The 72,089-nt window shown below is 39.4% G+C and overlaps 2 protein-coding genes across 4 annotated transcripts in view; both read right to left on the reverse strand.

Moving 5' to 3' along the window:
* Positions 1-298: 298 nt before the first annotated feature.
* On the reverse strand, positions 299-36,252 carry BLOC1S5 (biogenesis of lysosomal organelles complex 1 subunit 5). Of its 2 annotated transcripts, XM_049883265.1 has the most exons (6): positions 36,100-36,252; positions 31,547-31,629; positions 12,966-13,095; positions 8,666-8,724; positions 5,777-5,856; positions 2,563-2,683 (listed from the first exon to the last, which is right to left on the reverse strand). In XM_049883265.1, the coding sequence occupies exons 1-6, from the start codon at positions 36,212-36,214 to the stop codon at positions 2,662-2,664; spliced, it is 489 nt and encodes a 162-aa protein (XP_049739222.1). In that variant the 5' UTR covers positions 36,215-36,252; the 3' UTR covers positions 2,563-2,661. The 2 variants fall into 2 exon arrangements, with proteins under 2 accessions (XP_049739213.1, XP_049739222.1); XM_049883256.1 differs by lacking the exon at positions 5,777-5,856 and having other exon boundaries at positions 299-2,683.
* Positions 36,253-58,117: 21,865 nt separating this feature from the next.
* Positions 58,118-72,089, reverse strand: part of EEF1E1 (eukaryotic translation elongation factor 1 epsilon 1) — a 21,369-nt gene continuing 7,397 nt past the window's right edge. The window contains exons 3-5 of one of the 2 annotated variants that reach the window (XM_049883288.1): positions 67,602-67,697; positions 59,865-59,916; positions 58,920-59,007 (exon numbers count right to left, since the gene is read on the reverse strand). In XM_049883288.1, the coding sequence (XP_049739245.1) occupies positions 59,003-59,007; positions 59,865-59,916; positions 67,602-67,697 (153 nt within the window). In that variant the 3' untranslated portion in view covers positions 58,920-59,002. Of the gene's footprint in view, positions 59,008-59,864; positions 59,917-67,601; positions 67,698-72,089 lie in introns of both variants that reach the window. The other variant, XM_049883278.1, reaches the window with a different exon arrangement.

A 72,089-nucleotide genomic window follows, 5' to 3' on the forward strand; every position in this document is an offset into this window, starting at 1 on the left:
CAACATATTATAGTTTCACATAAGCCTCATTCCTTTGACCACATCCAATTAACACAGAAATCAGTAAGAACAGAATTTTAAAATCTACACATTTAGAAACAAACAAAAAAAAACCACACACACACAAGTAAAAAATCATAATGAAAACATTTCAATAGAACATTAAAATTATAAAACATTTGATTATTTCATTTGAATACTGAGTGACATACAACTCATATTACTACGCTTAATACCATAAACATAGCAGAAATGTTACAAGTTATTTAATTACTAAATTTAATTTCTAAATTTAATTTCTATGTATAAATAAAATACCTATCAAAAGTGATTTGTAAGCTAGGGAACAAAAGTAAAACTGTTCACCATAAAAAAATCAAAAGGAAGATGAACTGACCAACTCTTTTAGAAGCTGCATTGAATAACCAAGTTACAAAAAAGGAATTTAGTATCTTAATCTCTAAAGTTCAAAAAGTCCATCAATTCATTTAGGTTTAGGAAGTCCCTTACTTATATAACATATGCAAACTTACAAGGTAAAGTATTTATGACTTATATGAGATGAACAAAAACAATCAGAAATCTTTGCAGGCCAAGTTGAGTAGTGCCAATTAATAGTATATTCCTGTTCAACCACAGTCTTGCTTTCCTGGCTACCACATATGTTCAATGGTACATTAGCAATTAATGCATTCCAAAAACTGCCTATGATACAAAGGGAATTTTCATCTAAGTTTCCCCTCCCTTTTCATGTGTGGGATATTTTTGGAAGCTTTTTTTTTTTTTTTTCCACCGACTGAAAGAGAATTAAGAAAATTCCAACACGTCTTGGTGTCAGCAAGTGCTCTTTTTCAGTCCAGGTACCAGAGGATGATTGATGAACCTGTCAAGCCTACAGTAGCGGATAGAGAAAGTTGGCAGAAGTTCAGTGTTACTGAAAGAAATCTCAAATACTTATTTCATCTCCTCTATTAACTTTAATCACATTTTCGACGTGCAGCCAAGAATGAAGCTTTGACAGTAAGCCACACATTTACACAGGCAAGCATTGTTAATTTTCTGCAGTCGGAACATTGAGATAACACAGGAAAGTTGGATACATTCTTCCTTGCCTCTTTCTTTACTGCAGGACAATAAAAAATATCAGAAAGATTTATCCATACTTCAAATTCATTTGCCAGATGTCTCTTGAAATTTTGCTTAGTTTATGGCAAATTAAAAAAGCCAACTTAGTTCTTCCGCTAGATAGCTAAATGCAGATTTTTAAAGATCACGGTGATGACAGAATTGGTATGTTTCACCATAATACACCTGCTTATGAGAACAGACATTAACACTAAAAAAGGATTTACATTTAACATGGATCATTTGCCATGTGAGCAAACACTTCTGGTTCATTCAGAGCCAAAATCTTTATATGGTTCCAGAGGGACCCTTGGCAGAGTTTGCTGATTACTCATTGAACAGTTGAAACATATATAGACATTATTAACTTATAAAGCTTACCCGCATCAAAACAGACACAAAAATGAGGTAAATACCATGGGCAAGATTATGGTACTTGGGAAGGCTAAAAGTGAAAATATATTTCTGATAAGCTTTTCCTTCTAAGCATATTTAAAAGGTGAAAATATTAAGTGCTGGAAGGCCACAACACTTAGCAAACGTGTCTTCTTGTCATTCAATGAGACAAATGGCATTATGCTGCTGGGCAGTTCAAAGACCAACATGGCCACCTTGCTGTGGCTGAGACACTGTTTTGACTCTCATTTCCTTAAATATAATCTCTGCTCCAAGGACAGTTGTTTTTGTCTACACTGTTCATGAAATAACACTTTATATGTTTTCCTATAGCCTGGGAAGCTATGGCAGGCATCTATTATATTGCCTTTTAAACCACAACAATAAACTAATATTCATCCTGTATAACCCTAACCCACTGCTGTACAGTCAATTCCAGCTCATAGTGACCCTACAGGACAGAGTAGAGCTGCCGCATAGGGTTTCCAAGGTTGTAAATCTTTACGGATGAAGAATGCCACATCTTTCTTCCACACCTGTCTTTGGAGGAGCAGCTGGTGGGTTTGAACCTCTGACCTTTCAGTTAGCAGCTGAGTGCTTTAACCACTGTGCCACCAGAGCTCCTTAATCCTGTATAAGAATTAAATTATTTTTCTAAGAAGTCTATACTTAAAATTCTCTGACCTAATCAACGGAAAAAAAGAACAATTCTGATTAACAAAAAGTAAATTTATCCCACTTTTCCTCCTCTTACTGCCTATTCGAATAATCATATGTAGGCACCTGAAACTGAAAAGATACAGCACTCTGCTTCTATAAAATGTTTAATTGGGACTCCAGCATACGTTTCTTTCTTCTGATATAAGAGTGCCATTGAATATATTGCTAAGCTTGAACAGAGGCTGACTGGTTTGGTAGGAATATTTTGGGGGGGAAGAGTCAATGTTTTCTCATTAGTTTGTTATTGTTGAGGTTCAAGTTCTTAGAAGGTGGAAAATTTGGCTAGGTCCTTCTCCATCTCAGCATATTGTTCTTTAAGCCTCTCCATGGCTTTTCTGTGCTCTTCGTCCACTTCAGCCTGCTTGTTATGCTGTTCTCTCATGAAATCCTCCCACTGGGTTACATGCTGGTTTTCACTAGCTAGTAAATGGTCATTATGAATCTGAGAAAAGAAAATGTGACAGTCATGTGAATTTTCTAGACAACTAATTTTTATATGCAGAAGAGACAAACACTATTTCTTGGTATTTGGTTGTTATAATAATCAACTTATAAGTGACAATAATACAACTGCATTATAGTTTTAATGTACAACAAAAACATGACATATTAGAAACACCTCCTTAAAAAAAAATTTTTTTTTTTAAGGTTTGTCTTATTATGACTGAACATAGGTATTCACGTTTCTGATTTGGAACCTATTGGCCCTACTTTCCACCCAATTCTAACCAGTGTAGTTAATTGGTTTCTAAGGCTACATCATATTAAAAGTCACAAATCAGAAAAAGAACAAGACGATAAAAAGACAGGAAGAAGTGACAGGCATCAGCCTTACAGCAAAGGTGACAGAAACAAGAAGAGCGCAGGGATGCTGCTCATTATTCCACCAGGGTATGTAAGGCAGAGCTCCCAACAACAAATTATTACCCAGCTCAAAATGTCAACAGTGCCCAGGTGGCGTAGCCCTGGTTTAAGGGAAAACTCTGAATAAGTCCACTAAGGTCCAAAAAGGACTTCTGGACTAGCTGTCAGTAATACTGGTGTCATTAATTTTGCATATGTCTTACACAGACATATATGAAAAACTACTGTGGTAAGAAGTCTCAATACAACAACTGCCAATAATAATTTTAAACAGAATATTACATACTGATATATTGCTCTGCATTTTCAAACGCTATCAAGAACAATGTTACAATGTAGAGAATTACTTAAAATGGCCCTTCCAGCCATAGTCTTTGTGACTCCTACACAATGATTGGATGGGACTATGCAAATAAGGTGCTTATGGCCCACCAAGGGAATTGGACAGCTTGCTGCTAAATAAGGTGCATGGAACCATTGCAGGGGTTGGACCAGGCAAATAAGGTGTATGGAACCCTAAAGAAGGGATTGGTCGGTTTTGCCATCCTGCTAGGCTTAAAATGAACCATCCTAGAGGCAGGAAGGGGGAATTATCACCAAGAAAGAAGAGCCAGGAGCGGCACACCCGGGGTCCCTGCACTGAGAACTTCCTAGACCCAGAAGACAGACAGCTGTAACACTGGAGAGAGCATGAGGTGGCAAGAAGCAGTAGCAAAGAAACAGCAGGAGCAGACCCAGGAGACCGATACGTGATGGTACAGTGGCCTTCCTGGCCCACTGAGCAAGGCAGCTACAGTGGGTGCGCTGACCCACAGAGCAAGAGAGCTGAGTGCCTTTGGGTAGGAGGCTTACTGGCAGAGTGCGGTGCCTCAAAGCTAGGCTCGCAGACCCATGGAGTAAGAGTAGAGTAGCTTTGGGCCACAGCTTATTGGCAGAGCTAAAGAGCTTTATAACACTTGTCCAAGCAGGGCAAAGGCCAGGCTGAGAGGCCAAGAGGCTGAGGGCCAGAGAGAGGCCTTCTGTGGGCATGGCTGAGAAGTTGTCCTGACTGAAGAACTGTACCCTGAGTCATTCCTGATCCTGGGTTTTAACCTGTTACTTCCCTAATAAACCCATAATCACGAGTACTGTCTGAATCTGAGTTCTGTGTGGCCACTACAATGAATTATTGAACCTGGCAGCGAAGCAGAGAGTGCTGTGGGAGGGATGGCTGGTGTCAGAATTGGTAAAAACGATGCAGAGAAGAGGTATGTCTGACCTCCACCTCACAGGAATCAGCCTTGGGTTGTTCTTCATTCTCCTCCCCTTTGTGAAGTTAGAGGAGGTCACCATCCGCATGCCATTTTCACAAACATATAAGCCATGCAATCTCACTGCTCTCGTTGGGGGAAAAAAAAACTACAGGGGTATTTAAGCAAAACTAATACATATATATACATATTTGTGGACAAAGTAAATCAGAACACTTACGTTTATTTTATTATCTCTAGTTTAGTTGAATAGGGCCTCAAAAGACAATGCTTTGTATGAACTTAAGTTACTGACAGATATTATTAATCACCTCATCTCCCCTGAGAACAACAGTGTTTTTAAGAGCCAGTGAATTTTACAAGCTAATCGTATTTTCATTTGGGCACTACTCTTATTGCTAGTACCCAATAATGCTTCTTTGTACTAGGGCAGTTTCCAAGACACGTGTCAAGTAACTGGGAATGCGCATTTATTGTTCCTCTGAATGTACTTGTGGATATCAATTGTGGGAAATGGGATTTGGAGGAATGACGTTTATCATAATTTACTTCCCACCGAATCCCACAAATTGTCTTGACATAAAAAAATTAATGACTAATGACAATAGTACATTTTATTCCCTTACTACTCCCATCTTTCTTTGTTCTGAAAGCCATTGAAACACACAAAATGTAGTCAACAGTATAACCAGGGGCAACAAGGAACATTAGGTTATAAATTGGAGGTAGAGGTCAATTTTGCTTTATACATATTTACTAGATGAAAAATTAAATTTTACCTCTATGTCTTGTATACGTATGTAGTCTGAGACTCCCCTGCCATGTCAAAGTTTTGGAATAAAACAGATACAATAGTAAAAAACAGAAAAGCGTAGATGTTCTGTTAATTATATAAGCACTAAAAAAAGAAACAAAGACTTAAGAATAAAGGTTTATTGTCCCAGTAAGAATATAAAGCATTTCTACTTTTCTCTGAGCTCTGTCTGAAAAACTCATCTTTGTGTGACTTTCAGATTGCTAATTTTATTAAATTACCTGGAGAAAAGCATATAATTAGGGTGGCTGCTTATGAATGTAGATTTCAGACTCCACGCAACTCTCAGTGAAATACAGAGTATTCCAGTGTATTAAAAAACACTAACTTTTATTATGTATTTCATAAAATTTAGCTTAATAACATTTTCAGATATAATATCTACAAGATACATATTTAAGACTAAAATATCCTGAGGGCTTTGTTACGAATGCATAGGGTCCTCAAAAGCTTCACCAACTCTAATAGACTAAAATGGGGCTCTCATCCACTTACGCCTGAATCTTAAACAAATTAGCGAGCTGACAGAAAAAAAAAAACTCTCTTCCATTTGTACAGTGATTTACAATTTGCAAAACATTTTCAATAATTATAGAATACAACCTACCTGTCAAGCCAGCAAGCAGAACAGGCATTTATTTTGTAGATGAGGTGCCTGGAACTCAGGGACTTGTCCAAGGGCTGCAGCTAATAAACAGAACCACTAGAAATAGAACCAGGTCTTTTCCCCTCAACCTGGTAATTTTCCTACTCCATGGCTCCGTACACACCAAATGTGAAAACAGTTCAAAGTGATGAGAGATACTTTTACAATTATAATTTAATTTTACATTAATTCTGCTTTAAACGACAAAAGCTGCCATTTGCCCAGAATTGTAAGTGCTCTGACTATGTCGTACAGAGACCGATGTCCTCTGAGCATGCACTCACTTGAACCTGCTTCAATCACACAGCAACATGTCAGAGAAGCAACGTGCAGCATAGAATATCTCTTCCAAATTTTTATTTTGAAAGCCAAGAGAATTGCGCGTGCTACAATGTCTAGCCAGTGTTCTACCACATAAAGTCATTCCTTTACTCAAAAAAGGACATGCTCCTCAAGGGAGAATGAGGAAAACCAAAGACACAGGGAAAGATGAGTACATAGGTCCAGCACAATTAGACGGTGCCCAGCTACCACCACTGACTGCTCTCACAGGGATCACAATAGACGATCCCGGACAGAGCTAGAGAAAAATGTAGAGCGAAATTCTAACTCACAAAAACAGAAAAGACTTACTGGCCTGACACAAACTAGAGAAACTCCGAGAGTATGGCCTCCAGATAACGTTTTACCTCAGTAATGAAGTCACTCCTGAGGTTGACCCTTCAGCCAAAGATTAGACAGGCCCATAAAACAAAACAAGGCTAAAGGGGCACACCAGCCCAGGGACAAGGACTAAAAGGCAAGGGGATAGGAAAGCTAGTGATTGGGAACCCAAGGTTGAAAGGGAGAGTGCTGGCATGTCGTGGGGTTGGTAACCAATGTCACAAAACAACATGCATACTAATGGTTTAATGAGAAGCTAGTTTGTTCTGGAAACCTTTGTGGAAAGTACAGTAATAAAAAAAGAAAAAGAAATGCTCCTAGTTCCCCCAACAACAAATTATTTAATATAGCATTGAAGATCCTCCACAATCACCTTCAGAAATAACCATCTGATACTCTACATACCAGCTCTAGGAGATTACTGACTTCTCACTCACACCTTTTGATTTTGCTTACACTGCATTCCTCAACCCACAATATCTCTCTTCCCATTTTTTATCAATTCCTAGTCACCCATGAGATCCCTGGGTGGCATAAACAATTAAGCACTGGACTATTAACCAAAAGGTTGGCAGTTCAAACCCACCCAGAGGCACTTGGGAAGACGGGCCTGGCCATCTGTTTCTAAAAGGTCTTGAAAACCCTATTGAGCACTTACACCCCATATACGTGGGATCACCATGAGTCAGAGTTGACTCAATGGCAACTAACAAGTCACCCATCAAAGGCTGGCTTGAATTCCACCATCTTCCTAATAAATTATTCCTTTTGCCAAGATCCCACAAAATTCTCTGTAACTTTATCACACCTCTTACTTTATCCAATGTTATATTATTAGTGTTAGTGGTTTGGGATTCTTCTTCTAGATTTTTACTTCCTCAAGTGTACAAATCACATTAAACTTAACAAATTAAAATCTTTCATCCCTACTGGCACCTAGCAAGGTAGAGGACCAAAAAAGTGTCTACTGTCCAGCCAGCATGGCCACTGAAGGCCCAGTGCCCAGCCTTTATGGCACTCCCTGGGCACCGGGCCAGCACCACACCCTAACACCCATTTCCTGACTATGGCTTCGCCTTGTCTTATTATAGATGTTCTCAGTAATGGCCCTGCTTCCTGACCTGGTCTGCTGGGACTCAACTGCCCTTGGGCAGCCTTCCCACCTGTCTAAATGTGGAGTCCTTTCACTTTTATCAAAGTGGTGAATTGTCAAACTTTGTATCAACATCCAGAGTTAAGCAGAGGAGGCAGAAACTTAAACCCAGGCAAGGCTCATTTCATTATATTTTTATACAGTGCCAGGTCTGAACTATCATTGTGGATTAACCAAAACATATTCCAGAGAAATGGAGATAGTAACATTTGTTGATACACACATGTAAAAAGGCATTATTTTCTGAGTGACTTAGTATTTTCAACATTTCTTCGTAAGTATAAGATGTATCTTTATCAATTTAGGGCAAAACATTTTATGAAAACACCAAATTATCACAGGAACTTAAATTCTTGGACTGTTTTTCCACATCTGAATTCAGTTAAGATATAATTCAAATAAGCAAAGTACTGCCCAGCAAGTGATTCACATAATCCTATGACGAGTCACTAAGTAACCCATCCACAAGCATGAAATGCTACCTTTTCTAAAAGAAATATACATAAAATACTCAACGCTTCAGGCTCAAGGGAAAGGTTTCTATTTCCAACCTGGTAGGTATTATTTGTTCCATACAGAAGCCCGGTTTTCCCTTTCCTCCATGAGAGAAATACTACTTGCAAAGAAAAGGTGGGGATGTTGAAAAGAAATAAAAGGGGTCTGCACTTGCATCAGAAACACTGGTGGCGCAGTGGTTAAGTGCTACGGCTGCTAACCAAAGGGACGGCAGTTCAAATCTGCCAGGTGCTCCTTGGAAACTCTACAGGGCAGTTCTACTCTGTCCTGTAGGGTCACTAGGAGTCGGAATCGACTCAACAGCACTGGGTTTAGTTTTTTTGGGTTTTGCATTTGCATTATAAAAATGCTGATGGTGCAATCACACGACACTCCCCAATGAATTTCAGTCAATTAGCTATTTTAAAATCTTTTAAAATTACTGCATAAAAGAAAACAAATTCAGAGAAAGCATCTTTTAATAATATGATGATAATGAAAGTCTGAGAGTTATATGCTCCGTTATCCAAATGTTTTACCTTTTTTTGTTCCTGCTCCTTCTGTTGGAGTCTACAGACTGAGTGATTAGCTGCTTGCACTGAAATAAAACAGATGATGGGATTTCAATCAGCAGTCCCTGCTCAAGAAGAAACTCACCTGGGGGGTGGACTGTTTTAGACCTCTAAAAAATATACCAAAAAAAAAAACAACAAAAAACCAGACATCATTTTGGCAGAGGGGATGGTTGGAATGGAAGAAAAAAAGTTTTTCCAATATATTCAGGATGTCATAATTGGAATCATTGCTCTGGAGCTGCAAGCCAAAAGGGCACCCACATACACGCCCATGACAAGTTAACAAAGACCTCAGAACTCTCTAAAAAGATGTAAAGTGCCCGACAAATGCCTCATTACATTCTGGTTATTCCTCTGCATTGTCTCTCTGACTCATTAACTTCTCCCCCTCTGCTACGCTTTCAAGCAGTACCTGATACCTGGATTGCTTTCACAACTTTCTATGATTCTTGCCTCTGCTCGTCTTCGACTCATCCAGCCTGCTACTACCAGATTCAACTTTCTCTGGACCACTGAGTCTTCTACGCTTCTTAAAGTCCAAACTGCTGGTAATAATGATTATAGCTATCATACATTCTTTACTATGTGCCAAGAACCGTGCTAAGTACTTCACATGTGTCATCCCTCTTAATCCCACTTTCTGTCAGGAAAGGATCATTAGTCCATTACACAGACGGCAAAACTGAGGCAGAGAGATTAAATGGCAAGAGAGGGGGTCACACAACTAAGAACAGGAAACAGGATTTAAAACTGGATCACTCTGACTCTAAAGCCTTGGCTCTTAACCTCAACACTGTACTAGCTCCTTTAAGATTTCATCAAAACTAAATCAAACCCAAACCCATTCTCATCAGTTGATTCCAACTCACTGTGACCCTACAGGACAGAGGAGAACTGCCCCATAGGGTTTCAAGTATGCAGTTGATGGACTTGAACTGCTGACCTTTTGGTTAGCAGCCAAGCTCTTAACCACTGGGCCAACAGGGCTCCTCAACAACTGAACTGGTTTTAACTCTTCAGTTATTGAAACCTTTTTACCTGCTGGATCCATGTGGTTCCTGACCGCAAACGTTTCCACTTACTGCATCCAAATAAAGATGTTTACTGTATAGCTGATGCAAGGTGTCTTAGCTTGTCTGTTCATTCGTTAATTGTCATATATTTACATTTGCTGTGCACCAGGCACTGTTCTTGTTGCCTTCCTAATCTCTTAGCACTTTAGCTCCGCATTTGTAAAATGGGTATAACAACTAATAACAAGACTTCAGAACTGGCATGAGAATTAAATAACATAGTAAATATCAGAAGTCTCTGGGTGGTGCAAAAGCTAAGTGCTTGGCTACTAACTGAAAAGTTGGCCGTTCAAATCCACCCAGAGGCACCTTGGAAGAAAGGCCTGGCAATCTGCTTCTGAAAGTTTTCTGAAAAATCAGTCACTGAAAACCCTATGGAGCAGTTCTACACTGAAACACATGGGATCATCGGGAATTGAAACTGACTCAACCGCAACTTTTTTTAATAGTAGATACTATGTTCAAAAATAAATGATTTAAAAATGTAATAATAAAAGGCACCTACAGCAGCTCTTCACACCCAGGAAGCGGTCAAGATATGCTATTATTACTAGTACTTTTACTCATTGTGCTATTTCTACTGTAAAGGCTTTCCTTATTCCTTTCCTCTAAGGAAAATGTTTTACTTGTTTTAAAAGCCCAGTTCAAGGTTTGTTGCCCTCACAAGGCCCTCCCAGATTAGTCCTTCTCTATAAGGATTTTCCCCCGTATTTGAAATTCCTTCATCAGGAGAATAGAGTGCATCACACCACTTTATCTTGCATTTGCTGACACTAGAGGGTTATCGAGTTGTTTGACAATCATGCCTCAGTCCCTGCCCCACCCCCACCCCGCCCCAACTAGGTCATAAGTTCCAGAACAGGGGAGGGGCTGTGATTTCCCTTTCAGAAAAATGCTGGCCACCTCCCTGTGAACATACAGTCAGAAGAAGAAAATTCTGTTTTACAAAAGTCAAGTTTTAATCAATCACCATTAATCTAGTTCTATCAGAGATAATACGTAAGTACTGAAAAGTAGGTTCTGAGTCACTGTTTGTTCTAACAGAAAAGATGAAAATGAAACAGAACACGAGTTGATTAGATCTGCCTTCTCTCTGAGGCACAGTAATATGACATCACCTTTCCCAAGCAGTGGCTCTATCATTTCCTGGCTTTTTTTCCTGGCTCTGAACATAACTTAAAACTCCATTTTGTGGTTTAGGTGCTTTACAATTTTCCCATCATTCTGGGCTTAATCTGAAAGAAGAGTTACAGGTCTATGACGCTTAGTTGGTCATTTGTTAACGTCCTTTTAAAATTTTATGAGAACGTATACTGGCACTCGTTTCTTCCTCATCTGGGCTGATTTTGTTTAGACAGAATATACAATTTTAGAAACTTCGGTCCCTTTGAAGTAATTCACTTTTTAATGCTTTAGCCACACAATGAAAAAGGTTTTACTTTCCAAATTTTAGGAAATCCACTTTTGTAAAATCTAAGGAAATCCCTTGACTATACCAAGCAACGTCTGTCTTCACTCTTAGCACCTCCGAGAAGAGAAAGTCCATTTCTCCGAAGCCCCTATCACTTCCATTTCGTCTACTGCTCGTACCTAACTCAATACAGAGCGGTTTCTCCAGCCCTCTCAGGACTTCGGGAAACTATGCTGACGTCAAAAACAGTCAATAAGTTATCAAATGCTTTTCTCTTAACCAAAAGATTATTCCAAGAGACTAGCAGCACATACAAAGTTATTGCACCACATATTCAGTTAACAATATCCTGATTTTTCCTCACTTAAGACAGAAAGAAACCCATTCTGTTATAATGTGAATGTGTAAACTTCACATTTTAAACCACAGTGCAAGATTGTTTATTTTCACTACCAGCTGATCAGGGAGCTGGACAAAATCACACAAGCGCATTTACATATGGGGTATATTCTAGGTAGTACATACAAGACTAGCCAGGAAGTGATTTCTGTCTCGTCCCTGTTAGGAGAACTGCTATGTTGTCACTTCACATACATGTTCGTATCTGTACTGAACTGTGCTGAAGGTATAATGCACCTGAGCGTCTCAGAACTCCAAAGATGGTGCACTTCAAACCAGTGGTCTAAGACCATGCCCAAAGCTAGGGAACTGTGGAGAAGAAAGTGGCAATGTGGAGAACTCTTAGAACTAAGGCCTACTACAGAAGCCTTGGCTCAGAGCTGTTTATGCTTTTGTCTGTGTAGTCAACCACTTTGCAAAGTGTCCTCTGACTGGATGAGTAGAGGCTTCATAACCAACACTCACTTTTGATTCCTTAAAACCACAAAAAATAGAGTTGTAAGAGGGTGCAGGAAATCCTGGTGGCCTAATGGTCAAATGCTACGGCTGTTAACCAAGAGGTCTGCAGTTCAGATCCACCAGCCACTCCTTGGAAACTCTACGGGGCAGTTCTACTCTGTCCTATAGGGTCACTATGAGTCGGAATCGACTTGACAGCAGTGGGTTTTTAAGAGGGTGCATAAAGACAACCCATAAAGTAACTTGGCACCAAGATACAGCATGCACTTTTTTCTCATCCTGGAGGCACCGGTAGTTCTATATTTGACTTAAAAAAAAACGCATTTGACTTAATAATTACTTAATATACTTGTAAACCTTACTGAGCTTGATGTTGGGCAATCTTGCCTCAGTACTAAGAACTCAGTCCTTGAGGTTAAAAAGTAAGGTCAGAAAACCTCTAGGTTAGCCCTCATTCAAATTTACTAACACGATTGTATTAAAATAATACTCTTTCCTTCCCTTTCTAAGAGAAATAACTTTCTAAATTTAAAACTAAGGGATAAATGCACCTTAAAAGTGTTTTTTAAGTAACAAAGAAAAAAATTAGCAAGTATATGAAAATATAACTTTTTATGGATACATTAAAACAAAACAAAAAAAATGTAAAAATTGTTTTCTATTTTCTCAGATCCCGAAGGACTGTTACATGTACCCCAGGGTACACACATCTCACTTTGGAAACTGATGCTCTTACCATGAATGGCAGCACACATCAATCACTAGGTCACCACCACCTCTGTGACAGAGCTTCCCTCTTATACATGACATGGTTAAGAATTCTCTTTCCACCTCCCACCAAAATACTCAAGGAAATACATTTTGATACAGCATTCATTTCATTTGAAATTAAGGCAGCATAAATAAAAAATCACCAGCTTACATCTTTGGAGAACTTGGTTTAAGCTGTCCTGCATCGTCTCTTTACATCTGGGAAGAGCATGTTCATTTGTTTCATGGATCATGTTCTTCAAATTTTCAAGAACTCTCATTTCCCGAAGACCACGTTTTTCCTATTTAAAAAAAAAAAAAAAAAAAATTAAACGACTAGTGTTTTAAATCTTAGTAATTGCTTTCTGAAATTTCCACCAAGGTTTTGCTTACTATGTTATTAGTTATTACTGAAATTTATATAGTCTTCTAATTATTTGGCTGTAAATGAGGTCACAGCCTAGAGGCTTTTTTTTTTAATTACGAAATGCTCTAAAACTTGCAATATGAATAATATTTTCACAGAAATGTTTAAAAAAGGAACAAAAAATAGAAATGAAAGAGAGGATATTAGTATCAACAATACAGAAATAAAAATGATTATAACAGAATACTATGAACAACCGCATGCCAACAAATTGGATAATCTAGATGAAATGGATAAATTCCTAGAAACATACAAACTACCAAAACTGGCTCAAGAAGAAAAGAGAAAATTTGAATAGCTCCATAACAAATAAGGAGTCTGAATTAATAACTTAAAACCTCCCTACAAATAAAAGTTCAAGGCCAGATAGCTTCATTGGCGAATCCTACCAAAAATTTAAAGAAGAACTAATGCCAATCCTTCTCAAACTCTTCCAGAAAAATGAAGAGGAGGGTACATTTTCCAACCAAAGCCAGACAAAGATAACCCATAAAACCTGTTGCTGTCAAGTCGATTCCGACTCATTGCGACCCTATAGGACAGAGTAGAACTGCCCCACAGAGTTTCCAATGAGCACCTGGTGGACTTGAACTGCGAACCTTCTGGTTAGCAGCCATAGCACTTAACCACTGATACTACATGAAAAGAAAACTACAGACCAATAATCCTTATGAATATAGATGAAAAAATCCTCAAAAAAAATTAGGAAAGTGAATTCAGCAGCATGTTAAAAGGATTATACACCATAATCAAATGGGACTTCTCCCAGAAATGCAAAGGTGCTTCAACATACAAAAATCAATTAATATAAAACACCACATTCATAAAACAAAGCAAAAAGCTCCACATAATCTTCTTAATTGATGCAGAAAAAGTATTTGACAAAATCTAACACCCTTTCATGATAAAAACATTCAATAAACTAGAAATAGATGGAAACTTCCTCAACATGATAAAGGGCATTTAAGAAAAACCCACAGCTAATACTGTACGCAATGAAGAAAGTTTCCGATCTAAGCTCAGGAACAAGATAAGCATGTCCCTTTTCACCACGGCTTTTCACCACGGTACTAGAACTTCTAGTCAGAGCAAGTAGGCAAGAAAAAGAAATAAATGGCATCCAAACTGGAAAGGTAGACATAAAATTACCTCTCCTCAAAGATGGGAGTTCCTGGTTGGCACAAACAGTTAGGCACTTAACGGCTAGCCAAAAAGTAGGCAGTTCAAACCCACCCAAAGGTGCCACAGACGAAAGCCCTGGTGATCTGCTTCTGAAAGCCACAGCCTTGGAAAATTCTAAGAAGCACAGTTCTGCTCGGCACACATAGGGTCTCCGTGAACTGGAATCAACTCTACGGCAATTAACAACAACCGTCACAGACGACACGACTTTATATCTAGAAACTCCTAAATCCGACTTGTTGCAGTTGAGTTGATTCCGACTCATAGTGACCCTATAGGACAGAGTAGAACTGCCCCATAGGGTTTCCAAGGAGTGGCTGGTGGATTCGAACTGTTGACCTTTTGGTTAGCAGCCATAGCTCTTAACCACTGCTCCAGCAGGGCTCCAGAAACTCCTAAAGAACCTACAAAAAACTGTTAAGAGCTAATAAACAAATCCAGCAAAGTCGCAGGACACAAAATAAACACACAAATATCAGTTGTATTTTTATACAATTGCAATAAGTAACCTGGAAAGGAAATTAAAAAAAAAAAACTCCATTTACAATAGCATCGAAAACAACAAAATATTTAGGAATAAATTTAACCATGAAGGCACAAGACTTGCACACTGAAAACTACAAAACACTGCTAAATAAAAATTAAAGAATACCTAAATACTTGGTAAGAAATCCCGTGTTCATGGACTGGAAGACAGCATAGTTAACAGGACAATGCTACCTAAAACAATATACAGATTCAGTGCATCTCTATCAAAACCTCAATGGTGTTTTTTTAAGAAACAGAAAAACTCATTCTAAAATTCATATGGAATTTCGAGGTACACAAATAGCCAAAACAATTTTTAAATATGAAAAAATTTAGAGGACTTATTTGTTCCAATTTCAAAACTTACTACAAAGCTACAGTAATCAAAGCAGTGTGTGGTACTGGCATAAGGGCAGACATACAGACCAATGAGAATTGAGAGTCCAGAAATAAACCCATATATCTATGATCAATTGATTTTTGACAGGAGTCCCAAGACCATTCGATGGGGAAAGAACAGTCTGTTCAATAAATGGTGCTGAGAGAACTGGATATCCACACATAAAAGAATAAAGTTGGACTCTTACCTTATACCATATACATAAATTAACTTAAAATGGATCAAAGACTTAAATAGAAGAGTTAAAATTCTTAGCAGAAAACACAGGAGTAAATCTTCATGACACTGGATTTGGCAATGGTTTCTTAGATATGACACTAAAAGCATGGGCAACAACAATGAAATAGATAAACTGGATTTCAATAACATTAAAAACCTTTTGTGCATTGAAGGACATCATCAAGAGAATGAAAAGATAACTGACAGAATGGAGAAAATATTTGCAAATTATATATCTGATATAATGTCCAGGGTTTAATATACAGAATATATGAGAACTCCTAAAACTGAACAACAAAAGACAAACAACGGAATTAAAAACGAACAAAGGACTTAACAGACACTTCTCCAAAGAAGATACAGAAATGGCCAATAGGTACATGAAATGATGCTCAACACAATTAGCCATCAGAGAAATACAAATCAAAAACAAAATGAGATACCATTTCACATCCACTAGGATAGCTATTATCAAAAATATGGAAAACATCAAGTATTGGCAAGGACGTGGAGAAATGGGAACTCGCATCCATTGCTGGTGGAAATGTTAAGTGGTACAGTCACAGTGGAAAACTGTCGACAGTTCCTCAAAAAATTATAGAATTACCATATAACCCAGCAATCCTACTTCTAGATATATACTCAAAAGAAATGAAAGCCTGGTTTCAAAAAGATATGTATGTGTACACTACTGTTCACAGCAACATTATTCACAAAAGATAAACGGTGGAAACAACCCAAGCGCTCATTAAGAAATGAAAGGATAAACAAAATGTGGTGTACACATAAAATGGAATATTACCCAGCCAAAAGAGAAATGAAACTCTGATACATGCTACGACATGGATGAGTCTGGAAAACATTACGCTGAGTGAAACAAGTTAGACACAAACGGGCCAATATTGTATGATCCTACTTACCTGAAATACCCAGAATAAGCAAATTTATATAGACAGAAAGTAGATTAGGGGTTACCAGAGACTGAAGGCATTGATGAAAAACAAGGTTCCAGGAACTGACCAAGTATCAATCGAGATGTTTCGACAACCATCCATTTGTTGAGTGAGCAGTGCTGGAGGTGCTCACTTGTCTATGCAAAGAAATTTGGAAGACAGCTACCAGGTAAACTGCCTGGAAGAGATCTATATTTGTGCTCATTCCAAAGAAAGGTGATCTAACTGAATGCAGAAATTACGGAACAATATCATTAGTATTGCACACAAGTAAAATTTCACTGAAGATCACTCAAAAGTGGTTGCAGCAGTACATCAGCAGGGAACTGCCAGAAATTCAAGCCGGATTCTGAAGAGGCTGTGGAACAAGGGATATCACTGCTGATGTCAGTCGGATCCTGGCTGAAAGCAGAGAATACCAGAAAGACGTTTACCTGTGTTTCATTGACTATGTAAAAGCATTCGACTGTGTGGATCTTAACAAATTATGGATAACGTTGTGAAGAATGGGAATTTTAGAACGCTTAATCTGCTCATGAGGAACCTGTATATAGACCACGAGGCAATCATTCGAACAGAACAAGGGGACACTTCGTGGTTTAAAGTCAGGAAAGGTGTGCGTCAGGGTTGTATCCTTTCACTATACTTATTTAATCTGTATGCTGAGCAAATAATCTGAAAAACTGGACTATACGAAGAAGAACAGGGTATCATGATTGGCATGATTGAAGGAAGACTCATCAGCAACTTGTGATATGCAGATGGCACAACTTTGCTTGCTGAAAGTGAAGTGGACTTGAAGTACTCATTGATGAAGATCAAAGACTACAGCCCTCAGTATGGATTATACCTCAACATAAAGAAAACAAAAATCCTTACAACTGAACCAATAAGCAACATCATGATAAATGGAGAAAATTTGTACATTTGTGTTGTTGCTGTTAGGTGCTGTTGAGTCAATTCTGAGTCATGGCTTAAAATGGGTAAAATGGAAATATATAAAAGGGTGCAAATATACATATACACACATATGTATGTGTATATATATATAAATATTTTTAAATACAATAAATGCTGATTAAAAAAGAGGGAGGTTTGACACATACAAAACAGAAGGCAATGTGAAGTAGAAAAACTCATTAGCAAGAGAAATACTAAAGGAACAAAAAAAGAGGCCTAGGTTAGCACACATTTTATTCTGTGCAGCAAAGTAAAAACAATAAGATACCTTTAATCAGAGTTTAAATCTTATTTTGACATTCTTACCATCATATCACTTCTATTATGTTCCATATTTTCTGTGTTTGAGTTTTTCTTGAAATAAAAATGAGTGGTAAAAATAAAAATATGCTTTTCTACCCCCGTGTAGAAAAGGGTTAAGACAGCAGACCTGAGACTGCTATCCTTAAAAAGGCTTGCTTGCAAGGTTGGCCCTTGGCCTGGGAATTTGATGGGTAAACAGTTCCCTACACTAATACAGAACTTTCTCTAAATGAGAAGAGGGTCTCACTGGGCCTAAACTGTTTGAACAGACAATGCGGTTAATGTTGAACACCTGTTTTCCTTCTAAGAGCCTAGAATTTCAGTACATGCTAACCAGAGGGTGCCTACATGGCTAGTCCCCAATAAAAACTCTGGACTCTAAGCTTGGACAAGCTTCCCTGTCAAACAATGCTTCACCCATGTTGTCACAGCTCATCATTTGAGGAATTAAGCTTATCCTGTGTGACTCCAGGAGCCCTGGTGTCATAGCGGTTAAAGCACTCTGCTGCTAACCAAAAGCTCGGCAGTTCGAACCAACCAGTCGCTCCACAGGAGAAAGATGTGGCAGCCTGCTTTCATAAAAATTTAGTCTTGGAAACTCTATGGGGCAGTTCTACTCAGTCCTATTGGGTCCCTGAGTTGGAATCGACTCGACAGCAGTGGGTTTGGTTTTGGTTTTGCGTGACTCCACTGGGAGAAGGCTATTGGAAGCTTGTGTCTGGTCTCCTCTGGACTTCTTCCCATGCACCCTTTAAACCTCTGCTGCTTTTGCTTTGTACCCTTTTGCTGTACTATATCTTAGTTGTGAGTATGACGAAGTCCTCTGAGTCCTTTCAGTAAATCACAGAACCTGGAGGTAGTCTTCGTGGTTTTCCTCCAAAAACTGGAACTTAACCTCCCTCCAAGCCAGTGTGAAGGGGGGCTAGACTTAGTGGCTCATTTCCAGAGAAGAGAGTAGGGAAAGGGAAAAAGTGCTAACTTTTTTCAAGTGGAGAAACCTAGCAAACACTACCTCAACCAGGCAATGATATGATGTGGTACTCACTTCTGTGGTATTCTCTCCTCAAACCCATATCCCCAGTCTAATCAAGAGAAAAACATCAGACAAACCCAGATTGCGGGACATTCTACAGGACACCTGGCCAGTACCCAACACTGTCAAGGTCATGAAAACCAAGGAAAGACTGAGAAATGGTTACAGACCAAAGAAGACCAGGGAGACACGACAATTAAGTGCAATGTGGTACTCTGGATTAAATCCTGGAATAGAAAGAGGACAGTAATGGAAAAACTGGTGAAATCAAAATAAAGTCTGGAGTTTTGTTAATAGTAATGTACCAGTGTCTGTTTTTTAGTTTTTACAAATGTGGCCTGGTGATGTTAGCAATGGGAGAAACTGGGTGAGGGGCGTACGGGAACTCTCTGTTCTATCTTTGCAACTATGCCGTAAATCTAAAATTATTCCAAAATAAAAGGTTTATTTAAAAAAAAAGGGTGGTAAAGTTGATGGTAAGAAAATAATAAGTAAGTTATATCATTGGGGTTTTTATTTTGTTTTGAGTCATTCTCATGGAGCAACTGTGGCCAGTTTTTTACTTTTTCTGAAATAAAAAAATTTAAAAACTTATGTAAAAGTTGAGAGAGAATAACACAATGAACCCTTATGTACCCATCACTTGTGGCTGATGTTTGTTTCCTCGATAAGCACTCCGTACATCCCCCACCCCTGCCCCAGTTTTATTCTGAAGCAAATTCCAGACAGTGTATCATTTCCACTGCAAATATTTTAATATATATCTTTAAAAAACAAAGATTCCTTAAAAAAAAAAAAAAGACCTGACCATTACACACACACAAAAATCAACAATTCTTTAGTATTGCTAAATACCAATGTTTACATTCCTCCCAATGTCCTATAAATGTTCTTTTTTATCCCTCAGTTTGTTTGAATAAAAATCTAAATAAGACTCATACATTGCAATCGGTTTATGTGTTTAAGTCTTCTTTAGTCTATAGATTTCCCCTTCACGACTTTTTCCCCTAGCAATTTGTTTTAAAAAGTGAGTCATCTGTTCTGTCCAGTTTCCCACAATGTTTTTTTTGCTGGATAAATCCCCAAGGTATCATTTAATATCTTCCTTCGTCTCCTTTCTTTCCTGTAAATTGGTAGTTAGAACTACAGGCTTTATCAGACTCAGGGTTTGATTTTCTTTTGGGTTTTTTTTTTTTTTTTTTTGCAAGAATATTTCGGAGGAGGGTTGTACACCTCCAATGGGATGCTGGCAGTATTCTTCGTTTCTTCGTAGGAATATCTCCCTAAAGAGAAACTCCCCTTATCTGCTATCTGCTTACCCTGAGGACTGTTCATATACGGAAATGCAGAATAAAATGCTAGATTCCTTCCCTTTATTTACCAGTTTTAAAAATAATTAGTTCCCTAAAAAAGCAACAAAATCCACTGCTGTCGTGTCCAACTCATAGCAACCCTATAGGACAGAGCAGAACTGCCCCACAGGGTTTCCAAGGCTATAAATGTTTACAGAAGCTGGTGGGTTCAAACCACTGACCTTCTGGTGAGCAGCTAAGTATTCTCTAGAGATGATCAGTAAGAGGTTTTTGTTTGTTTTTACACATCCCTATGATTCATAGATTTAAACATATTTAAGGCATTTCAATTCATTACAGTTATTTCTCCTACTGATGATGCTCAAATTGTCCTACATTGTGTCCAGTGGGAGCCTATTCGAGTTGGCTCTGGAATGCTTCTGACACAAACCCCTAGTATTCTTTAGTAGCTTCTTTGCTTTCTGATTTGACCTGACGTTCCAGACTCATCTTGTACATTCCTGCTCCAGACTTGGAGTCGGCAGGGCTCTAAATTCCACTGGTATTTAGAAATTGTATTTACAGACCGAGCACTGGGGGTGCACATTGCTACTGAGTTGGTCACTGTTTCCAGGCCTTTCAGTGGGCAAAGCTAGAAAATAAGTTTTCAAAAAAGAAAAGATACATCTTGAGCTCCTGCTGACTGGCAAATTTATATTCAGGGCTACAGAATTTTTACTAATCCTCCTGTCTTGTCTGTTTCTTTCCAGTTCTCAAAACACCAACATAATAAAATATAATCCCTGGCTCACATTTTCTTAAGGAATTTATACATACCCCTCCATTGTCTTCTGGCATAAGACAGATAAATCCGCTAACAATCTAATTTCTTACCCTTATAAGTGACTTAACCATTTTGTCTGTATGCCTAAAAGATTATTTTTTTGAGGAAGTCCAATAGATTAGAAAATGTCTCAGTGTTGGCTGTTCTGGGTTAATTTTCCCTGACATGCAGTGTGTCCTTTCAATACATAATTTCAATACTGCTTTTATCTAAGCAGAGTTTCTTGAATTCTAGTTTGTACATCTGTTCTATTTCATTGCTTTGATTTTATTCTCCAGGAGCTCATATGATACACACATTGGATATCTGATAATTATTACTTTCTTCTGAATCTTTTACATCTCTCTAGCCAGTTCTTTTCCATAAGCACCGAATGAATGAAGTTTGCTAAAAGCTAAACAAGGAAGTTGTACAGCATTATAGACTTTATAAACACTTCATAAATACATGGGTCTCTCCTCTGTGCCGCATGAGAAAGGCCATGATATCACCTCTGTGGCTACAAAGATAATCGCTCAGGGGACAATACCTTTATTCACTGATGCCTGTAAAAAACCCACTGCCATCAAATCTACTCTGAGTCACAGCAACCCTAGAGGACAGAACAGAACTGCCTCATAGGGTTTCCAAGAAGTACCTGGTGGATTCGAGCTGCCAACCTTTTGGTTAGCAGCCTTAGCACTTAACCACTACATCACCAGGGTTATTCACTAATACTACTAGATAAATACTCAAGAGAAGTGCCCACCTGAAGAGAGAGAGTTCTGAATCTCTGTTTGTGATTTTCACCGGGATCAAGGGATAAAAAATATATACAAACCCAGGATAAAGATCGTCAACTGTTCTTAAATAGTAGTGAACACACAAAGAGACCGTAAAATGTTATAGCAGTACTCCAATAATTTAAGTAATGCTGCCACCATGTGGTATCTTTCACTTCTTTTAGAAATAAAATTTTATAAAGAAAAAGATAATCATGTTGCCATAATGCATGTTATCTTTAAAATATGTAAACTATGAACAACTTTAGTTTTAAATGCTAGCCAGTTTTTCTTAAACTAAACTACATTTAAGTGGTATAGATAAGATGAAAATTCTAGGAAGTATTGGTATCTATGCTTTACCACTCTCCCCTGCCAACTCTGGGCCAAATATTAAATATAGGAGATTATTATTTGGGCCAAGATAGGAACGGCCAGTAAATAGTGCAGAAATATATCAGAATCTGAAGTCTGTAAAATACCTTCAGCTTCCTCCTTCTAACATGAGGGGCATCATTAGAGTACAAGACACAGGAAAGGCTGCTGAGCCTGACGTGCAGAAGTTTCTGTACCACACTAAGCCCTCACGAAGCCCAACCCGAAAGGTCACTGTGTGAAAAGACTGGATCAAAGGCTTTTCAAGAAAAGAAGTTACATGACACTTAATTGAAGATAACAGCTGACACAGTATTTTTGAGACCTTTAGATGGAGTTTTTCAATAACGATGTAAAAATGCCTTGCTTCATAAAGGGTGGATCTGTGTTTGTCTTATTAACTGATACAGCTTTATTTCGTTCCTGACATTATGCCTCACACAAAACAGGTGTTCAAGACATTTTGTTCCACTTCATTAATATAAGCTTGTATCTGCCATACCGAGTGTGAACATCTTATTCTTCGGTAAACATTTCCTTGGCAACCTTGTGTGATAACTAGAACAAATATAAATATCATAATTTTACATTAAAAACACTTTTCAGTTTTAAAAATAATAAGTTAGTTCCCTAAAAAAAGCAACAAAATCCACTGTTGTAGATTGCAACTCACAGCAACCCTATAGGGCAGAGCAGAACTGCCCCATAGGGTTTCCAAGGCTGTAAATGTTTACAGAAGCTAGTGGTACATTTATAAATATTCTCTTTTCTTAATAAAAACTATCAATTATTTTAAATTAACCTGATGTGGCAAAAAAAAAAAAAAGATGACTTATGAGAAAGGGTACTGGATATAAGAAAACTCCAAGTTTTAGTCCAAGCTCTGTTACGTGTTCTTTTGAAAAATATTAAGAACCTACATGTACCAGGCATTAGTTTAGGCATTGTGAATATGACAGAATGGAAAGATAAGCCCCTACTCTCATGGTACCTATATTCTAATGAAGGAAGACAGGCAATAAACAAGTAAATAACAAGAAAAACATAAGGTAGTCACAAACACTTATGGTAGGCAGAATTCTGAGATGGTTTCCACAGTTGCCACTGTCTTAGTTATCTAGTGCTGCTATAACAGAAATATCACAAGTGGATGGCTTTAACAAACAGAAATTTATTTTGTCAGTTTAGAAGGCTAGAAGTCTGAATTCAGGGTGCCAGTTGTGGGGAAGGCTTTATCTCTGTGTGTGGGCTCTGGTGGAAGGTCTTTGTCTCTCTTGAGCTTCTGCTCCTGGGTGATCTTCCTGTGGCTTGGGGTCTCTCTTCCCCCATCTCTGCTCACTGGCTTGCTTGTATAGTCTCTTTTATGTCTCAGAAGAGACTGACTCAAGGCACACCCTGCACTAATCTTGTCTCATTAACATAACAAAGACAACCCATTTCCAAATGGGATTATCACCACAGGCATAGAGGTTAGGATTTACAACATTTTTTATCTGGGGGGACACAATTCAACCCATAACACCCACTCTCTGGTTTGCACACACCTTCTCCCAGGTGTTTATTCAAACATTAACCGAGGTGCTGCTGTGAAATGGTTCTGTGAAATAATTAAGTCTCAAATCAGCTTACTTTAAGAAAGGGAAACTACCCTCAGTGGGCCTGACTCAGGCAGGTGAGTCCATAAAAGAGATCGGCTCTTCCCAGCCAGAGAGCTGAGCATGTGAGGGACTGGCTTTGAAGACAGAAGGGGCCGTATGGCAAAAAAGGGGGTGGCTTCTAGGAGCTGACAGCAGCCTCTGGTTGACAGCTGGCAAGAAAATGGGAACTTCAGTCCTACAAGTGCAAGGACCCAGAGCTGCAGATGAGAACTGAGCCTGGCCAACACCTCGGTTTTAGCCTTCTGAGGCAGGGGGCCCAGCCATGCCATGCCCACACTTCTGACCTACAGACCGGTGAGCTAATAAATGGGTGCTGTATTAAGCTACTAAATTTGCAATAATTTGTTATGGATCCTTAAAGAAAAAAAAAAAAAAACATTGCCATCAAGTCAATTCCGACTCACAGTGACCCTACAGGACAGAGTAGAACTGGCCCATACCCAGTTTCCAAGGAGCACCTGGTAGATTCCAACTGCTGACTTTTTGGTTAACGGCCATAGCACTTAACCACTACACCACCAGGCTTTCCTATGGATCATTAGAAAATAAATATAGTGCTATATATACGGAATCGATGGCACTGGGTATATAGGGAAGCAAACAGAACTATTCTATTCTACTCTGTAATTCATGGGGTTACCATGAGTTGGAATCAACTCTACGGAAATGATTTAGTCTTTTTTTTTTTTTTGGAGAAGTAAATGAGGGTGACATGACAGAGTGATTGCTTTAGATTAAGGGGTCAGGGGTGACATTCAGCCAACAATCTAAACAACAATGGGCAAGCCATGCAAGAACTGAAGAGGACGAGTGGTCTAGGAAGACGGAGTCGCCGATGCAAAGGTACAAAGGCAGGAATCACCTTGGCGTGGCTGGAGCACGGTAAGTGAAGAGCTGATAAAGTCCTGAAAGTAGGAGTCAGAGCTCACCAGGAGTTCTTATACGTAAGGAATTGGACTATATCTTAAGTGTGAAGAGAAGCCGTGGGGGGGGGGGGGGCAGTGTTTAAACAAGCGTGTGGAATGATCTGATTTACAGCTGTTCAGGCTACTGCATGGGGAAGATTATCAGACTGAAACCAGGGAGACCAGAGAGTAACCTGTTGCAACAGTCCAGGTGAGGGACGATGGACGATGGTGGTCTGGGTTAGGATTGGGGGGTAGCAGCAAGAGGAATATGTAAAGATTCAAGATGTTCTGAACTTGCTAAAAGTCTGGTTGTTGAGTGGAGGGAAAAAGAAAACTCGAATATAACTCCCACATTTCTGACTTAAGCAACGGGGTACAGAGCGGTACCATCTGCTGCAGAGGCAAGGAACGGGTTACAGCAGCTCAGGCGGGGCGGATTGAAGGTTCTCTTTCAGTCATGTCGGTTTACATTGTCTGTGAGACACTCCCGTGTCCTTGTCTGGTGGTCCAGGAAGAGGTCAGGGATAGAAATCTGTGTTTGGAAGTGGTCGGCAAAGCCCTGATTTGTCAGGCAACATCAAATAAGTTATTTATTCTTTCTATGTTTTAGTTTGCCCCTTTGTAAAATCAGTATAGGGAGGACAGTCAGTTGTACAGCCTTGCAACTCTCACCTGGGCTGCTGAGTCAGAAGCCTTGAGTCCAGAATATTCCCTGATAATGGAGGCTGGGAACTAAACCTCCCTCTGTCCCAGTTTCATCTTCCTTATCAGGGAAACTCTTTCCCTGTTAGAGACCTAACGAGTACCTGGTTGTTCTGCTTATTCCTTCATGTCACATGGTACCCAGCCAACCCCACTACTATATCTGTTCCTGGTGGGGAAGCAACAAGATCCCTCAACTACAACACAAGAGGGGTGTTTACAGACAATCAGCTCTGTGTTGGCTGTGAGGGGTGACTCGCTGGCCACAGGGGACTGTCGCCTACTACTGAAGCTGACTTTGCTCTGTCTCGGCTGTAAGGGGTGACTCGCTGGCCACAGGGGACTGTCGCCTACTACTGAAGCTGACTTTGCTCTGTCTCGGCTGTGAGGGGTGACTTGCTGGCCACAGGGGACTGTCGCCTACTACTGAAGCTGACCTTGCTCTGTCTCGGCTGTAAGGGGTGACTCGCTGGCCACAGGGGACTGTCGCCTACTACTGAAGCTGACTTTGCTCTGTCTCGGCTGTGAGGGGTGACTCGCTGGCCATAGGGGACTGTCGCCTACTACTGAAGCTGACTTTGCTCTGTCTCGGCTGCAAGGGGTGACTCGCTGGCCACAGGGGACTGTTGCCTACTACTGAAGCTGACCTTGCTCTGTCTCTTCTCTGTGAGTAAAGCATGTTCCTGCCTATGTGTTTATGTCATGCTTTTGTTGACAAACCCGACCTTAGTCTGATGGTTTGGCGTAGTGAGTAGTGTTGACAATTAGGATATTCATCTGTCCTGGTTAACACATAAGATTGTCAACGTAGTTAGATATTCAAAAATATCTAAGCTTGCTTTGAGAAACTTAAGAACTAAAACCTGTACAATGTATTACAATTTATTTTTTTATTACTCTGTGTGTGTGTGTGTGTATAAAACCAGTAGCTGATGAGTTGACTCTGACTCATGATGACCCTATGTGTGTCAGAGTAGAACTGTGCTTCACAGGTTTTTGATGGCTGATTTTTCAGAAACAGATCACTAGGCCTTTCTTCTGAGGAGCCTCTGGATGGGCTCGAATCTCCAACCCTTCTGTTAGCAGTCTGGTGCATTAACCTTTTATACCACCCAGGGACTGTGTGTGTGTATATATGTACCAAAGCATACGTGTGTGTGTGTATACACACACACACATATAAATAAAATAAATGATAATAGCTTTTAGTTCCTAGGCTTCTCAAAACAAGCCTATGGGTGTGTTTGTGTGTATGAACAATACAACGAGCTTGAGGTATAAGGAAAAGAGGTACAGAATTTACCAATATGTACTCAGTATGTGCAGGCAGTCGTGCTAGATGCTTTATGCACATTAACAATATTAACAAATCCCATTGAGAGCTCAGATTACATCAAAATTACAGATAGATATAAGAAAAAAGTGACGGTCAGAAAGGCTAATTAACTCATCAAAGTCACACAGCTAAAAAGCAGAAGAGCCCAAATTTAAACTCAATTCAAGAACACTCAGTTCAAAACATGTATTAACCAACTATTATGGACCACATACTCTGTGCATTGTTGGGAATACGAAAGTGAATAAAACATAATTCCCTTTTCAAAGCACTCACAAGATGACAGTTATGTAAACAATTTCAAAACAATACGAACAGGTGCTATGATAAAGAAACACAGGTGGAGCAAAAAGGACAAAAGGGAAGCAGAACAGTAGAAAGGGGAGAGGGGAAGTCGGGTGGTAATGACAGGAAATCTTCAGAAGGCAAATCTTAAAGGGCGGGTACACATTTGCCATGTAGTATGCCCAAAAAGACAGACAACATGAGCTCACATATAAAACGACTGTCCCACCCTTCCACTCCCAGCCAAAAAGAAAATCCTTCAGCAAAGAGAGAGCTGCTTAATATCACAGTTGCTCCTAGTCACATCAAATTTTCCTCTGAGCAACAAAGGACTATGTGGGGAAGACATATTAGCCTGAAACAACTTAATCGAGGTTTAGGCTCCTACAGAGGTCACCCAAGGCACCAATGGTTTGTGCTCAACTGCAGATCTACAGGTTGACAGTTTACACCCATCTAGCAGTACAGTGCTGTGGAAGGCAATGCCTGGTGAGCTGCTCCATTAAAATCACAGCCAAGAAAACCCTACGGAGTGGTTCTACTCTGTAACACACAGGGTCGCCATGAGTCAGAATCGACCAGACAACAACTAACAACAACAACAAGGGTCATCCAATGGAACAGATCTCTTTTTCAAAAAAGCTAAGAAATTTAATATTCATTAATTACGCCTAGAGGTATGGCCTCTCAATTGCAAAGGTTCAACACTGATGTACATGTACCTTTTAAAGACTGCATTTTCAAAAGACATCTATATGTTATAGTGTACAAATCATAACAGACATGTTCAGAATATATGAAAAGAATTGACCCAGTGTTAGTAAAAACACACTTATGGCTTGAAAAAGTTTTCCAATAATGGCATTACCCATAAGTCCAAATCACATTATACCTCAGTAATCTAAGTGAATGTGGTCTGGAAAAGGTTAAAGGATTCAAAAAGTTATTCTAGCAATAAGGATAGTGTCAGAGATAAGTGAGAAGAGTTTAAATAAAATTATCTTATGAAACGTAGAAAGGAAAAAGTATTATTTCTAAATTAATGTATTTTATTTTTTATAGTGTGATAGGAATTACGTGACTCAATAAGCACATACAATTTAAACTATGTGAGAATAAATTGTGTAACTGAATTAGATAATACAATTTAAATCTTTTTATAGGGAAAACGGAAGACTGACTTCCATTTAGGCACAAAAGTAAGCATCACTAAAGCCGAATTCTGAAAAAGGTGTTCTTTACACAGCTTCGCCTGCTCTGCACACCAGAATCTGGACTCCAAAAATCAGGTCAATTTTTCTCAATGCCGTTATCTACCTATAACAACATGCAGCAGAGCTCTCTAACTCAGACCTTTGTGAAGATGGTCAAATGATTTGTTTGCAAAATGACTAAACACACATCCTATACAGAACATTCGATGCAATTTTTAAAATTATATTTATACCACACATTGTATAGAATTTATAGTGAGTTTATATTTAAATTTCCACTTTACTCTCACTATATAAAGCATGATAAGGGATAATGGGATAATGAATAATTTTTTGTGTTGCCCACATAACTCTTATACCAAAATAATGATGATGATAGCAAGAGTTATTCCTAGGTACCAGACAATGTCCTAAGAAACACACACATGCACACACACACTTCTTAAATCTTTACAACAACCCTGCGAGGTAAGTATTATGCAGTGTTTGAGTAATAGAGTCTGTTAAGCCTAGAAGTAGTTGTCTTATGCTGCAGTTCTGTCCCTTGATCTCGAGTGTTTTTTTTTTTTTAACCAGCTGCCGTCGAGTCAATTCCAAATCATGGCTGCTAACCAAAAGACTGGAGGATCAAGTCCACCCAGAGACACCACAGAAGAAAGGCCTGGAGATCTACTTCCAAAATATCAGCCATTGAAAACCCTATGGAGCACAGTTCTACTCCAACACACATGGTGTCGCTTAAGTGCTCTGTCATATAGGCTTTTGGTAGTTAAAAGGGTTTATTAAAAGGTTCTCTCCTTTTGGCTAGTTTAGACTTCCTGCTTGGTGGGAGTCTCATCTGAAATTAGAACCCCAATTTACACAGAACTGTGAAGTTATTTGTGTAACATCACTGGCCACCCATCCAACAATGCACAGTGAACCACGGTAACGTGAAACAGGATGGCATTTTGGTGAATCAGTGTTGTTGGAACACAGCATGCAGGGTACGGAGCAGCCTGTGACAAAACCAGAAGGGTAGGGTCCAGGTCACAGAAGAATGCTTGGACTTTATTCTATAGACCATAAATGTTATTTCAGGCTTTTAAAAGGTGAAATAGTAAATTAGAGCACTCTGGCAGCAGGAATGAAGACTACATTTGGCTAGATGATAACACAGGCATACCAGTCAGAAGGGATGGATATGTAGGAGGTGAAATCCAGAAGACCTGAGTCACTAAATTTGGCCCCTAATGAGGAGGGAACGGCCAAGGGTGATTCTAAAGTTTTAACTTGAGTGCAGGGGTAGGTACTGATGCTCCAATGGAGAAAAAATATTAAAAATAGGTCTTGACAACCCACAGACTGGGAAAAAATTTTTGGCTATGACATATCTGATCAGGGTCTAATCTCTAAAATCTACAAGATACTGCAAACCTCAACAACAAAAAGATGAAAAAATGAGCAAAGGATATGAACAGGCACTTCATCAAAGAAGACATTCAGGTGGCTAACAGATACATGAGGAAATGCTCACAGTCATTAGCCATCAGAGAAATGCAAATCAAAGCTACAATGAGATACCACCTCACCACCACAAGGCTACCATTAATCCAAAAAACACGAAATAATAAATGCTGGAGAGGTTGTAGAGAGACAACAACACTTATACACTGCTGGTGGGAATTTAAAATGGTATAACCACTTTGGAAATCAATTTGGCACGTCCTTAAAAAGCTAGAAATAGAAGTACCACATGACCCAGTAATCCCACTCTTTGGAATATATCCTAGAGAATTAAGACCCTTCACACAAATGGATATATGCACACCCATGTTTACCACAGCACTGTTTACAATAGCAAAAAGATGGAAACAATCTAGGTGACAACAGCAGACAAATGGATAAACAATTTATGGTACATTCATACAATGGAATACTACGCAACGATAAAGAACAACAACGAATCCGCGAAACATCTCGTAACACGCAAGAATCTGGAAGGCGTTCTGCTGAGTGAAATTAGTCAGTTGCAAAAGGACAAATATTGTATGAGGCCACTACTATAAGAACTCAAGAAAAAGGTTTGAACACAGAAGAAAACAGCCCCTGATGGCTACGAGGGTAAGGAGGGAGGGAGAGGGATATTCACTAATTAGATAGTGGACAAGAATTATCTTAAGGGAAGGACAGCACACAATATAAGGGATGTCAGCACAACTGGATTAAACCAAAAGCTAAGAAGTTTCCTGAATACAACCAAACACTTCGAGGGACACAGCAGCAGGGGCGGGGGTCTGAGGACCATGGTTTCAGCAGACATCTAGGCCAACTGGTATGACAAAGTTTATTAAGAAAACGTTCTGCATCCCACTTTGGTGAGTGGTGTCTGAGGTCTTAAAAGCTAGCAAGAGCCCATCTAAGGTGCATCAATTGGTCCCAACCCACTTGGAGCAAAGGAGAATGAAGAACAACAAAGACACAAGGAAAATATGGGTCCAAGAGACAGAAAGGGTCACGTAAACCAGAGACTCCATTAACCTGAGACAAGAAGAACTAGATGGTACTCGGCTACCACCAATGACCGCCCTGACAGGGAACACAACAGACAGTCCCTGACAGAGCAGGCAAAAAGTGGAGTGCAGAACTCAGATTCTAGTAAAAAGACCAGACTTAATGGTCTGACTGAGACTAGAGGAACCCCATAAGACATGGCCCTTGGACTGTCTGTTAACCCAGAACTAAAATCATTCCTGAAGTCAACTCTTCAGACAAAGATTAAACTGGACTACAAGACGTAAAATGATACTCGTGAAGAGTGTGCTTCTTAGCTCAAGTAGATACATGAGACTAAATGGGCAGCTCCTGTCCGGAGGCGAGACGAGAAGGCAGAAAGGGACAGGAGCTGGTTGAATGGACATGGGAAATCCAGGGTGGGAAGGAGGAATGTGCTGTCACATTATAGAGACAGCAACTAGGGTGACATAACAATGTGTGTATAAATCTTTGTATGAGAAACTAACTTCAGCTATAAGCTTTCACTTAAAGCACACACACAAAAAAAATTAAGTAAAAAAATGGTCTTGAAAATGCAGACCCATCAGTCTCTAAAATCTGTGTACTTTACTGTATCTAATTTTACAGAGGAAAATACTGATCAAGAGACATTAAATACCGTAGAGTAGGTGCCAGAACCTGAACCCAAGGCCCCTGCTGCCTAGTCTTGTAGTGGCTTCATCAAAAGATGATGCCTCTTTAAGTTTCATCTGTGTAGTTCATGAACACAGGAGCTGAAACTGAGATTTTAAAATTCAGGAATTTCCCTTCCATATACTAACACTCTAACAATGAGGGCAGTGTTTTTTTTTTTACAAAATAAGTTTTAAATACTCACTTCAAATTCTTTCACAAAATAACGGGTTTCACCTTGAATAACTGGTCTGTGATCTAAAAGCCTTGAATGAATTTCTCCAAGATCTATAAAGACAAAATGAAATTCAGGGTTAATCCATGCTAAGTAGCATAATAACTAGTTTGTTTTACTCTCCCCTCTCCCCATGGATATATGAAGGTTAAAACACAGTTTAGAATATCACCCACTGCCAGTGGGTGTGTAAATTGGTACAACTACTTTTGAGAGCAATTTAACAATATCTAGTAAAGTTGAAGGCATGTATACTAGCAATTCCATGCCTAGATATGTACCCTAGAGAAACTCCTGTGGAAATTAATGAGACATGTCTAAGTGTTTATTACAGCACAAGGAGAGAATTTTGAAAGCAGCAAAAGAGAAGCGAATCATCACATACAAGGGATTCTCAATAAGATAAATGCTGATTTATCCTCAGACATCATGGAGGCCAGAAAGCAGTGGGATGACATATTTAAAGTGCCAAAAGAAAGTAACTGTCAACCGAAACCCACTGCCGTCTAGTCGGTTCTGACTCATAGTGACCCTATAGGACAGAGTAGAACTGCCCCCATAGAGTTTCCAAGGAGGATCTGGTGGATTCGAACTGCCAACCTCTTGGTTAGCAGCTGTAGCACTTAACCACTACACCACCAGGGTTTCCAACTGTCAACCACGAAGTCTATATCTGGCAAAACTGTCCTTCAAAATGATGGCAAAATTAAGCCATTCTCAGATAAACAAAAGCTGATGCAGTTCATGAGCACAAGACCTGTCCCCAAAAATGCTAAAGAGAGTCCTGTAAACACTAGACAGTAACTTGAAGCTGTAAGAAGAAAAAAGATTCCCAGTAAATATAATTTTGTGGCTAAATATAAAGCCCAGTTTTAGGGTATTTTTTGTTAGTAACTAGACTTGTTATGTCCTATGTGCTTTAAAAGACAAACGGATAAAAACCAATTAGACATGTATGTTATTGGGACACAAAGTATAAAGGCGTAACTTGTGACAATAATATATCAGGAACTTGGGGGAGAGCAGTATAGGAAGAGAGTTTTTATACATTACTGAACTTAAGTTAGTATCAATTTAAACTAGATTGTTATACATTTTAGATGTTAAAAGTAATCCCTATAGTAACCACATCGGAAAAAGCATATACATGTAAAAGGAAACGAGAAGGGCATCAAAATGGTTCACTACAAAAAAATCAACAAAACACAAAAGTAGCCTGTATTGGTAAAAATGAGGGACAAAACAGATGTAAGAAACACAAAAGAAAGCAAAATGAGAGAAGTCCTTCCTTATCAGTAATCCCCTTAAATGTAAATGGATGAAACTCTACAATGAAGAGGCAGAACCTGGCAGAATGGATAGAAAACATGATCCAACTATGTGCTGTCTACAAGAGACCCACTTTAGATCCAAAGGCCTTTGTAGGATGAAGGTGAAAGGATGGAAAAAAATATTCCATACAAATAGCAGCCAAAAGGGAGCAGGAGGGACGACACTAATATCAGACAAAGTAGACTTTAAGTCAAAAATCTGTTAAACAGTTGGGTGGTTTCTCAAAAAGTTAAACACAGAATTACCATATGACCCAGCAATTCCCCTCCTTGGTGTACAGGCAGTCCCTTGGCTCCGAACGTCCAATTTATGCACAGCCCATAATTACAAACCAACCCCTATAAAGCCTGTTATATTAAAAATTCAAGGTACATACAATGGCTCAAAATAACAAACTAGCGCTACTTTGTGACGTGCATCAGAACAGTATTATTACTACTATATTATGACGTTAAAGATGTTTTAGTGTATCTGGAAATGTTTAATGTTTGCTTATGCATAGAAAGGTATACTATATACTAAGACAAACATTCGACTAACTGGCATTAGATAAAAACTGTACCTAACTGTTCTGACTTACATACTGTCATGGATTGAATTGTGTTCCCCCAAAATATTTATCAACTTGGCTAGGCCATGATTCCCAGTATTGTCTAATTATCCTCCATTCTGTGATCCAATGTATCTGTCCTCTGTTTTGTGGTATTGTGTAACTATGTGTTGTAAATCCTAACCCTCTATATATTAATGAGGCAGGATTAGCGTAGACTGTATCTTGAGTCACACTCTTTAGTGAGTCACTGAAGTCACCCCCTTACGCAGGTGACGCCCTTACTCATCACCCCTTACACAGGTCACCCCCTAACTCAAGTCACACCCTTGCTTGAGTCACACCTTTCATCTTACAAGAGATTATAGGAGACAGAAACAAGCAGAGACAGAAACAGAAGGGACAACACTACCACCAAGAAAGAGGACCAGGGTTCCCTGAGCTGAGAACCTCCTAGACCCAGAGGAAGACTGATGCCAAGACACATGGAGATCTCCAAGGAACTCCAGGCCCACAGATGCTGAAAGGAGACAAGGACTGTCCCCCCGAGCCGACAGAGTGAAAGCCTTCCCCTAGAGCTGGTGCTCCAAAATCAGACTTCCAGCCTCCTAAACTATGAAAGAATAAATTTCTGTTTGTTAAAGCCACCCACTTGTGGTATTTCTGTTATAGCAGCACTAGATAACTAAAAAAGGCACGTATAAATTCGACTTAAAGACAGACTTAGGAAGAGAACTCATTTGTAATCTGGGGGCTGCCTATATATCCAAAAGGTGTGAAAGCAGGGACTCGAACAGATATTTATATACCAGTGTTTATTGCATCATTATTCACAATAGCCAAAAGACTGAAACAACCCAACTGTCCATCAACAAATGAATAAACAAAATGTGGTATATACATAAAACTGAATATTATGCAGTCACAGAGAAAAATGAAGTACAGACATACTATGACTCAGATGAACCTTACAAACATGCTAAGGAAATAAATCAGACACAAAAGGCAATTACTGTGTAGTCTCACTTATACGAAGTATCTAGAACCAGAAAATGCATACAGAAAAGCGTTTATTAGTGGTTACTAGTGGCTCGGGAGGGGGGAATGGTTACGGAGTTGTTTGGGATGCTGCAAAACTTGAAAATGGTGTTGATGGCTGTATAACACAGTGAATGTAATTAATGTCACTTAATTTTACACACAAAAAATAGCAAAATTTGTGAGTGTGTGTGTGCGCGCGCACGCGCAGACACAGAGAGAGGGAATATGAATCCCTGGGTGGTGCAAACGGTTAAGCATTCACCTACTAGCCAAAAGGCTGGCGGTTCAAACCCACCCAGAGACAACTTAGAAACGGCCTGTCATCTACTTCAGAAAGGTCACAGCCTTGAAAACACTATGGGCAGTTGATATATATACATACGTACATATATTTATATATATAAAACCATAATAAAAAATTTAAAAACAACAAATATTTGCTTACAACTGATTTTCTTAAAATATGATGGACTAAAAACAGACTATTTTCGGAATGAAAACAGTGATCCCATAAAAGAAACCAAGGAAGTTTCAGAGATATTTTCAAACATAACTCAATTTTGAGTTAACCTGAAAAACTTCCCTAGAATTACCTTAAAAAAAAAAAAAAAGTAGTACACCAAGATTGTCGATTGCCCACATAAACAATTATAATCTAGCCCTAACATCGCTAATTTAGAGACAACCTGGAATATAAAACCTAAAACAGCTACAACTATCTGAGCCTACAAACCCGACCAACGCTGTTGCGGACTCACAGCGACACTATACAGATAAGGTCAAAATGAAACAAGCAGCACCCACAGGGTGCCATTCCCAGCTAGTGCGAAGGACTCCGGAGTCCTATGGAGGGCCAGAATACTGAAAGACTGTGGGCTGTAGGAAGAGCGCAGCAGATAAGCACAGGTTAAGGAGAACGGAGATTTGAAAGTGCAGGACTGTATCTAGCTGGCAAAGACCTTCCAACAGGACACAGGGTTGTTGTAGGACTTGAGAATCAAACAGTATTCGGGTTCCATGAGAATTTAGTTACAACCACTCCCCTTCCCCTAGCTCAAAGCAGACGGGGCGCGTGGGCTTTACAAGTGTATGACGCTTTACGGTGTCTTAAGATGTCTTCATACATGCTATCTCAGTTACTCCTCGCATGACCCCTATTTTTAGAGGAGCACACAAGCTCAGAGAGTGGGTGAGGCGAATGACCTAATGCCACACAACTCCTAAGGGCTGCCTGGAGGCGCGAACCCTTCCTGAAGCCCAAGTTCGGTGCTCTCTGCGTTACAGGAGGGCCATGAGGCCAAGTCTAAAGACGCCCAGGGTTCAGGGTCCCATGGGTTGAGAGGTGAAACGAGGATGGGCCCGACAGCTCACGTCTGCGGCAAGGGAACGCGGGGAAGCAACAGGAATCAGGCTGGCTGGTTGTTCTTGGGAAGCATCAGATGCGGAAAAGACGGCAGGGAAGGGCCACGACTCCCCCACCCCACAATCAGGCGCGCTGGAACTGGGGGTCTGCCAAGGCGCGGCCCGGGTCAGAGGGCGCTGCCTGCGAAGAGGGACTACGCCGGGGTCCGCTAGGGCCGAGAGCCCTGTCACTCCGTACCCTTGATAATGAGGTGCGCTGGCGAGCCTGCGGTCCCCAAAGACTCCCTCTTCTTGACGCCGCCGCCCGGGGCGGCCTCACAACCCACTGGGGTCTCCGTCCCTCCGCCACTCATCCCGGCCGGCTCCGCCCACCACGGCCGCGCTGCGCCTGCGCAGAGCCCGCACGGCCCGCTTCGGGTCGTGTGCTTTGGCGTCATCGCGAGGCGTCGGGGTGGCTGAGTCTACCCGGCTGGAGATTCCCGAAAGGCGCCTTTGGAGTAGCCAGGTTATGGGCCTGAGGAAGCTGATACCGCCATACTGGTTTAGGGCATATACTGTTGGAATAGGAAGATGCCTGAAAGAAAGTTTGAGTTAAACTGGGGGAACTCACTGTGGTTTAGAGAGACGGGGGCGTGGAGGTGGGTGTACAGTCGCTGAATAATATTAGTAGTACTAGTATATTATCCGTATTATTACCTGCCACTAATATTTTATAAATCATAATTCACGTGCATTATCGCTTTTGGTCGTCACAGCATCCCGCGGTGGGGCGGGGGCAGTTTTATCACTTCTTTTTAACAAATGAGGAAACAGAATTAGGGGTTAAGTAGCTTGCCCAAATCACTGATCAGACTCGCTCATGGTCATATGAAAAAAAAAAAAAAATCAGAACAGAACAACAACAACAAAAAAAAAAACTGATCTTGGGGTTCGTATTGTCCCAGGAGAAGAAAGGTTTCGGTGAAGTTAGAGAGAAAAAAAAAAAAAAAAATGCTGACCATGCTATCTATTTTTCATCTGAATTTCTAGACTAACAGCTATTTTTTTTTTTTTTTGAGGAAAACATGTTTTTCCTCGGTAGTCAAAACCAAAATGTGAAACCATATGCCCCAAGGGGTCTTAACCAAGTGACCATCTGCACCCCTCAAAATAAACGTACTCAGGAAGAGTGCTGTCTGGGTGCTGTTGTCAACAAGGTGTTTTTACAAGATAGACAAAGTACATGTAAGCATCTGATGACCATGCTCTAAGGATCCTGTGCACGTATCTATAGTCACTAACTATACTATTAATAATCAGAAAACAGTATTCATTGATTTTCCTGTAATTGTCTTCCCTATGGTATAGTTCCTCTTCTTACCCCCATGAGAACACTTGGATAACGAAACTGCCCCGGGACTACATGGCTCCGTAGTTCCTCAATTACAGTTGTCTTAAGCCCTTAGTAAACCACTCTGTTTTATCTTGAAACAGCGTTGAAGTTTTTTTCCACAACAGTATTTACAAAATTTCAAACTTTTTTATACAAGCTAAACTAAAATGCATACAATTAGGGAAGGGAGTGGTTTGCTAGGTTACTTTGAATTGTCATGAGGGAAATAACCATAGAACTGCCATGTATCTAACTGCTGCCCTTAGATGAACTCCATAAATTTTATTTTGTAGTCTCAACAAGTCCTCAAGCTTTTCAAAACGCAATGTGCAGCTTTGCAGTGGCCTCTTCACCTCGGATGTTCATCCAATAGTTCTTTCTAAGAATCATCTAAATCTCTCCCTTCCTCTCTCCTTTCTTCCTGCACAGTCCTTACCCTCAAGGGTCTCTCAGTCTAGTGCTGAAGAAGGTACATAAAGTAACATTTACAACATAGGGCTTAGAAATGATAGCATGGATGAAGGTTTACAAATGTGGTTCACTTAGAGGGATGGGTGGGTGAGGGATGGTCTGGAAAGACTTCCTGGAGGAAGCCAATGTTTGTCCTCAGACTTGAAGTGCGATGTTAGCCAGGTAAGGTGGGGGGAAGAAGAAACTGGGAGTATTCTAGGAGAAATAAGGACCCCAAAGGCAAAGAGGCAAAAAATATGTGAAGTAATAAATAAAATGTAAACATGGTTAATTGCAAGTAGTTCAGTTTGGCTTCTGATTTTTATAGTCTTACTTTTGTTTCCTTAGTTTGAGCATAAATCTTTATAAAATGATTATTTTTAAAACTACTTGTTATTCTCCCCACTTCTAACCACTTTTCGCATTCAAGCCTTTCTTCTGCCCCTACAAGAATAAAGTTCCTCAAAGCCTATCTTCTTAATGTTTTGAACTATTGAAAACCCAAGAATGCTAATTATAGTACCATGAGGTCATAAAAGAAACTCTGGCTGCAGTAGTTAAGACTCTGGAACCAGACAGAATTGAGCTCAAATCCTGACTCTGCCAATTATTCCTTTTTTGTAAAACGGCAATGAAATACCCATCTTATAGGGTTGTGATGATTAAAGAGTAAAATACGTGTAAAGCACTCAGTACAGTCCCTGACACATAGGAGATGCTCAATAAATGCTATTATTATAACAATAACCTCCTCTGTCTGCCTTTAAAGCCCTATGTAATCTGCCCCCATTCTTCCAATTCACCTTTATCAACCACTAATATATCTTCTACTTGTTTAGCACATCCATGCATCTCATATCTTATGTCTCTAAATCCTCTCATTAGTCTAGTTGAGGTTGTTGTTGTTGTTAGGTGCCGTCAAGTCGGTTCCAACTCATAGCGACCCTATGCACAACAGAACGAAACACTGCCCGGTCCTGCACCATCCTTACGATTGTTATGCTTGAGCTCATTGTTGCAGCCACTGTGTCAATCCGCCTCGTTGAGGGTCTGCTTCTTTTCCGCTGACCCTGTACTCTGCCAAGCATGATGTTCTTCTCCAGGGACTTATCCCTCCTGACAACATGTCCAAAGTATGTAAGACGCGGTCTCGCCATCCTTGCCTCTAAGGAGCATTCTGGCTGCACTTCTTCCAAGACAGATTCGTTCATTCTTCTGGCAGTCCATGGTATGTTCAATATTCTTCGCCAACACCACAGTTTAAAGGCGTCAACTCTTCTTCGGTCTTCCTTATTCATTGTCCAGCTTTCACATGCATGTGATGTGATTGAAAATACCATGGCTTGGGTCAGGTGCACCTTAGTCTTCAGGGTGACTTCTTTGCTCTTCAACACTTTGAAGAGGTCCTTTGCAGCAGATTTACCCAATGCAATGCGTCTTTTGATTTCTTGACTGCTGCTTCCATGGATGTTGATTGTGGATCCAAGTAAAATGAAATCCTTGACAACTTCAATCTTTCCTCTGTTTATCATGATGTTGCTCATTGGTCCAGTTGTGAGGATTTTTTTTTTTTTTATGTTGAGGTGCAATCCATACTGAAGGCTGTGGTCTTTGATCTTCATTAGTAAGTGCTTCAGGTCTTCTTCACTTTCAGCGAGCAAGGTTGTGTCATCTGCATAACGCAGGTTGTTAATGAGTCTTCCTCCAATCCTGATGCCCCGTTGTTCTTCATATAGTCCAGCTTCTTGGATTATTTGTTCAGCATACACATTAAATAGGTGTGGTGAAAGAATACAACCCTGACGCACACCTTTCCTGTCTTTAAACCAATCAGTATCCCCTTGTTCTGTCCGAACAACTGCCTCTTGATCCATGTAAAGATTCCTCATGAGCACAATTAAGTGTTCTGGAATTTCCATTCTTCGCAATGTTATCCATAATTTGTTATGATCCACACAGTCGAATGCCTTTGCATAGTCAATAAAACACAGGTAAACATCCTTCTGGTATTCTCTGCTTTCAGCCAGTATCTATCTGACATCAGCAATGATATCCCTGGTTCCACATCCTCTTCTGAAACCAACCTGAATTTCTGGCAGTTCCCTGTCGATATACTGCTGCAGCCATTTTTGAATGATCTTCAGCAAAATTTTGCTTGGGTGTGATATTAATGATATTGTTCTATAATTTCCACATTCAGTTGGATCACCTTTCTTGGGAATAGACAGAAATATGGATCTCTTCCAGTCAGTTGGCCAGGAATCTGTCTTCCATATTTCTTGGCATGGACGAGTGAGCACCTCCAGCGCTGCATCTGTTTGTTGAAACATCTGAATTGATATTCCATCAACTCCTGGAGCCTTGTTTTTCACCAATGCCTTCAGAGCAGCTTGGACATCTTCCTTCAGTACCATCGGTTCCTGATCATATGCCACCTCTTGAAATGGTTGAATATAGACTAATTCTTTTTGGTATAATGACTCTGTGTATTCCTTCCATCTTCTTTTGATGCTTCCTGCGTCATTTAATATTTTCCCCATGGAATCCTTCACTATTGCAACTCGAGGCTTGAATTTTTTCTTCAGTTCTTTCAGCTTGAGAAATGCCGAGCGTGTTCTTCCCTTTTGGTTTTCCATCTCCCGCTCTTTGCACATGTCATTATAATACTTTACTTTGTCTTCTCGAGAGGCCTTTTGAAATCTTCTGTTCAGTTCTTATACTTCATCAATTCTTCCTTTTGCTTTAGCTGCTCGACGCTGAAGAGCAAGTTTCAGAATCTCCTCTGACATCCATCTTGATCTTTTCTTTCTTTCCTGTCTTTTCAGTGACCTCTTGCTTTCTTCGTGGATGATGTCCTTGATGTCATTCCACAACTCGTCTGGTCTGTGGTCAGTAGTGTCCAGTGCATCAAATCTATTCTTCAGATGGTCTCTAAATTCAGGTGGGATATACTCAAGGTCATATTTTGGCTCTCGTGGACTTGCTCTGATTTTCTTCAGTTTCAGCTTGAACTTGCATATGAGCAATTGATGGTCTGTTCCACAGTCGGCCCCTGGCCTTGTTCTGACTGATGATACTGAGCTTTTCCATTGTCTGTTTTCACAGATGTAGTCAATTTGATTTCTGTCTGTTTCATGTGGCAAGGTCCATGTGTATAGTCACCGTTTATATTGGTGAAAGAAGGTATTTGCAATGAAGAAGTCGTTGGTCTTGCAAAATTCTATCATTTGATCTCCGGCATTGTTTCTACCCCCAAGGCCACATTTTCCAACTAGTGGTCCTTCTCCTTTGTTTCTAACTTTTGCATTCCAATCACCAGTAATTATCAATGCATCTTGATTGCATGTTCGATCAATTTCAGACTGTAGCAGCTGATAAAAATCTTCTATTTCTTCATCTTTGGCCCTAGTGGTTGGTGCGTAAGTTTGAATAATAGTTGTATTAACTGGTCTTCCTTGTAGGCGTATGGATATTATCCTATCACTGACAGTGTTGTACTTCAGGATAGATTTTGAAACGTTCTTTTTGACAATAAATGCAACGCCATTCCTCTTCAAGTTGTCATTCCCAGCATAGTAGACTATATGATTGTCCGATTCAAAATGGCCAATACCAGTCCATTTCAGCTCACTAATGCCTAGGATATCAATGTTTATGTGTTTCATTTCATTTTTGATGATTTCCAATTTTCCTACATTCATACTTCGTACATTCCACGTTCTGATTATTAATGGATGTTTGCAGCTGTTTCTTCTCATTTTTGAGACGTGCCATATCAGCAAATGAAGGTCCCAGAAGCTTTACTCCATCCACATCATTAAGGTTGACTCTACTTTGAGGAGGCAGCTCTTCCCCAGTCATCTTTTGAGTGCCTTTGAAACTGGGAGGCTCATCTTCCAGCACTATATCTGACAATGTTCCACTGCTATTCATAAGGTTTTCACTGGCTAATGCTTTTTAGAAGTAGACTGCCGGGTCCTTCTTCCTAGTCTTAGTCTGGAAGCTCAGCTGAAACCTGTCCTCCATGGGTGACGCTGCTGGTATCTGAATACCGGTGGCATAGCTTCTAGCATCACAGCTACACACAAGCCCCCACAGTACGACAAACTGACAGACACGTGGGGGCTAGTTGAGGTAGATATTAAAATACCATGCCTGGTAATCATTAATACATTTTTCCTCTATGCATTTGCCTATTCTAGATATTTCATGTAAGTGGGATCATGCATTATTTGTCGTTTGTGTCTGACTTATTTCACTCTGCATAATGTTTTCAAGGTTCATCCATGTCATACCATGTATCAGAATTTTGTCTTTATGGTGAGACTTCATCTTACATACCTTGGACATATTATTAGGAAGGACTAGTCCCTGGAGAAGGACATCATGCTTGATAAAGGAGAGGGTCGCTGAAAAAGAGGAAGACCCTCAACGAGATGGATTGACACAGTGGCTGCAACGATGGGCTCAAACATAGCAACGATTGTGAGGATGGTGCAGGAACAGGCAGTGTTTTGTTCTGTTGTACATAGGGTCGTTATGAGTTGGAACTGACTCGATGGCACCTAACTACAACAACATGGCTGAATAACATTGCAATATATGTTTATACTTTTAGTTTATCTACTCAACTGTTGATGAAAACTTGGTTTTTTTCCACTTTTTAGCTATTGTGAATGACACTGCTGTGAACATTGGTGTAGTATCTATTTGAGTCCCTGTTTTGAAGACTCTTGGGTATACACTTAGGAGTGGTTTTGCTGGGTCATGCGATAGTTCTATGTTTAACTTTTTGAAATGACAAACTGTTTTTCGTAGCAGCACTATTGTACATTCCCAGCGATGCACGAGGGTTCAAATTTCTCGACATCCTTGCCAACTCTTGTTTTTCATTTTTCTGATAATAGCCATCCTAGTTGGCGAAAGTGGTATCTCATTGTGGTTATGATTTGCATTTCCTTTTAATGACTTACCCACTATGAGTCAGAATCAACCCGATGGCAAAAGGTTTAGTTTGGCTTAATGACTTACCACTTTTGGCATCTTTTCATATGCTTATTGGATATTTGTGTACCTTCTTGAAATGCTCATTCAGATCCTTTGCCCATTTTTTGACTGAGTTGTTTCTCTTTTTGTTGTTGAGTTGTAGGAGTTCTTTATATATTCTAGATATTAAACCCTTATCATATGGCTTCTAAATATTTTCTCCAATTCTGTAGGTTTTCCTGATAAAGTCCTTTGATGCACAAATTTTTTCATTTTGATAAAGCCCAATATATATATGTTGCTGCTCATGCTTTTAGTGTAATACCTAAGAATCCATTTTCAAAAACAGGGTCTGAAGTTTTACCCCTGTGTTTTCTTCTAACAGTTTTTATGGTTTTAGATTTTCCATTTCTGTCTTTGATCCATTTTGAGTTGATTTTCATATATGATGTGACGTCTTGGAATAACTTCACTGTTACATGTGGAGATCCAGTTGTCCCAGCACCATTTATTGAAAACACTATTCTTTCCCCCATTGAATGGATTTGGCACCCTTGTTGAAAATAAATTGGTCATAGATGTATAGGTTTACTCCTGAATAAACTGAACGCTTAAAAGGCCAGTGTAGCAGGGGAGGGAGGTTGGGGACCATGGTTTCAGGGGACATCTAAGTCAACTGGCATAATAAAATCTATTCAGAAAACATTCTGCACCCTACTTTGAAGAGTGGCATCGGGGATCTTAAACGCTAGCAAGCGGCCATCTAATATACTACATTAATAGAAAGAAAAGAACCATATGAATTCTGCATAAAAGGCATTTCACAAAATCCAGCATAATGCCTTCCAGAGTCCTCCATGTTATAAACTGTTTCATAGATTCATCACTGTTCTTTATTGATGTGTAGTATTCCATTGTGTGAATATACCATAATTTATTTATCTATTCATCCATCGATGGGCACCTTGTTTGCTTCCATCATTTGCTATTGTAAACAGTGCTGCAGTAAACACGGGTGTGCATATATCTGTTTGTGTAAAGGCTCTTATTTCTCTAGGACATATTCCAAGGAGTGGGATTGCTGGGTCATATGGTAGTTCTATTTCTAGCTTTGTAAGGAAGTGCCAAATCGATTTCCAAAGTGGTTGTACCATTTTACGTTCCTCCCAGCAGTGTATAAGTGTTCCAATCTCTCCAAACCCTTTCCAACATTTATTACTTTGTGTTTTATGGATTAATGCCAGCCTTGTTGGAGTGAGATGGAATCTCATTGTAGTTTTGATTTGCATTTCTCTAATGGCTAATGATCCTAAGGCATTTCGTCATGTATCTGTTAGCTACGTGAATGTCTTCTTTAGTGAAGTATCTGTCCATATCTTTTGCCCATTTTTTAACTGGGTTATTTGTCTTTTTGTAGTTTTTTTGCAGTATTATGTAGATTTTAGAGATCAGGTGCCGATTGGAAATGTGATAGCTAAAAACTTTTTCCCAGTGCGTAGGTAATCTTTTTACTCTTTTGGTGAAGTCTTTGGATGAGCATAGGTGTTTGATTTTAGGAGCTCCCAGTTATCTAGTTTCTCTTCTGCACTGTTAGTAATGTTTTGTATACTGTTTATGCCACATATTAGGGCTCCTAACATTGTCCCTATTTTTTCCTCCATGATCTTTATTGTTTTAGATTTTATATTTAGGTCTTTGATACATTTTGAGTTAGTTTTTGTGCATGGTGTGAGATACGGGTCTTGTTTCCTTTTTTTGCAGATGGATCTCCAGCTATCCCAGCACCATTTGTTAAAAACACAGTCTTTTCCAATTTAACTGCTTTGGGGCCTTTGTCAAATATCAACTGCTCATATGTGGATGGATTTGTGTCTGGATTCTCAATTTTGTTCCATTGGTCTATGTATCTGTTGTTGTACCAGTACCAGGCTGTTTTGACTATGTGGCAGTATAATAGGTTCTAAAATTAGGTAGAGTGAGGCCTCCCACTTTGTTCTTTTTCAATATAGTTTGCTTATCCAGGGCCTCTTTCCATTCCACATGAAGCTGTTGATTTGTTCCTCCATCTCACTAAAAAATGCTGTTGTAATTTGGATTGGAATTGCATTGTATCTATAGATGGCTTTTGGTAGAATAGACATTTTTACAATGTTAAGTCTTCCTATCCATTAGCAAGGTATGTTTTTCCACTTATGTAGGTCTCTTTTGGTTTCTTGCAGTAGTGTTTTGTAGTTTTCTTTGTATAAGTTTTATACAACTCTGGTAAGATTTATTCCTAAGTATTTTATCTTTTGGGGGGCTACTGTAAATGGTATTGATTTGGTGATTTCCTCTTTGATGTTCTTTTTGTTGGTGTAGAGGAATCCAAGTGATTTTTGTATGTTTATCTTGTATCCTGAAACTCTGCTGAACTCTTCTATTAGTTCCAATAGTTTTCTTGAGGATCCTGTAGGGTTTTCTGTGTATAAGATCATGTCATCTGCAAATAGAGATACTTTTACTTCTTCCTTACCAATCTGGATGCCCTTTATTTCTTTATCTAGCCTAATTGCTCTGGCTAGGACCGCCAGCACAGTGTTGAATAAGAATGGTGATAAAGGGCATCCTTGTCTGGTTCCCGATATGAAGGGGAACGCTTTCAGACTCTCTCCATTTAGGATGATGTTGATAATTGGCATTGTCTAAATGCCTTTTATTATGTTGAGGAATTTTCCTTCTATTCCTATTTTGCTGAGAGTTTTAATCCTAAATGGGTGTTGAACTTTGTCGAATGCCTTTTCTGCATCAATTGATAAAATCATGTGATTCTTGTTTTTTGTTTTATTTATACGATGGATTACATTAATTGTTTATCTAATGTTGAACCGTCCCTGCATACCTGGTATGAATCCCACTTGGTCATAGGGAATTATTTTTTTGATATGTTGTTGTATTCTATTGGCTAGAATTTTGTTGAGGATTTTTGCATCTCAGTTCATAAGGGATATAAAAAAAGATATAGGTGTGCAATTTTATTTTTTTGTGTTGTCTTTACCTGGTTTTGGTATCAAAGATATACTGGCTTCATAGAATGAGTTTGGTAGTATTCTGTCCTTTTCTATCCTCTGAAATACCTTTAGCAGTAGTGGTGTTAACTCTTCTCTGAAAGGTTGATAGAACTCTGCAGTGAAGCCGTCTGGGCCAGGGTTTTTTTTTTGGTGGGAGTTTTTTGATTACCTTTTCAATCTCTTCTTTTGTTATGGGCCTGTTTAGTTGTTCTACCTCTGTTTCTGTTAGTTTAGGTAGGTAGTGCATTTCTAGGAATTCATCCATTTCTTCTAGGTTTTCAAATGTGTTAGAGTACAATTTTTCATGGTAATCTGATATGATTCTTTTAATTTCAGTTGGGTCTGTTGTAATATCACCCATCTCATTTCTTATTTGGGTTATTTGCTTCCTCTCCTGTTTTTCTTTTGTGAGTTTGCCCAATGGTTTATCAATTTTGTTAATTTTTTTCCAAAAAACCAGCTTTTGGTCTCTTTTAATTCTTTCAATTGTTTTTCCCTTTTCTATTGCATTTAATCCTGCTCTAATTTTTATTATTTGCTTTCTTCTGGTGCCTGAGGGTTTCTTTTGTTGCTCTCTTTCTATTTGTTCAAGTTGTAGGGATAATTCTTTGATTTTGGCCCTTTCTTCTTTTTCTATGTGTGCTTTTATTGATATAAATTGACTTCTGAGCACTGCTTTTGCTGCGCCCCAAAGGTTCTGATAGGAAGTGTTTTCATTCTCATTGTATTCTATGAATTTCTTTATTCCATCCTCAATGTCTTCTATAACCCAGTCTTTTTTGAACAGGGTATTGTTCAGTTGCTAAGTATTTGATTTTTTTCCCCAGCTTTTTCTGTTATTGATTTCTACTTTTATGGCCTTACGGTCAGAGAAGATGCTTTGTAATATTTCAGTGTTTTGGATTCTGCTAAGGCTTGCTTTATGACCTAATATGTGGTCTATTCTAGAGAATGTTCCATGTGCACAAGAAAAGAAATTATACTTGACTGCTGTTGGGCGGAGTGTTCTGTGTATGTCCATAAGGTCAAGTTGGTTGATTGTGACATTTCGATCTTCTGTGTCTTTATGGAGCTTCTTTCTTGATGTCCTGTCGTTCACCAAAAGTGGTGTGTTGAAGTCTACTACTATAATTGTGGAGCTGTCTATCTACTTTTCAATGCTATTAGAGTTTGTTTTATGTATCTTGCAGCCCTGTCATTGGGTGCATAAATATTTAATATGGTTATATCTTCCTGGTGTAAAAACCAAAAAAGCCAGTGCTGTCGAGCCAATTCTGACTCATAGCGACCTATACTGTTCCTTTAATCATTATATAGTGCCCTTCTTTATCCTTTGTGGTGGATTTAATTTTAAAGTCTATGTTACCAGAAATTAATATTGCCACTTCTGCTCTTTTTTGATTGTTATTTGCTTGATATATATTTTCCATCCTTTGAGTTCTAGTTTGTTTGTGTCTCTAAGTCTAAGGTGTGTCTCTTGTAGATAGCATATAGACGGATCATTTTTTTAATTCATTCTGCCTGTCTCTTTAGCAGTGCATTTAGTACATTTACATTCAGAGTAATTATGGATAGGTATGAATTTTTAGTGCAGTCATTTTGATGTCTTTTTTTGTGGGTTGTTGACAGTTTCTTTTTTCCACTTAAATTTTTGTGCTGAGCAGTTTATCTTTATAAATGTCTTTTCCTCTTCTTCATTGTTGTTGATTTTGTTTCTGCTGAGTCTGTTTTTTTCTTGTATTTTATTGTGATGTGTAGGATAGTTTGTTTCCTTTGTGATTACCTTAATATTTGCCCTATTTTTTAAATTTAAATTTTGTTTCTTTATATCACACTATTTTCCTCTCCATATGAAAGATCTATGACTACATTTCTTAGTCCCTCTTTATAGTTTTAATGTTATCTTCTTTTACCTCATAACATCGCTGTTTCCCTGTTTTGAGTGTTTTTTTAATCTTGATTTATTTTTGTGGTTTCCCTGTCTGGGTTGACATCTGATTGCTCTGTCCATTGTTATAGTCTTGGATTGATATGTGATGTTATTGAGTTTCTAACCAAAGAACTCCCTTTAGTATTTTTTGTAGTTTTGGTTTGTTTTTTACAAATTCCCTAAACTTCTGTTTATCTGGAAATGTCTTAATTTCACCATCATATTTGGAAGACAGTTTTGCTGGATATATGATTCTTGGCTGGCAATTTTTTTCCTTTAATTCTTTGTATAAGTCATCCCATTGCCTTCTTGCCTGCATGGTTTCTGCTGAGTAGTCTGAGCTTATTCTTATTGACTCTCCTTTGTAGGTAACTTTTCATTTATCCATAGCTGCTCTTAAAATTCTCTCTTTATCTTTGGTTTTGGCAAGTTTAATTATAATATGTCTTGGTGGCTTTCTTTTAAACCTACCTTATGTGGAGTTCGATGAGCATCTTGGATAGATATCTTCTCACCTTTCACCATATCAGGAAAGTTTTCTGGCAACAAATCTTTAACAATTCTCTCTGTATTTTCTGTTATCCCTCTCTGTTCTGGTACTCCAATCACTCGTAGGTTATTTCTCTTCATAGAGTCCTACATGACTCTTAAGGTTTCTTCATTTTTTAAAATTCTTTTATCCGATTTTTCTTCAAATATATTGGTGCCAAGTGCTTTATCTTCGTGTTCACAAATTCTGCCTTCCACTTGCTCAATTCTCCTCCTATGACTTTCTATTGAATATTCTAATTTTTTAATTTTATTGTTAATCTTCTGAATTTCTCATTGCTATGTGTCTATGGATTTTTCCAGCTTATTAAATTTTTCATTATATTCCTGATAATCTTTTTAATTTCTTCAACTGCTTTATCTGTATATTCCTTGGCTTGTTCTGCATATTGCCTGATTTCCTTACTGATGTCTTGAAGGGTTCTCTGTATTAATATTTTGTATGCTGCATCCAGTAATTCCAGGAAGGCACTTTCATCTAGAAGATCCCTTGATTCTTTGTTTTGAGAGCTTGTTGAAGCGATCATGTTCTGTTTATTTATGTGTTTTGATATTGACTGTTTCCTCTGAGCCATCTATAAGCTGTATTAGTTTATTTTATATTTGCTTACTGTATTCTAGCTTCTTGCTTTGTGTTGTTTTGATATACCCAGTTGGGTTGCTTGAGTGAGGTATCTTGATTATTTTCACCTTTGAAGCTCTGACGTCCTATCCCCAGATGGCTAGAGCTGTTATCAGGTATATCAGCATTGGAATCCATTCACTTTTCTTGTATGGATTCAGCTCAGGTGTCCCAGTAGCTGCTCATCAAGTGTATGGTACAGGCTCTGTCCTACAGTGTTATAGGGGCAGGGGTGATTAGTGTAGGTACCGGTATCTGGTTGCAGTAGGGAGTCACGCTCTGAACAAGGCAGGGGCTGAGAATTGTCCCCCAAGTGTCTCTGAGGAAAGCACGTCCCTCTTCCCTAGAGTGTACAGGTGGGTGGGTTCTGCAGACAGTCCATGGGCACCCAAAGTTTTTGGTTGTAAGGACTGGGAGATACCAGTTATCCTTGGACTCCTGTCACGGGTGGCTGGGTAACTTGAGTGGAGCCACCAGTCCTTATGTTCCTGATGTGGGGAGGTGAGGACCCTGTTTAATAGGCAAAGTGGTGTCAAACATCAAATACCCACCTCTCCACCACACAGCTAAAACAGTTGTAGTCTGCCAACATGGGCCTGTTCTCCTGAAATAGGCCCACAGAGACCCATGCAGTGGGGGAAAGGTACTAAAATCCACGGGCCGTTTGTGCCTGGACAGGAGCCGCTTCTGTCCTGAGCTCCCCAGGTTAGTAGAGCTGGCAAATTATCTTTTCTCCCAGTTGTGAATTTATTCCTTCTCCAAGGCTGGAAGAATGGCTCTAGGCACTCAAAAGGGCCTATCGCAGGCCCAGGGAAATCAACAGCCACTGAAGCTGGCTTGGGGATGGAGGACGTGGTAAAATATATGCAAGTACTTAGATTTTGCTGAAAGCACCGTCTTCTCTGGTTCTGGAAGTATGAGTAGGCTGTGTGGCTGGCTGCATCTCCCTGAGGAAACTGCGGCTGAATGCCAGTATCAGCCTGCCCACACGGTCCCAGGAATGGTGTCTGGGTGCACCTGGCCATTCAGGTCTGGTAACTCCTCTCTGCTTCTGAACTGTCTCTTCCTCCCCCTGCCACTCAGTTCGTTTTCTAACTTTGCCTTTGAAGTTCAGGGCTCCTAGCTTGTCATAAATATACTTGTTTCACTTGTTTTTTCGGGTCTTTGTTGTAAGAGGGCTCACTGGAAGCATCTGTCTATTCCGCCATCTTGGCCCCGCCTGTGGCAGCTGAACTCTTAACCAGTATACCTCCACGTTTTCCTAGTTGTATATAGTAGTCTGTTATTATCCTTCTTATTGTTATATGGTCACAGAGTTTTCCAGCTGAAAGAGACTCTAGATCGTCTCTCTTAAGGTCTTGGTGTTCTCTCTTGTTATCTGTAGATTGACGAGACTATCTGTATTTTTTAAAATGAAACGTGTTGAGATTATTGTAGATTCATATGCAGTCATAAGAAATAATATAGATAAATCCCTTGTATACTTTTCCTAGTTTTCTCCAATGGTAACAGGTATTGACATCGATACAAGCCCCCAATCTTATTCAGATTTCCCCCATTTTACTTGTACTCATTTGTGCATATGTGTGTGTATACTAAATTTTATACAATTTTATCATCTGTCTAAGTTTGCGTATTCAACACAATCACAGACAAGATATTTAATACTTCCACACCGTGAGGATCCCTCATGTAGCCTTTTTTATAACCACATCCCCTTCCATTCTTCCCCTTGCCCCAAACCCCTGGCAACCTATAATCTGTCCTTCAGTTCTAAAATGTCATTTCAAAAAATTTATATATATGGATTCATACACTATGTACTATTACTGTGTGTTTAAGGATAGCTGTTCTCACCTTCACAGCACTCTATTAAAAAAAAAATTGCCACCAAGTCGATTGTGACTCACAGCTCACAGCAAGCCTATAGGACAGAGTAGAACTGCCCCATTGGATTTCCAAGGAGCAGCTGGTGAATTCAAACTGCCGGCCTTTTGGTTAGCAGCCCAGCTCTTTAAGCACTGTGCCAAGACTCCTCAGCAGTGTATACAGGATCATTTTTCAGAGATTCTCAATGTCAGACACTTCTAAACCATGGGATCATAAAGGATTTTTCCAATCATTGCACTTTTTGAGAGTTAAGACACCTAAATCATGGAAATATTATTAATTTAGAAGCTATGACTTCAGGTTAAATAATTTGCTGTAACCTCATATTTAATTGTATTAAAATTAGAAAATAAGAATGAGTCCTTAATTGTCTACCTGCCTGCTGCATCAAACTCTTGAGCTAAGATCTGAGGTCTCCAAAGAAGACACAGCTTACACACAGGCATTGGATGGAACAATGTTTTGCTCACATAGAAAAGAGGCAGCAAGGTCAGCTTCAGAAGTGGACATTGTTCATGTATGGCCAGGAGGTCACTCCCTGCAGCAACTGATGCAGGGATGTTCTGCACGACCAATTTTCTGCTGCATAAGAGGGACCTCATTTTCTCCCTGCCAGGAACAGATGTAAAAGTCGGGTTGGCCAGGTGCCATGTAACACAGATGTGTAAGCAGTAAACTGACACTGTACCCAGAACAGGGAATGAGTTTCCCTGATAAGGAAGAAAAAACTTAGAGGGAATCTCAGCTCCCAGACTCCATTAACAGGGAATGCTCTGGGCCCAAGACTTCTGACTAGGAGGTCCATGTGTGGACAGGAAGGCCACACAAAAGACTGCTTGCCCACTTTCCCAATATTAATTATATGTATTCCAAGAACAAAAACATTAAAATTCATTCCTTAGTATAAGTCTGTCATGGATTGAATTGTATTCCCCAAAAATATGTATATCAACTTGACCAGGTCATGATTCACAGTATTGTGTGATTGTCCACCATTTTGTCATCTGATGTAATTTTCGTACGTGTTGTAAATCTTATCTCTATGATGCTAATGAGACTGGATTAGCAGCAGTTACGTAGACTCAATCTACAAAATTAATCTACAATTTAAGCTAATCTCTTTTGTGATATAAATGAAAGAAGTGAGCAGAGAGACATGGGTACCTCATACCACCAGGAAAGCAGTGCTGGGAGCAGTGTGTGTCCTTTGGACCTGAGGTTCCTGCTCAAAGAAGCTCCTAGACCATAGGAAGATTGATGACAAGGATCTTCCTCCAGAACCGACAGAGAGAGAGAAAGCCTTCCCCTGGAGCTGTACCTGACCTCGGACTTCTAGCCTCCCAGACTGTGAGAAAATAAATTTCTCTTTGATAAAGCCGTCCACTTGTGATATTTCTATTATAGCAGCACTAACTAAGACAGACCCCAATGAGGTCCTAAATTAATTTCACCTTTATCAGATCCACTTTATGAGATTTCCTCTGGAACATTTTCTGTTGGCATTAAAGTTCATCCCCTTTGTCTAACCTATTTTCAAAGACACTTAAAAAAATCAAGAATGGTAGAAGCTGAAGAAGACAGATTATAGGTTCCTTTGGATAAGACACTAAATATTAAAAAAAAATTTACTGTATATTAATTGCATCAAGTTATGGAAATGTATATGCCACACTAGGTGTGGAAATCAGTTTGGTGTGTTGTGGCATGAAGTGTATTTGCCATAGTGGTCTTCCAGGTGGCAGCAAATTTGTATTCTGTAATGAATCTTGCTACATCATTTGGAGAATGAATAGTGCTTTACTGTGAGGTACTATGGACAGAAACTGGACTCCTGTGACAGAGCCTGCCAGTCAGAACTCAGAATATCTTCATCATCACACTGGCCACACCCCCAGAAAATTTGACTCAGGTAATGCAAAAAGACAAAAGCGTGGGTTTTTGGAAGAATGTAGGTGGTTCTATGCCTGTTGTCTAGGCTTCAGATAGGTGCAGGACAATGGTTCCAGGGTGTGGTCAGCACACCAGCAGCATCCACTTCACCTGGGAACTTGTTAGAAGTATAGATTCTCAGGCTCCACCCAGACCTACTGAATCAGATTCAGTGGGGCCCAGCAATCAGCGTTTTAACAAGCCCCAGTTGGTTCCTGTGCCTGCTACAGTCTGAGGACCACTGCTTTAGTGCAGTGTCTGTACCCAAATCCCCAAGTTTCTGGCAATAATGGTTAACTATACAGTTTTTTTGCCGAGTGACAAGGCTCCAATCAAATGCTGGAAACAGGAACTGCAGACCTGGTAAGGCCAGCCTGGGGTTAAGAATCTAAAGGCCTTTAATACAAGTCTGTGTGTATGCATGTGTGTGTCTTTTGTAGAAGGTCAGGGAAAATGAGCCAGTGGAGGAAGGATAGCCTATATCACAGGAAAAAACTAGATCCTGGACTACACCAAAGAAACTTTGGAATTTGTAATCAGATGGCTGGACGTTTGTGGTCTTGGTCAAAGCAAGCCTGTGGCCTTATAGTTTAGAGCTACGCCTTGTCAAATTAGTTGTACGGCTACTGTTTCAAGCCTAACTTGGACAGACAGGCCTTCCAGCAACAAATTTCTCAAGCAGATGATGTTAGGGAGGACAAAAATTATCCACTGCAAGATTATGAGAAGAGAAGACACTCAGCAGGAACAGCAAGCCAAATCTGCAGGATCCATAATACAACTGGCCAAGCCCTGGGGACCTGCCTCTCAGAAGAGGAAGAGACAACATGAATGAGCCACCAAATTAGCTCAGCAGGCTGGAAAAGATGTACAGCTTTCACTCCCCTCACAAGGAAACAAAAGTTTAAAAGATTAAAATATTCCTAAAGGAACCATGATAATGGAAACTGAGATCCTTGCGACACAGCAAAATCGGCCAACATCTCCAATTCTCCTGACTTCCTGCCTACCTTCTTTCGGCCTCTCTAAGTGAAAGATGAGTCTTGCTAGATTAGGTAGCAGCTGGAATGAGTTTTATTCGCCAGCAGTATTGGGAATAATAGCAGAGCCTGCAGGGGTATGAGCTCCAGCAACAAGTAATCATTATTGCAAAATCAAATTCCCCATCTCATCTCTGATGTGCCTGTATGTAACCCTAGAGGTGGGCTTCACAGTGTTATAAATCCAGCCTACAAGACATGGAGCGGTGGGACATGGGGCCCTTGTGTATCTAAAAGCTCTGCCCAGCAGGAGAGATATATGAGGGTAACTTTCTCCCCACTGCTTTTGCAATAAAATTCACCTAGAGCTCCAGGAAGAGTTAAGAATGTAATTCAGCCTCAATAAATCAAGGCTAGAATTAAGATGGCTAGATATGTAGCAGCCTGCTCAGGTGTATGGAGAATTTGAAATTTAGTGCCCTAGTAATGGGCAGTAGCAGCTTACCTAATTATGGAGAGCAAGAAGATATACTGCCCTCTGGGGAGTAAGAAGTTAAATGCTCTAATCCATTAAACCACCACATCTCTGCCATGGCTAGATTAATATTAAAGTTTGTTTAACATTTGATTTTTTTTTTGAAGGAATGAAGTCCAATGTTAGGAAAAAACATGTAAATGAAAAAGCTACACTTCACAGTCATTCTAATTTGACTATTTGTCAAAGAGTTGTATATTTTATCTTTCAGTGTGATGTACCTGATAATAGAGTTCAGTTCTTTCCTAACAGTATATCTGCTTAAATTTTTACCAAGGTGTCTTGAAGCTATTCTGGATAGTTTTTCAGCAGGGTTCTCATGAATTGGATATGCTTCTATTAAGGGGCATTGAAGGCTGTGATGCACTGGCAGTGGGTAATCCTTTCCATTCCTCCAGCTCCCACCTTTGTCCCCACAGGAAATCTAAAGTGTCCACTACCGACTGCGGTTAACCATGGCTCTGGGTATAACTGGGTGGAATTGATGGTTGATCAATATTTAACGGAGAGTAAAAATGAGAATTTCCATGTATCTGTTAAAAAACCTCAGTGAAATATTATTATTACTGAATCAGGCTGGAGATGGGGAGGAATTTAACTGGGAATCAGGTCGTGGATGATTTTATTCTTAAAATTATGTCACTTTTTCTACCATATTGTGACAGCAGCCTCTTGAAAGAAATTTATCAGTACCAGTTGCCATCGAGTCCACTCTGACTCATGGCCACCCCACGTATGTCAAAGTAGAACTGTGCTCCATAGGGTTTTCAATGGCTGATTTTTTCAAAGTAACTTACCAGGCCTTTCTTCCTAGGCACCTCTGGATGGATTCAAACCTCCAGCCTTTTGGTTAGCAGCCGAGTGTGTTAACCATTTTCACCATCCAGGAATTCCAAAAGAAATTTACAAAGTACATGAGATCTTGGGTGACTTGGGTACAACTGTGCCTTTTGGACAAATGGCCTTTTGATATTGCCTCTAGTTCTATCATTTATATTTGTTTTAAAACTGAGCCCTGATAGCATAGTGGGTAAGAGCTTGGCTGTTCACCAAAAGGTCAGCAGTTTGAATCCACTGGCTGCTCCTTGAAAACCCTAAGGGGGGCAGTTCTACTCTGTCCTATAGGGTCGGAATTGACTCGAAGGCAATGGGTTTTTTTAATTCTAATTAATGAAAAATTCATGAATCCCTAACTGAAGAATGATCCTTCCCTATCTGGAATATTTAATTTGTTCCTGAAGGTTGTATGGGGAATAGGGAAAAGGGACCATGCATCTAGCCAGTCAGGGCAGTCAAATCAACTCCAGTGAACAAGATGGTGGCCGATTATGTCCTCCAACCCTGAAATCTTACAGTTCACACTCATTCCAACTATGGTCTAATCGAGGTATAGTTAGTGTGTGCATTAGTCTCTGCCTCCTCCCTAGCTCTTAAAATAACGTATTGTTATAACACGTTCAGTGCAGAGCGTGGCACGTACGTACTGTGAATGGTGTCTAATTATTTTTATGTTTTGATAGAACGCTGAGTGTCTGGCAGCCTCCCAAAGAACTCTACATGCTGTTTTAGGCATTTGCTCACAGGTCATTGGATTGTACCCTATTATAGCAGACATATAATTACATTATCCCTAGGGCCTAGCAGCCCTGGTGGCACAGTTGGTAAAAGCTCAGCTGCTAACCAAAAGGTCAGCAGTTCAAATCCACTAGCTGCTCCTTGGAAATGCTATGGGGGCAGTCCTACTCTGCCCTATAGGATTGCTGAGTTGGAATTGACTCAACAGCAATCGGTTGGGTTTTTCAGGGCCTAGCACAATGTCTGGTACATGTTAATTGCTGTCCAGTTGGCCCCTGTCTCCTGGTGACCCCATGCACAATGGAATGCAACATGGTTCTGTCCTACGCCACCCCCATGATCAGTTGTGGATCAGACCTTTGTAATCTATAGGGTTCACTAACTGGCACAGACAGTTGCTTGCCTACCTAGTATCTCTTTCTTCCTTCTTCCTCATCCAGAGTACTGGGTTTATTCTCAGTGGCAATGTCTGTGGCTAAAGGGCTACATTTCTGTCCTCCCTCCCAGCTAAGGTGGCCAGAGATATAAATAGATGTTGCTGAATAGAACTTCCAAGAAAGGCCCTTAGTGTGGACTGACTCAGAAGGGCCTTTTGGCCCTTCTCCTCTTCCTCTTTCTTTGGGTCTTGACCAGACTTGACGTCTGGAGCTCCAGTAGCCGTCTGAGACCGTAAGAGGAACTTGTGGATGGAAGCCCCTTCTTCAGTATGGAGAAGCAGAAAGATGGGAGCTGGATCCTTCGTGATGCTGTGGGGCCACAATATCAACCACAGACTGTCTCTAACTTCTTTTACATGAGAGAAACTACCTACTTTAATGTTATTTGGGTTTTCTGTTATAGAAAAGCTGTACTTAAATTCTAATTCACTTATGCTTCTCTTACCCAGTGCCGTCGAGTCAATTCCGATTACTTCTCTTAGTCAGCCCAAAATGAACTTCAGAGAATAAGTACATTCTTCCAACACACATGTATTGAGCATCTACTGTTGTGTGCTAGTCATCATTTTAAGGGTTGGCTATGCAATGTGAAAGATAGTTTCTGCTCTCAAGGAAAAGACACATAATCAAATACAGTGCAATATCAGTGCTAAGATCAAGAGTGGGGGAGACCGGTTGATCAGGATAGACTTGACTTCCAAGAGGACATGACAAAACTAGATACTGAAGAGGTTATCAAGTGAGAGGAAAAGGGCATTTCTGATAGGAGTCACACACAGAAATGACCCATGATGTAAAGCATTTCTATGAGGAAATGAATTGTTTCAATTTGGATCCTGAGAGCATTAGATAATCCTTGGCTATAGAACCAGGCAGGTCTTTGTCTTTCCAACATCCCTTCATCCTCTAAGCTCTAAATTAGGGGCAGGAAGTCCTGTCACATAGTAATACCAGGTAATACCTGTTGAATTAATGTTGTATGCTTCAATGAAGAATTGACTAGCAGATATAGGAGTCAGAGGGTTAAGTCTCACAAGGCAGAAGTGGGGACATTTGGAAAAGAGGTAAGGAAATGGTCACCCATTTATCACGGAAAGGACAAGAATCATTGGAGGTGGGAAGGCTCTGTAGCCTGTCTATTCCTGTGTGTCCTCCTGAACCCCTGCTGATGCTCAGGGAGAAGTCACAAGTGTTAGAAGAGTAATTTGCAACAGTGAAAAATAACGTGGAATGCTTATAGCACATCGTGCGGGGGCTGTGATTTGCAAGAAAGGCACACGGACTGGGCCTGCCTCTGTGGCACACATATTAACTTGAGCCCTCTGATCTCTGAACATGGAAATTTGAGTTTACAGTTTCTAATTTAAAGACCATTTTATAAAATTAAAATTGTTCCCAAGAGCAATGAATTGTGAAATCCTATAAAAATTGTCTTGATCCATTACAATGTACTCACACACTTGGCCTATTAAAACTGATGGTGACATGAAGGGCAAAAATTGGGGCAGGGGGGCGGTCTTACAACCCTAATTTCCTTAAAACAAACCAAAAAACTGACTTGCTGAAGAAAAGAAACAAAGCTAGCCTTTACTGATAGATCTTTTCACATGTATTATCTCCTTTTGCCCTCTTAACTTAGAGTTATCATCTTTAACTTTTTTACACATGAAGAAAATTTGAAACTGACTTGCTCGAGGTCATATAACTAGTAACTGGTAAAAATAGGATTCAACCAAAGGGCTGCTCTTTCCACTTGAACTTTGAATTGTATACTGATCAGATTCTGCATCAGCACTAAAACATTAAATGACATTAAATAGTAAAGCACTCAACAACTCTATGTTTATCTGGAAAGATAAGCTCTTTAGCTTTCAATAAAGAATATAGCCAATTAAATATAAACAAAGAATATAGTCAATTAAAGTTAGAAAACTTATAATTTGTAAAGTGTCTGTTCTTCATATAGTGCTTCAAATAGCATTCTTTCTATAAGATTTGGCTTTCAGTTCAGAAAAATCTGATAATTAAGCCTCAAATTGGTGAGCCAGTACATTATTCCATTAAGCCCCACAACAAAAAGAACCATTAACTCAAGGGAACGTATCTTATTCCAGTTCCCTCTAAGGCAGTTCAGTAGTTAGTTTCACCCCAATGAATACTGACTACAGGAAAGAAACAAACAAACAAAAAAGGTTCTTTCAACCACATTTACTAGCTGACATAAATATGTGAAAACAAATCCAGCTGTCTTCCCTTTCTGTATCCTTGGCACAATTTATTATCGATCTTAATAAACAAACTAGCTAAATATCCATTGAGGGAAAATGAATTTTAAAATACGAAACAGAGGTCAATAAACAACCAAATATGTCAACTACTGAAAGGACAATCTATTTTTCACTTTAACATTAAGCCACTGATTTGCAACTTTTATTAAATAAATTTCATCTATAAAACAAAGGTAATTTATAACTTGATCGACTTTTTTTTTTAACAGCAGTTGAATTTTTACATAAAAAACTGCAAAATTTCAACTAAAGAACAAATAAAATACTCAGGCACAAGTTTACACTTGAAAAATTTTAGCATCTACATCAACAAATAAAGAATGATTGCAAATCAATTTATGTTAGTCCTGTGGTCCACAATACATTTTCCATTTGAAACGTTTTTAATCACTCTTCTGTCCAGCCTGGGCAGCTTTTAATGGGAATTGGTATACAGTCTGTTCTTGATGAAGACAACACTAGGCAGGTGCTGCCTGATGCCTGGATAATGCTGGATGTGACAAAACCAGCGAGACACGTTAAGGTATTTCTCCTTTTCTTGAACTGTCAGGTCAACCTAAGAGGAGATTAAAAACATACACATACAACACAGGCATTACATAAGCATGGCTATTATTATCACTTGAATACCAAACCAAAAAAACCAAATCCACTGCCATCGAGTCGATTCTGACTCACAGCTATCCTAGGAGATAGAAATGGGGGTGGGGGTGGGGGAGTATCAAAGGCCAACATATCCACAAAGGAGTAAAAGTTTCAGCTACTTGGAAGAGCTATCTGTTGGTCTAATGCTTTTTATGTTCAGTTTAAAACCAAATGGGCTTTCTTGGGAAATCTCAAGTTTTCAACAAATGCAAAATATACGTTATACCCAGGATCTGGAGGCCCAAAGAGTTTTTTTCTTTTTTTTAATTGGAAAAAAAGGTAGGAGAAAGGAAAATAACAGCTTCCAAAAGACTAAGACATGGTTCTTTCCCCAATCTTTTTTGGCAAACCTAAAAAAAGAAAGGTTTACTGGTATTTAATATAATAAAAAAAAAAAATTGCCATCGAATCAATTCCAACTCATAGCGACCCTATCTATAGGAGAGAGTAGAACTACCCCACAGGGTTCCCAAGGCTGTAAGTCTTTACTGAAGCAGTCTGCCACATCTTTTTCTTGAGTAGTGGCTGGTGGGTTCAAACAGGTGCTCTTCTGGTTAGTCGCCAAGCTGTTAGCCACTGTGTCACCAGGACTCCTTGATAATACACTTAACAAGGGAATACTAAGTGAAACTCAGAATGTATGTATATATAGACTTTAAATGACTGCTGGTGTGTGTGTACACACTACTGCTGCCTTTCTACTCAACTCTGAGGAAAACCTCAGTCTAAGAGACGACGACCCATTTAATATCAGGGATTACTACTTACTACAGGCAGGAAGGGCTACTTCTAGTGGCAGAGCGCTCAGATGAAGGAGGTGCTGTAAAACACAAGAGCAATGGGCTTTCTCATGTTTGTTTGTAATTAAGCTGAACTCTCTTTTCAGTGGATGAAGCAGTTCACCGAATTTACTACCAAATTACAAGAATGCCAAAGATTTGGTCAGAGAAAGACACAATAAAAGCTATGAATGACTGTCATTTCACTGGGCTCATATCCCAAGGCAGGTGACTCACAGACTTTTCTTTAAGACAGATCTGGATTAGACTCATCAAGAGTTACCAGGTAAAGAGAAAGATGGCAGGGCAGCAACTTGCAGCCATGACCCTGTGATGGGTAGTATGGTTCCTTGTCCTGCTGATAATCTAAGAGTTAATTAACATAAAACCGACAGGAATGTTTCTACAGAGGAAAAAACTCAGCCACCCCATGTGCAGTTCAAACCCATCAGCGGTAGGCTTGTTGGGGCTCTTTTGGCGACGGGTGCCATATGGCTGTGTAGAAGGTAGTGCCTACGGGCAAATCCTGTGCCCGATGCATTAATCACTATAGAACACAATACTAACAAAATTAAAGATAACTGAATCCATATTTACATTTAATATTTACTAAAGGCAATTTAAAAGGAAAAATTGATATATGTTATCCTGCACTCCTTTTTGCCCTGATCACATTAGGATGCTATTTCACCAATATCTGATCTTTTAACATTATTTTGGTTGTCTTGAATGTCTTTCTCTATTGGTCCAGATTACTTAAATTACGAGCAGTGAGGGTCTCACTGCTCCCATTACATACAAATTTAAGTTTCAGGTTTTAGTGATATGCCCTGAAGTCCTGCACACAAACTGCTGTAGCAAATTATAAAGGTGTATCCACCTTGTGTAACGGGGCAGGTGAGGTCCAGGCATGACAGAGATGTTCCTGTAACTGTTTAACCTACAATATAGTCAGGTCATGGCCTGGAGATAAAAAAAATACTACCACACTGGTCAAGAAAATTGGCCATATAGTTATTTTTTTAATGCAAAAAGTTAATTTTTACTAAAAGAGAATTCATGGTTTCACATATGAAAAAAGGCATTATTCCTGTTAAGTGCAAAAAAAAAAAAAAGAAACACCTTTCTGGTGTGGTATACACAGAAAACACTTGTGGAAGAACTATCAGTCCACGTTTCAAAACGTAAAATGAATTTTCTATAAGAGCTACTTTTGTGTTCTTTTTCTAAATCTTTACCATATGTGAACTTCACCACTAACTTCAAAGAAAATGTAGGGTTTTTAAAAAAGCTCAACCACTATTGAACACAGCCGCAAATCTAACAGGAGATGGGGGCAAGTTTTCTTACCAAAAAAGAAAATTCCAAGTCAACTTTGGCAAACTGCTCTATGGACACTTAAAGCAAAGAGAAGCAGCAACAAGTTTCACTCAAATGGGGTTCTACGTCAGCTGCTGAGATATAAGATGATTCAAATCTAGTCACTTTTTAAAAAATAATTTAATCTTTACAAAGATCTTTCATTAAAAAAGTCTACTCATTAGTCATTTTGTGAAATGTTATTTTTCAGAATGAACGAAGCATTGCCAAACAATAACGTACTAATGCGTGGTTGACCTACTGCCCAAGCTGCCCACCTACATCGTGAACCAGGGCTAGAAAGGTCAATATCTATCTGTATTTTAGAACAGCATTTACTATTACAGAGGTCTTACACATGGCTATTATCTAAAGTAACAGCAAAACACCACATATAGCAAAATCAGTATTTTCCAAATTAAAATGTTCACACTTAGTGTCTCCAGTGTAAAGATTATAAACAGACCCACAGTACAAAATAATTTTTTATTCCAAGAACTGCTAAAAAGCTTCTTCTAACATTTCCTAGTTTATCCTCACAATTTTTAACTAGGTGATTTATTTTTTAAAAATGTTTTAGCTAATCAATTTTAGAGAATGTACTTTTGTTCGTTTTCCCTCAGAGAATTTTGCCAGATACATGCAGGGCTTTTCCATAAGGATGAGGTCACTTCAGCCATCCTCTGACAGTCTGAACTTTGGAGCCTGCCCGTTAAGTCTGGGAAAATTATGACTGACCTCAACCTGTTACCTCTGTTCCTTGTTTTGTAAACATCCTATGGAAGTGAAGCTTACTGTAAATAAACAAAAAGGACACTTTCCCTCCACCAAGTTTACAGTTTTTACAACTTTTTGGAGGGGATTTCCTGGGCAATTTCACCTATAACATTAGTTTTTCATCACCTTTTTCTAGTTGGCTAAAGTTATTTTTTTTCTCTCTCACAACAAGAAGCCCAATGGAACTGTTCTAGTTATCACTTCCTGCTTCTTACTGGTCTACATACCAGTGTGTCTACACTGATGCTTGGCTCTACTGAATCCTTCCTATTTACATATATAGGCACTCTATAGGGTCACTATGAGTCGGAATCGACTTGACAGCACTGGGATTTTGGGTTAAACCCCGCTGCCGTCGAGTTGATTAGTTTCCAATTGAAAGTCAAACAGAAAATTAGTTTCAACTTGAAAGGCAGAGAGATAATATTCTTTGCCCTTGGTTTTCCACGAAGGCATGAGAGAGAAGCTCCTCAGAAGCCCCATTCCAGATCAGGGAGAGATGCCGTGTGCTGCCTTTCCAACTGGTTCAGACGTTCTTTATGTTCCTGGGTTGTTTTGCAGCTATTTCTTTTACTTTTCCTTGCCTTCTAAAAGAACTACATGGCTCCGTTTGTGCTTCAAACTTCAAAACAAATGTATCCTAGTTGATAACAATCTTATAGACAAGTAGCACATAACATTACAAAGGATTTTAATAATCCTCAGTAATAGTCTGTTCACTGGGATCATTATCTATTAGTGAAATCACTTTGAGAAGGCAATGAATCATTGATTTCATAATAAATAACTACACTAACTGGCAATTTAACAAAGAAAGCAGGACGTAATACCCCTCTCAAAGGAATTAAGACAGACCAGATTTCATAATGAGAGTTACTCAGCCACAACTAAAATCAGGCTCATGTTGAAACAAAAGACAGTGGGACTATTTGATGGCTCAAGGCTCCCGGGCTGCTGTTCTGTACACTCTGTTGACTGCATATTAAGTATTTAATAACACTCGCAAATAAATGAAGAAAAGAATGTGTGAATACATAAATAAGTATACCACCAAAGCAAATAAAGCGTGGAGAAACTGATGAATGTGAACAGATAGCCAACCTGGACCTCTACTCTGCCTAAATCTAATACCTAGGTATCAACTTTTTTCTCATCTGTGTACATTTATACCTAACTGAACAGGGATCTGGTTTAATATGGCAGTGCAGCTCTGTTACTGCACAGGTTTCAGATTAGGCCTGTTCCCTGAGAGGGTGTTTATTTCTCCTATGCATGTAAAGAGCGGGGGAGATGCTTTGGTTATGGAGTCATGGGATCAACCCAGAGGGATGGTTAACAGAGTGATTTACACATTACTCCACTCAACTTAGTTTTGAAAAAGATAAGCATAATATCCTTAATCATAATACCCTAGTTACTATGTATAAAGAGAATATACATTCCAAAATAGGCAACATAAATAGGCACAGATTACTAGGTACTGATAATATAATCTTAATTTTAACACACCCAACTGAACGAAACACTTGTAACCTGCCTGGAAACCAAATGCCCTCTAGGGTCCCTAGACTCTTACGACTAAATAACTGTGCAGCTGGTGCTGTGTCTATGTGGCATTATGGAATTATGATCTTGTTCACTCTGCTGGCAAAGAAATTCCACACAGCTCCCTTTTCTTAGAGCATTTCCTTTCCCTACTGCATAGCCAGAAAAAAAAAAAAAAAAAGGATAAATACACACTTGATCTGCAAAGCTTACATTTCATAATCATCACTTTTGTTAGACAGGAGAAATTTTCTCCTTAATGACAGCTCGATGTTACACAAGCAAGGCCAGCTCTCGTGATGTTCATAACTCTCATTCACTAGTCCACTGGTATAGGATTTTAGATGACCCTTATTCTAATAGTAAGCTGAAAAAAAGTAAGTAACGCTAAAATGTACGTCACAAATAAGTATGATTTTAAAAATGTCAACGAATTTGTTGTTGTTGCAGATAGACATAATTTTGGTACCCCTCTGTAAGGTAACCATGACTGCAGTGGCCTAGTCTCACTCAAATCAAATTATGGACTTCCTCAAGTTGGTTGTAGGGAAGCCACCAGGAGAAAGTTGCTTAAATACAAGAAGAGCAAACCCCCTTTACCTTGGAGGCTTTTTTCGTTTTGTAATGAGGTAAGGTGTGCTATGTCATCTTTCTAAATTCAAAACACTACTAAGATATATTGAACCTAGAATGGAATAAAAAGAGGCTGGTGTGATCAAAGTATTTCAGCTTCGCTTAAACTTTCTTTAAATTTCAATCAAATGACTTGAGAGTGAATTATATTGAAGTATATAACTAAAGATTATGCTTTCAATATAAAGAAACACAACTTAAAATAGGAAATTATTTATAAACAGATAGACTGTTAAATGTAGCCAATCTCAATAAGTATTTAGGTGTACAAGACACTGTGCTAAAAGCTGGGATGGGGGTAAAGGTAAACACATGATTTGCCTCAGTCTCCTGGTTTTGCTTAAAAAGAGTCATATCCTTATTAGAATAGGGACGATTTGTTCCACCTTACTCCTGTTGTCCCCACATGACTATCAATGGCCTCATCTCCCTATCAGAAGTGTTGATAATACCTACAGTCAAGTTTTTTAAACCAAAAAATTTTCCTGGGAGGCTGAGGCCATCCCAATTCTGCAGACAGGTTTCTAGCAATTTCATGATTCTCTACCTTACCTTTCTTGACCTCTCTCTTGAATTGATCCCGTGACATTCTGACCATGGATCAGCCCTGGACTACATTTTCTCATATTCACTGATTGTTTTCATGTAAAACGATGGTCTGATTTCTCCAATGAGGTCAACAGTTCCTTGAAAGTAGGGTTTGAATCATACACTTCTTTTGTACTCCTCAAGTACAATATGGTGGGCACACATCATAGGTTTCCAAGAAATATTTTTACACTTATAATAGAAAAGTATTACCATGGATCAAGGATCACACCAGGCCATTGCAGTAACAGCGTGCGGAACTTAACACGATCACTTAAGTATGTCAGGGGAATAATTCTTAATAAAGTCAAGTAAATCCAAATTGAGGGATTATAGCTTTGGGTGGGGGCTAGGCATAACTATCATACATTATTACAGCATCTTAAGAGTTTACTTTGTAAACTCATCCATTTCCATACTTGAGTCAGAAGGCCTAGCTTGTCTTGGACCTTCCAAAAATTGAGCTCTGTGTCCGCATAAATCACTTGACCTCCCTAAGCATTAGTTTTCCTCTTTGTCCAAGTAGGATGACAACATTTGCCCTTAAGAGGTACAAAGAGAAAATATACACAAAGCTTTGAAAACTATAAAGAATATATTAAGAAAACACTGATTCAAGGTTTACAGAGGATACACTCTATATGTGTGGCAAGAACTGTATCAGACAGTGGTGTTACAAATATGAATTGCTACAATCTCTGACTCAAGCAGTTTGTAATTTAGAGGACAGAAAAAAGTAAACAAACGTCACCTGAGGTGATCTCTAAGGTAGAAACAGAAACAGAGGAAGGACCACCTCATTATGCTTTAGGAAGTCAGAGAGGGCACTGGCAAAGGAATTAGTGTGGAACTGAGCTGACACCTGAGGAAGTACAAATGAATGGGGAGAAAGATAAGGGCTGGGACCAGGGAGCAAAAGAGAACAGCATATGCAAGGACATGGAGCAGAAGCTGCACTGTGCTCTGGAGGCTCCGGGGAGCATGTTCTGGCTACAACTGAGATGCCTAGGGGAGAGACAGAGAGGACCCTGAGCAGCAATGAGCAGGGGTCAGGTGAAGGGTCTCCCATGCTATGGAATGGCATCCTGTAGGGAATGAGGACCTACTTAACTATTTTGAGAAAGAAAAAGACATGCTTATGTTACCATATTGGCAGAGACCTCTGGCAGGAGGCTATCGCAATAGCCCAGAAAGACACAGTGAATTCTGGAACTAGGGCAATGTCATCCAGGACCACAAGGAGGAGACACATGGCGTGATACCCAGGAGGTGGCAGCCACGGTGCATGACTGACTGGATGCACAGGGTTTAGAATACAGAAACATGTGTGGGCTCTTTTCTTCCACAGGAGAAGATGATGGGTGATGGGGTGATGAGGAATTTTTAGATGGGATAGAGATGTTAAAATGCACAAATTCTGTAGCAGACTGCCTGGTTTCTAGACCTGGCTTTGCTGTTTCCTACTTAAAGAAGCTATATGACCTCCCTGTGCCTAAGTTACTTCATCTGTAAAATGGCACTGATAATAATAGTATTTATAGGGCAAGAATTAAATGAGTTTACATATAGGAAGCATACAGAACAGTGCCTAGAACACAGCAAGTCCCACATAAATGTCCGTAAATAAGTTTAAGATGGAACAATTTAAAATAAAGGGATTAACCAGATAGTTAGAGGGAAAAACTAAAGATATGAGAAAGGACATTGAATTTAGGACAAGATCCAGAAAGGGGAGAGGAGGTGGAAAAGGATGAATGAACTAGTCTAGGGCAAGCGCAAAAGGATCCTTTCTGAGACGAGAAAAAGAAGACAGGCTGGATGAGGATGTGTAAGTAGGCAGGCTGGAAGACTAGGGATCCAATGGGTGGCCCAGGCAGGAAGGCCATGTGATGATGACTGAGATGAAGGAGGAGGAAGACGGACGGGGTTGATGAAGTGGCTAAGGTTTGGAACTGTCCCTGAGAGGAATGAAAGAGCTGATCACTATGGGAACCCAGCTGAAACTGGATACTATAAGCCTATAGCAGTACTCATCTGTAGCTCTGTGATTTCTCCAAAGCGGCTCAGTTTGGATACAGGAATAAAGGCATTTATTTGGACTGATGGAGAGCTGGAGATTTAAAGGGAAATGGTGATGAATGTACAGTAGAACAGAGGAAGTGAAGAGGTGAATGAGAAGATGGAGCTGAAGTGATGCAAAAGGGGGTCTGGGTTGGACAGGGGAGAAGGGAGACAGGTTAGGGATCAAGTTGCTTTACACAGTGGTGGGAATAGGGAGGAAGACAGGGAAAAGCCAGGACAGAGGCTGCCGAGAAGGTAGGGTATTGAATCTACGATCTGGAGGTGGAAGGGTATGATGATACAGTCCAGAGGGCAGATAGAGACGTAGTTGTTGAAAAAGAGTGGAAGCAAAGGTTGAGAATTAAGCAGGTCAAGAAAGGTATTATGTCAGATGGATATATGGAATTTTTGCATAAAGAATCTTGTGTAAAAATAATCCTTATCATTTTTACTTTATAAGCTGAAAATGCAAATTACATTTTAAATACACCAAAAAAAGAAAAAAAAACAAAAAACCTAAACCCAGTGCTGTCGAGTTGATTCCGACTCACAGCGACCCTATAGGACAGAGTAGAACTGCCCCATAGAGTTTCCAAGGAGCTCCTGGCAGATTTGAACTGCTGACCCTTTGGTTAGCAGCTGTAGCACTTAACCACTACGCCACCAGGGTTTCCATTTAAATACAAGACAAATATAAAAGTTAAAAAAAAAAAAATCATTCTGAATGGTAGGGGAAAAAGCCAATAACTATTCAAATACTCACTATAAAGCGATGGAGCCCATAGTATAACAGGATATCTGCCAATGTAAAGTTATAGCCCGTAAGGTAGACTTTATCTTCAAGATATAAATTAAGATCCTGGGGAAAAAACAAATTAATATTAACTTAAAAAACAGTAATAGTAAAGCTAACTACCATGACTTAAAACACTGAGAAGGCTATTAGAAAACAAAATACTGACGTTTATTAAATGTGACATTTGACAATTAATATAGATTTGTTCAAAAATCACAGGCCATATGTCAATCACCTCATTGAAAAAATATTTTAATTATTTATGTTTAATAGCATTTTAATAGTCTTAAAAAAATAAAACATTAGAAAATGATAAAGTGTCATCTATAACAATTTCAAATACTCTAGTTTTAAATACCATTTAAAGCTACAAAAAGCTGTCATTTATTCTCCAATGATCAGTTTTTTTTTTTAATAATTTTTATTGAGCTTTAAGTGAACGTTTACAAATCAAGTCAGTCTGTGACATATAAGCTTATATACACCTTACTCCATACTCCCACTTACTCTCCCCCAATGAGTCAGCCCTTCCAGTCTCTCCTTTCGTGACAATTTTGCCAGTTTCTAACCCTCTCTACCCTCCTATCTCCCCTCCAGACAGGAGATGCCAACACAGTCTCAAGTGCCCACCTGACACAAGTAGCTCACTCTTCATCAGCATCTCTCTCCAACCCATTGTCCAGTCCCTTCCATGTCTGATGAGTTGTCTTCAGGAATGGTTCCTGTCCTGGGCCAACAGAAGGTTTGGGGACCATGACCGCCGGGATTCCTCTAGTCTCAGTCAGACCATTAAGTCTGGTCTTTTTATGAGAATTTGGGGTCTGCATCCCACTGATCTCCTGCTTCCTCAGGGGTTCTCTGTTGTGAACCCTGTCAGGGCAGTCATTAGTTGTGGCCGGGCACCATCTAGTTCTTCTGGTCTCAGGATGATGTAAGTCTCTGGTTCCTGTGGCCCTTTTTGTCTCTTGGGCTCATAGTTATCGTGTGACCTTGGTGTTCTTCATTCTCCTTTGATCCAGGTGGGTTGAGACCAATTGATGCATCTCAGATGGCCGCTTGTTAGCATTTAAGACCCCAGTCGCCACATTTCAAAGTGGGATGCAGAACGTTTTCATAATAGAATTATTTTGCCAATTGACATAGAAGTCCCCTTAAGCCATAGTCCCCAAACCCCCGCCCTTGCTCCGCTGACCTTTGAAGCATTCAGTTTATCCCGGAAACTTCTTTGCCTTTGGTCCAGTCCAGTTGAGCTGACCTTCCGTGTATTGAGTATTGTCCTTCCCTTCACCTAAAGTAGTTCTTATCTACTAACTCATCAGTAAATAACCCTCTCCCACCCTCCCTCCCTGTAACCACAAAAGTATATGTTCTTCTCAGTTTATACTATTCCAATGATCAGTTTTTAAAAGATTATTTTAACTTAAGTGTATTAAAATAGAAAGTTCTTTTTAAATCATTAAAAATAAGACAGTAGTAAGCACAAAGCTCCCTAAGTAGCCAATAAGCACTCTGCAGGAAAATTTTTTTTTCAAAGTACATGTTAAAAATATAAAATTAAATATAAAATTAAAGAATATTAAAAAAAAAAAGTCCTAATCAAATTAGAAGTAATAACTGACAGACCAGCATGAATAAGTCAATTAGATTCTTGGAAGAAAAAAATTCAGATAAAAACATTATGTGAATACTTTTGGTTTCTCTCAAAATTAACATGTAATTTAACAGAACAGGAATATATGTTAAATCACATTCAAATTAAATGTGACAACAGATTCATATAACCTTAAAGAAAGAACACTTTATGAAGCTCATATAATAGGTTACATGAACTATTATCACCTAAAGACTAGTTATAAAACGTTGCCCAATGGTCAACAGCATTTTTTCTAGAATTCTTTGAACTGCAGAGAGAGCATTTTGTTTTGATTCTCCAATCACATCCCAAAGTGCTGGCACACAGTGGGTTCAGTGTTGAGTAATTCAGAATTTAATCTCGTAAGTTTGTCTAAGCCTTCAGTTAAAGACAGTAATTTCCAGAGAGGTATATGAAGGTGGGCCTGCTAGGGATGGCACAGATAAGGACATAAAGGAACGAGGACACAAATGAGGAGACAGCCACAGGAGAAATCAGAAGAAAGTATATGCTGGTAGCATATGCTGGTGTTTCGGGCACTGCCACCTAAATTCTACGGCCATCTCTTAGAGATCATTTCTCTCCTGTGTCTTCAAAAGAATCGAATTCAATTAAATATAAAAAAAAATACATTATCACTAAATTTAAAAAGCACTGAAAAAAGCTCTGAAACCATTTCCCACTGCTCTGTACAGTGTGCATACTCTGGAAACAGAATCTGGATCTAAGTTTTAGTTACTAATACTCTTAAGGGAACAACAAATGTAGTTTTTCAATAAACCATGATTAGGTAATATTTTCTTGATTAGTGATAACAATCAAAATTTTCCTACCACATGACAAGATTTCACAAATTCAAAATATTCACAGAACAAAACTAATGTCTGATGTTCATGTCTTTTTTGGTAAGTCTTTGTGATGCTGTTGCCAAATATTAAAAATACTTTCCTCCTATAGAGTTCTACCTAATTTCTTTTTCCTCAACTATTTATTAAACTTTCTAACAATATAAATAAGTGGAAAAAAAAAACTCAATAAACAACTATATAACCTTCATCTAGATTCAACAAATGTAAGTGTTTTGCATTGTCTGCTTTTAAAAATTACCAGGTCTTAATTATGAGGCACTTAAACTTAGAACAGTGGTTTTAATACTGAAATGGAATTTCACTAAGAATTAAACCCTTTCACAACATACCTAATAGCAAAAGAGTTAAAAAATAAATAAATAGCCCAGTATGAAAATGGGCAAAGTATATATATATGCACACATACCTTTTTAAAAAATAATGAAAATGGCTAATAAACATATGAAAAAATGTCACACCATTAATAATCTTAGTAAAAACGCAAATTAAAAAGGAAATCTTTTTTGGTTTATTTGCAACTATAATAATACAGGGATGGTGAAGGAGAAAATGGGCAACACCCATGCTGGCAGCAAAGGTCTCACCGAAAGGGCACTCTCATACAGTGCTATCCTGCAACAATACACTTTTCTGGAGGGCAGATGAGCTGCCCAGTTTTAAAAATGTGTATAGCTTTAAGCCCAGCAATTTCTCTTGTAGGAATTTAACTTAAGAAACAAATGGGAATGTGTTCAATCTAATAACTACATGAGGGGAGGCAATTTAAATTGCGGTACAACTATATGATGCAATACCAACAAATAAAAACAAAAACAAGCCAGTTAGCCCCGAGTCAATTCTGATTCACGGTGACCCCATGCTGCAGTGCAGAACCGGGATCTTAGAGGCCGTGACTTTCTGAAGCAGACTGCGAGGTCTTTCCTCCACGGTGCCTCTGGGTGGGTTTGAATCACCAAGCTTTTAGCTAACAGTGAGGCGTTTAACCATCTGCGCCACCCAGGGACTCCTGGAATACTAACAGGTTATCAAATACGATGTATGAGTGAATACCTCCTGATGCGAAAAGATGTTCACAATACATCATCAGTGAAACAAAACCCGATTAAGTGCTCTACCACTAGCTGAAAAGGTGTGGGTCTGAACCCACCCGGAGGTGCCTCCGAAGACAGGCTGGGGAGATCTGCTTCTGAAAGGTCAGAGCCTAGAAAACCCTGTGGAGCACAGTCCTACCCTGCACACATGGTGTTGCCATGAGTCAGAACTGACTCAACACCAACTAACAACAGCAACAACAAAGTAATTTTTATAATAAATATTTTGCCTTTAACAAAAAAACAAGCCTTTTCTCATCTGCGCTCATATGGCCAAAAACCAGACCTTATGCACACACTTGCCTCCCGCACTTGCGCGAGCTCTGTAAGGGCAGGGTTGTGTCCAATGTGTCTACCGTCAGTGCTCAAGTTGTCGGCGCAAATGAGCAAACTGCGGCAGAGGAAAGACCACAACCCAAAGCACCTGGCCCCACATTGCTGACATTTCAAGAATGCTAACAGTGTATCTGTCAGATTCTCCTGACTGAAATTTTAGATAGCACGTATCTACATATCCCAGAGAAATCGTTTTGGTGGAATTAGGTCTACGCTGCTAATACCAAATGTATGAATATAACTTTTGAACCTATAAACCCAATTTCAATAAAATCGTATTCTTAAAACTATCACAGCCACAGTTAAGTACTTTGTTACTATCCTTTGGAAATCTGTAAACGACAGTTACATTTACTCTGTATCTGCCTGAAATCTCACATTTACTTGGAGGATGGCCACGCCTGTCACCCTCAGGAAACATGCCACAGGGACACAAGGGGAGGGTCCCTGGGCATGGTCCATTTGGATATTAAGAATGAAAAGTTGATCATGAGAGACCTAGGAAGGAACAAGGCCTGAAATTTAT

This window comes from Elephas maximus, chromosome 1, assembly GCF_024166365.1.
Source record: "Elephas maximus indicus isolate mEleMax1 chromosome 1, mEleMax1 primary haplotype, whole genome shotgun sequence".
Taxonomy (NCBI): domain Eukaryota; kingdom Metazoa; phylum Chordata; class Mammalia; order Proboscidea; family Elephantidae; genus Elephas; species Elephas maximus.

Coding starts and splice junctions, on each gene's coding strand:
- BLOC1S5 (XM_049883256.1), bottom strand. CDS start 36,214: ATGAGTGGCGGAGGGACGGAGACCCCAGTGGGTTGTGAGGCCGCCCCG. Junction 8,725..12,965: donor AAACCAAGTTCTCCAAAGAT/GTAAGCTGGTGA, acceptor GTTTTATTTCAG/TGCAAGCAGCTAATCACTCA. Junction 2,684..8,665: donor AGGAGCAGGAACAAAAAAAG/GTAAAACATTTG, acceptor TTCTTTTCTCAG/ATTCATAATGACCATTTACT.